Below are 72,089 nucleotides of genomic sequence, written 5' to 3'. Positions count from 1 at the left end.
TACATCCCGCCCCCTTCACGTTCACCGCACACGTCATCTCCTGGGATATAAGGATTAATCGCGACCATAGGGAACCATCGGAACAGGTCGTAGAGCTTAAGGTTGACCATACCCTCTCTAAAGCACTACGATCAAGTCAGTGTAAAAACCTCCCATGTTACATGTGCCATGACACTAATTTGTTAATTATGCACTCCCATTAAACACCTTTCGCATAATTAGGCACGCCTGCATTCGGATCTCCACTCCCCCGTTTTCAAGCACCTTCCCCTGTTACCACCCACAAACGATTCAATCTGTCACTCAAACTAATGACCTGGCTGTGTTCAAGGAGAGAGAAATTTCAGATCGTAACAGCTAGTTTGCACACGCGCATTGCGAAATTTCCGCATGCGCAGTTTAGCGAACATCGGCTGTGTACGACCGACTCTGAAAGAGGTCGAAAGTGCATGTAGAGAGGTGAGGCACATGCATTTCACAGAGTGTATATAGAGAAGTGAGGCATAAGCTTTAAACAGAGTGTATGTAGAGAGGTGAGGCACATGCTTTACAGAGTGTATGTAGAACGGTGAGGCAGATGCATTACACAGAGTGTATGTAGAGAGGTGAGGCACATGTGTTACACTGAGTGAATGAAGAGAGGTTAGGCACATACATTACACAGAGTGTATGTAGAGAGGTGAGGCACATGCATTATACAGAGTCTATACAAAGAGGTGCAGCGGATGCATTAAACAGAGTGTATGTAGGGAGGTGAGGCACATGCATTACACAAAGTGCATGTAGAGAGGTGAGGCACATGCATTACACAGAGTGTATGTAGAGTGGTGAGGCATATGTGGTATACAGAGTGTAGTTAGAGAGGTGAGGCACATGTATTACACAGAGTGTATGTTAGAGAAATGAGGCACATGTGGTACACAGAGTGTATGTAGAGAGGTGAGGCACATGCATTACACAGAGTTTATGTAGAGATGTGAGGCACATGGATTACACAGTGTCTATGTTGAGAGGTGAGGCACATGTGTTACACAGAGTGTATGTAGAGTGGTGAGGCACATGCATTATACAGACTGTATGTAGAGATGTGAGGCACATGCGGTACACAGAGTGTATGTAGAGAGGTGAGGCACATGCTTTAGACAGAGTGTATGTAGAGAGGTGAAGCACATGTGGTACACAGAGTGTATGTAGAGAGGTGAGGCACATGTGGTTCCCAGAGTATATGTAGAGATTTGAGGCACATGCATTACAAAGAGTCTATATAAACTGGTGCAGCGGATGCATTACACCGAGTGTATGTAGGGAGTTGAGGCACATGCATTACACAAAGTGCTTGTAGAGAGGTGAGGCATATGCATTACACAAAGTGCATGTAGAGAGGTGAGGCACATGCATTACACAAAGTGTATGTAGAGATGTGAGGCACATGCTTTACCAAGAGTGTATGTAGAGAGGTGAGGCACATGTGTTACACTGAGTGAATGTAGAGAGGTGAGGCACATGCATTACATAGAGTCTATACAAAGAGGTGCAGCAGATGCGTTACACAGAGTGTATGTAGGGAAGTGAGGCACATGCATTTCACAAAGTGCATGTAGAGAGGTGAGGCACATGCATTACACAAAGGGCCTCATTCAGAGTCGGTCATTGCGTCTGCACGGTCGTAAGGGAAAGGGGCCGGATATGCAAATGAAGCAAGCTCAAGTTGCGGTCCTAAGATGAGATCGTTAGCTGAACGACCGAGGGTAAGAAGCAGTCGTAAGACTACATCCCGCCCCCTTCACGTTCACCGCACACGTCATCTCCTGGGATATAAGGATTAATCGCGACCATAGGGAACCATCGGAACAGGTCGTAGAGCTTAAGGTTGACCATACCCTCTCTAAAGCACTACGATCAAGTCAGTGTAAAAACCTCCCATGTTACATGTGCCATGACACTAATTTGTTAATTATGCACTCCCATTAAACACCTTTCGCATAATTAGGCACGCCTGCATTCGGATCTCCACTCCCCCGTTTTCAAGCACCTTCCCCTGTTACCACCCACAAACGATTCAATCTGTCACTCAAACTAATGACCTGGCTGTGTTCAAGGAGAGAGAAATTTCAGATCGTAACAGCTAGTTTGCACACGCGCATTGCAAAATTTCCGCATGCGCAGTTTAGCGAACATCGGCTGTGTACGACCGACTCTGAAAGAGGTCGAAAGTGCATGTAGAGAGGTGAGGCACATGCATTTCACAGAGTGTATATAGAGAAGTGAGGCATAAGCTTTAAACAGAGTGTATGTAGAGAGGTGAGGCACATGCTTTACAGAGTGTATGTAGAACGGTGAGGCAGATGCATTACACAGAGTGTATGTAGAGAGGTGAGGCACATGTGTTACACTGAGTGAATGAAGAGAGGTTAGGCACATACATTACACAGAGTGTATGTAGAGAGGTGAGGCACATGCATTATACAGAGTCTATACAAAGAGGTGCAGCGGATGCATTAAACAGAGTGTATGTAGGGAGGTGAGGCACATGCATTACACAAAGTGCATGTAGAGAGGTGAGGCACATGCATTACACAGAGTGTATGTAGAGTGGTGAGGCATATGTGGTATACAGAGTGTAGTTAGAGAGGTGAGGCACATGTATTACACAGAGTGTATGTTAGAGAAATGAGGCACATGTGGTACACAGAGTGTATGTAGAGAGGTGAGGCACATGCATTACACAGAGTTTATGTAGAGATGTGAGGCACATGGATTACACAGTGTCTATGTTGAGAGGTGAGGCACATGTGTTACACAGAGTGTATGTAGAGTGGTGAGGCACATGCATTATACAGACTGTATGTAGAGAGGTGAGGCACATGTGGTACACAGAGTGTATGTAGAGAGGTGAGGCACATGTGTTACACAGAGTGTATGTTAGAGAGATGAGGCACATGCGGTACACAGAGTGTATGAAGAGAGGTGAGGCAAATGCATTACACAGAGTGTATATAGAGTGGTAAGGTACATGCATTACACAGAGTCTATACAAAGATGTGCAGCGGATGCGTTACACAGAGTGTATATAGGGAGGTGAGGCACATGCATTACACAGAATGTATGTAGAGAGGTGAGGCACATGCATTACACAGATTGTATGTAGAGAGGTGAGGCACATGCATTACACAAAGTGCATGTAGAGAGGTGAGGAACATGCATTACACAGATTGTATGTAGAGAGGTGAGGCACATGCATTACACAGATTGTATGTAGAGAGGTGAGGCACATGCATTACACAGAGTCTATACAAAGAGGTGCAGCGGATGCATTACACAGAGTGTATATAGGGAGGTGAGACAAATACATTAAACAGAGTGTATGTAGAGAGGTGAGTCACATGCTTTAGACAGAGTGCATGTAGAGAAGTGAGGCACATGCTTTACACAGAGTGTATGTAGAGAGGTGAGGCACATGCTTTACACAGAGTGTATGTAGAGAGGTGAGGCACATGTGTTACACTGAGTGAATGAAGAGAGGTTAGGCACATGCATTACACAGAGTCTATACAAAGAGGTGCAGTGGATGCATTACACAGAGTGTATTTAGGGAGGTGAGGCACATGCATTACACAAAGTGTATGTAGAGAGGGGAGTCACATGCATTACACAAAGTGTATGTAGAGAGGGGAGGCACATGCATTACAAAAAGTGTATGTAGAGATGGGAGGCACATGCATTACACAGAGTATATGTAGAGAGGTGAGGCACATGCATTACACAGAGTATATGTAGAGAGGTGAGGTACATGCATTACACAGGGTTTATGTAGGGAAGTGAGGCACATGCATTACACAAAGTGCATGTAGAGAGGTGAGGCACATGTGTTACACAGAGTCTTTGCACAGAGGTGCATTTGCGATTGGGGCACAAGGTACTGTACCATAAATATCTTAGAGAATTGCTGGATGTTCCAGAGTGGCGACTGGGAGGTGACTAAGCAGAAACATGGAGAGGACATGTTATGGGCATGTTGCAGGTGTGTTGCTGAAGTGTTTGCATTCAAAGAAGATCAACCGTTCCCTTTGGAAGCCATACTCGGACTGAAAAATCTGCACCTGCCATAGCATTTGAGCAAGTTCTGATGATGCGACCTGTGGTGGCATCTAAGGGCACACCAATTGGCATTACAGCACTTACAAAGGCTCATAGTGGGCATCTAAGGGTCTGATTCAGCAAGGAATGCATGCTGGCAGACGCTCGCACCCAGCCGCTGCGAGAATATGCTAATCAATGAATAAGCATGTAGACCACAGCACAAGAAGCAGACACCCAGCAAAACATAAAGCTGCCCACCTATGCCATGACTGACAGTGTAAACATGGGAAACATTGAGTGCCATCGAAGTTGCATGTAAGCTAAGGGTAGACCTGACGCTGCCACAGGACTTGAGAGATTCCCCCTGCTGCGTGTGGTGCCGCTGAGATTAATTTATACACGTACAAATACCAACAGCTGAGACTGCACTATCCTCAAACCACAGAAATCTCAAAAAAATGGTTCAATATAAAAGTGTAAAATATACATACACAAGAAAATTTTTTTTTATATATACTGAGCATAGTAAATGGTGTAGTCAGCGACTAGAGAGATGGTTAGTCCATTCGTGTGTCCCTTGTGCTTTTAGGACCAGTTCCTACTGGGCATCCCCGGATAGGTACAACATATAAAAAATATATAAAGATTTGGAATAGTTACCCATCCGGCCGAGTCCCGGCTTTCTCTAGGGCTGCTATGTATTCAAATTGGAGGGTGGAGTACATCTTGTATAAAATCTGTGGGGTCCTTGAAGCCATCAGCTTGTAGCTGTATGCCTGGATACCGGCTTTGATTTAAACTGTACCATGAGTTATTTGAATAGAATATATACTTCATATGTGGCTTGTATCGGTTGCTGAGGTCAGGAGTATTCGCAGAAATTATTGGCCGTCGTAACTTGTTAGGAGAGTGGTGTCAAGGCATGCCCATGAAAGGGTATATGTCTAACCAGCCGGTAGTGTGCCAATGCATCGTCTCCTGGCATGAGTATTTAAAGCAGGGGTGGGGAACCTTTTTTCTTGCATAGGGCCATTTTGATATGTATAACATTATTTGCAGGCTAGATGGAGCCCACGCTCCCTCCATGTGACATCACACAGGGGTAGGGCCACAATCGCCGGTGATTACAGCAATGCCCGGAGCATCCTGAGGATGCTTCGGGGAGCCATAAGGGCAGCGGTGTGACCATCTGAAGCATCCTATGAATGCTCCAGCACTGCTGCATACATTCTGGCTGCAGGGTGCCATTCTAGGCACCCTGTTAGCCAGATGAGGCTAGTAGAAAAAAACTCTGAGGGCCAGACCAAATGATTCCGGGGGCCCCGGGCCTGAGGTTCCCCATCCCTGATTTAGAGCGCCATATTTATTGCTCCTAATATTTTTACCAAAAATCCCAAATCTGCAGTATGGATTTAGCATTTTTTAAAAACATATTTAATATGAGAAAAGAGCTTATTAACAATAGACTTAACCAGACAGAGATAACAACTCCCCCATTAAGACAGCTATCGAGAGAACAAGATATGTTTAAATCAATCAATAAACGAGAGAACCTACTTAAACGTGAAACTAAACATTGGTGGGAACAAATTTCCCTTAATCATTTATCCCACGAGGTTTAAGAGTACTCAAGACTCCCTCTGTTATGGGAGATCAAACATTTCTACAACAATGGAAAAACCTACTTGATCAATGTTCCTTTGATTTGATGGAAGCTTTAATCAAATAAAGACTAAAACTAGTCTGAGACTTAGAAGGTGAGATTGAAAACACAGTAAAAACTGTTGAACAATACACAGACCTTTCCATATGAAAGGAAAGGGAGCAGCTGGTAGATAAAAGAGTTTTAAGTTTTGAACAAGAGGTCATTAACCACTTAACTGACAAATTATTTTTCCAAAAACCGCTCCGAAATTGTCTTTTTTATGATTGAATTAGGTCAGGAACAGCTTTTTAAAACTTATCCAACACGAATTTGGAAAAAATGAATATTTTTTTAAACGCTGTATACAATAAAAATGTCAATTTTTTATGGTATATAGTAGTGATGGCCATCGATAGAAACATTGATTGTGACAACAGCTGCCGATGTTTCCTTAACACTGGTTGGGGGCTGCCATCTATACATATATATGTATATATAATATATATATATATATATATATACAGTATATATGTATATACACACATATATATATTTGTCTCTTTAAGCCAGCACTCCTCAACAAACACGCTGTAATGGCCCTGGTGCCATCTGTAGTATGAAAAGGCCATTGGTTGGCATCATTCTTTATTACAAGACCCGTGAGTGCCGCTGTGTTTTGCTGCATACACACACACATATATATATATATAGATGGCAGTCCCCAACCACTGTTAATCTTATCTTAACTTTACTTTACAATATATATGTATATATAATATATATATATATATATATATATATATATATATACACACATATATATACACACACATATATATTATGGCCAGGGCTTTGCTTTATTCATGGGGGTGGGGCTTTCAAAAATGGGGGAGCGGCTGCTGATAGCCAGAGTTGGAGCTAGAGAAGGATAGCGCTGTCAGCGCTGACTTCTCTGCCCTGTCCTCTCGGCAGCTGCTGGGTTGTGGGTGCGCCGGCGCTGGGCTGGCCGATGACTGCAGTGATCGGCCCACGGTGAGGGACAAAGTACCTCATTCAGAGTCGGTCGTTGCGGCCGCTCGGTTGTACGCTTCCCAATGTTTCCAAACCATGCATGCGTACGGTTAGTTGTGCGCATGTGCGTACGAGCTCTAATGATCCAAAATGCAGTCAAGCGTACGGCTTACGAGCAGGAAGTGGCTTCCGGGAGTTGATTGACATGAAAGGCTGTTTGTGGGTGTTGACGGGGGTGGTGGTCTGAAAACGCAGACGTTCCTCACCGTTTTCACTGCGTTTAAGGGGCGTACAAAAATTACCTGCTACGACCGACATAGAAGGCCGGAAGTAGTAAAACGTCAATCTACGAGCAGGCTTAAGGTAGGGAAGAAGCTCCCGCAAGCCATACAGTACAATCGATAGAAGCAAATGTAACTGATGTTCGGAGTGATGTTTCTAGTTGGCACCACACAATGCAAGCAGCTAATAATTGTTAGTTGTTACTATAAGATATACATTGGTTTATTGCTTCTAACCCTTAACAACCTTGTATAGCTTACTTAACTTAAACTAATAAATAACGACACAGACAACAAGAGCTTGGCTAAAAGGTCACAACTTTTATTTATAATTAACTAACCTATCCAGGGTGGCAAAGAGACGCTGCAGGCTCAGTTCTAGCTTTTACTTTGCTCAAATACTAGGGGAATGACTGACACGTCCCCCCTCTAGATGCACTAACACTGCGAGGGTCCCACTTCCCTCCTGTGCCAAACCGAGACGCATCCGTACAAAAAGTGCCCGGGTCCCCCCGTGCAGAGCAGGACAAATTTGCCAGGTTCATCGAGGGCAAGTGCCCCCACAATGTATATTACACCACATAAAGCCACTGAGCTGCAGTGTACTCCCGCCATGCTGCTCCTCCCCTGAATTGGGAAGAAAAAGTTAGTATGACACAACATAAACAGTAACGGGTGGGATGGTGGGTTTCAAAAATCCAGGAACCAAGAGGCTGTCTATGCTCACACAGACCAATATATACTGATCATCTGACCACTCCTTCAAGCAATATCATTGGCTCACCCAACCAGCTGACCAGACAGCCTTATAATCTGCCCAGCAGCAAGGCTGACATTAACAGCCAAACAGCAAAAAACCTAGTTTTCTTAGTTATTCTCACGCTTATTCCGCCTTTGCATACTATAAGAAATACATTGGTTTATTGCTTCTAACCCTTAACAACCTTGTATAGCTTACTTAACTTAAACTAATAAATAATGACACAGACAACAAGAGCTTGGCTAAATAAGGTTACAGCTTTTATTTATAATTAATTAACCTAACCAGGGTGGCAAAGAGATGCTGCAGGCTCAGTTCTAGCTTTTACTTTGCTCAAATACTAGGGGAATGACTGACACGTCCCCCCTCTAGACGCACTAACGCTGCGAGGGTCCCAATTCCCTCCTGGGCCAATCCGAGATGCTTCCATACAAAAAGCGCCCGGGTCCCCCCATGCGGAGCAGGACATATTTGCCAGGGTCATTGAGGGCAAGTGCCCCCACAACATATCTTACGCCACATAAAGCCACTGAGCTGCAGCGTACTCCTGCCAAAGCCAGACTCCAAAGGAAAATGGCCTACCACCCAACACGACCTAGCCCAAAACAAGAATTAGTAAATAAGGAAACTGAATCCAATTCATCAAGATGCCCTCAATCAGGATTAAAAAATACAGAGTAAAAACACCAACTAAAAGCTATGACTCACAACCAAGCCACCCAGTGACACTGCATGACAGTCTTCTGACACATTCACCTTCTTCCTTGTCCTGTCTAACACACCATGCTTATACACCACTCTCCAAGTCAAACTATGCACCATACAGGTCATACATCCTCCCATTTGGCCTTAAGCCCATCAAAACCTCTCACCACGAACGATCACACCGCACCTTTCTGCTGTTGCACATCGTTGCCCTGACGGGCGACCCTCCTAGTCAGGCACATCCTATTTAGTCACTGAGGACACAAGAAACCCAAGCACAAAACTCTACACCAAACCGTGCACATCATTCACAACCCAAATTGTCAAATTCTGCAATCCCTGTGAGCAACAAAGTTCCGTACCATGAATATCGCACCAAACCCGAACAATCCCAACACAACTTTAAGAAAACACATAGCAACTAAATAGCAGGGATGCATAAGAGGGGAAACAAATAACCTGAGTGAAGGGGAAAAACTAAAAAACCTACCCGTGTACCAAATTGGGCCGGATCAAGGCTCGCGGGAGGAAAAATTAAAAAACCCCTTCACCACCCCCCAATTGTTTAATGCTAGTCGTTCAATGATTGGTTGGTAAACAACGTTTCAGGTTGTCGCAAGGTGCGCAACTAGTTCTAGTCGCAACTGAATACATGTCTCATAGGCAGTCATTTGCACGCCCTAAACTCTGCAGGAAATGCCACCGCAATCACTGCACCAATTTGAAGAAAATGAGTTCTAGAAACTGAAGCATAGAAACTGCCCCAATCAAAACTTAGACCAAAAACCGCAGAAAACTAAAATGTAGTACGTAGGATAAGATTGGCCTGTACACCACCCTCGTGCTCTAAGTGAACTATAGAATGCAGGGTAAGATTGGCATGTAAACACTCCTTGTATTCACTAGCAGGACACCACATCTGTAATGCACCGCAAGGTGTACCAGGCAAATGAACCTCAGGATGTTGAGAAAAGGAAACTATCCACCCCCCCCTTTATGGTCTGAACTGCCCAATGAACTTGCAAAGCACCACTGATCTCCTGAAAAACAGTATCTTTAAACAAAATCCCTGACGAAACTAAACACTCCAAAATAGCAGCTGGAAAGTTCAAATGTAAAAGTGAGGCCTCACACTCTCTTTGTAAACTCTCCTTGTGTTCACTAGCAGGGCGCCACATCTGTAATGCACCGCAATGCGTACCGGGCAAATTAACCTCTGGATGTTGAGAAAAGGAAACTATCCACCCCCACCTTTATGGTCTGAACTGCCCAATGAAAACTAGCAAAGCACCACTAATCTCCTGAAAAACAATATCTTTAAACAAAATCCCTGATGAAACTAAACACTCCAAAATAGCAGCTGAAAAGTTCCAATGCAAAAGCGAAGCCTCACACCCGTCAGAAGCCACCTGCCCGTAACCACAAGCAACGCATCAAAACTGTACATCAAAAAGCCGCCTGGAGACGACGCGAACGGGGAAACCATTCACCCAACATGTAATAACTGACTGGGTATGGATATGAATACTTTCAAGCTAACAATAGATGAGATCCCCACTGGCACCGCCACCGCAGAGGCTTTGGAGCTGCTCCGCTACGAATGGCTCCAAACAAAGAAGTAAAGGCAATATTGAAAAACTTACCCTCCATAGATGGCTCGCCAAAATTGCTCGCCAAAATTGCCAGGCAGACGATTTCCTCTTAATTATCATTGGGAAAAGAGACCGAAGCGCAATTTGTATGTAGAAATATAATATTTTGAACTAAACGCACAAAACTAAATGACAAAGCAAACGCAAAAGGAACGAGTTTCGGTTGTAGATGGCATGAACTGCACCCAATTGAGTAGATTAGAAAATAATTAATCATCAGTCGCACTAACCAGCCTTATTTTGCCATGAAAATTGGGAATGGCTCCAACAGCAACAATTACTCGAAAAACCTGTATCGTAATAAACCATGTTGAAAAATTTCCCTCCAACTGAAAGCCCAAAAAACCTGGCCAGCCAGCCGCATTGGTAAACAAATTGCAGCAACAATTGCCGCTGAAGCACAAATTAGTTCACCATTAAATTGAACAAGAAACCTTGCCCAACAACGAAATGCTTGCTCAAACTGTGTAAACCTATAAATCAGCCGCATTTAAGCAAACAACTTACAAACCCATTATTATTATTATTTTTTTTTAAATGTTTCCACTGAGGCTCAAAACCTTAAATGTCTACTGTGATATGCGGTCCATTTCCCACTATGCTACAAAAACCTACCAAACAACCACAACCTGCTATCGTGACTATCTCCATCTCCAACATACCAACCAGACACAAAACCTACAATCATATCACGTGCAACCCAAACACAGAAAAAAGGTGACTGTGCCCCAAGAGGAGGTCCAAACAGACGTCACTCCTTCCCGCACCCATGAAGAGAAATCAAAACGGACGATGTGCTACACCGACCTGGTCAGTGCCTGCCTGAACATGCGAAAGTAAGAAAAATGGATTTCTCGATATAGGTGCCGGAAACCGCACCGCCCGTAGGCAAAGATTATTTTGCAAATTCACCTGAACACCACTAAAACCCCACGCATTGAAACAGAATACATGGAGGAAACACAAATACAGGAAGATATCAGGCCAAGGTGGAAACCGAACCCACAACCTCTTCGCTGGGAGGGAGGAACGCTAACCACTACACCACCTGTGCTGTACAGCAAAAGACAGCCAAGCAAAATGGCGACTGAGCCCGACTAGCTCCCTTGGAGCTAACCCCTGAGTCGGGAGGTAAACCCACCTATACACGTAGGCTATCCTTGGACAGGAGCCACCCCCGCAAGTGCAGCATGAGGGCAAATGACAGCCCAACCTACAACGCATCCGGGATCATAACTGGAAAACATATGCCTTAATAAACCAGGATTACCCCGTTTCGAAGAGGTAATTGGGAGGCAGCCCCGTGACCAAGGAGGGCCGACATTGCTGCGTGACCTATAAACAAATTGAAACACCCTTTGTACCCAAAAGGCATAACCACCCTACCATCATGGTTCCGCCCGCATTGGGCATAAAATCGCACCATGCCAAATTTCTGGACTAGACAAACATGTAACTACACACAGATGTATTATAAATCCACCCGTGTTCCGCACTCTGTTCACCAAATAGCCCATGGCACAGAGGAGCATGTATCTCCACCCCCAGCCAAATTTATTATATTCACAAAAATTGTGACACACGCCTAAGTCACCTGATTCCACACTATGAGATCCCGAAATTGAACAAGAAAAATCAGCAAATTTACTTCTGTGGATCCTTATTCGCTGAAGTGCAAAGCGCACAGCAAAAGCTGAATTCACACAATGTACAGTACCCTTGTTTCCTAACCCCCAGAACTGTGTCATAAGCCTCCCTGTAATTACCACCTATACCCCCTGTCTAACCTCTGTGCAACCCTCCTGTCAATCTAACGCGAGTGCGCCAGGCAAACGTTAGATGAAAAACAAAAACTGGAGTCAAAACAAAAAAAAAAACCTCCTCTACAATGCTTCTGCGAGGTGCTTTATTTGATGTTTTAACGCGGCGGAGCCGCCAGCTCGACCGCCTTAACCAGCTCGACTGCCATCACCGTCTCAACACGCACAGGATCACTAGCCACCACACTGGAACATTAGCTGCATGAACTACTGCATCATCTTGAGGTGCCCACAGAGCCAGGCTGACCTGTAACTAAAGGAGAAAGGTAAGCAGGAGAAGGGGGTGCAGGCAAGAGGGGGGGGCAGGGGTGTATACAGGGAGGGTACATGGGACCAACAGGGGTGAGGATGATGGATAAAGGGGAAGATGGGGTACATCGAAAGGGAGCAGAGCTAAAGAAGAGATGAAGGGAGCCATAAGAGAAACATATTATAAGGAGGCATGGATGAAGGTGGACAGAAAGATAGCCAGGGAAGGAGGGGCAGCAGATAATAATAAAATATGAGGGGGGGTACAGAAAGGGAAACAATGAATATGAGGCTGGTGGTGGGGGGGTGAGGGAGCTGAAAAAAAAAAGATGAAAGGGGGGTGGGGGAGAGAGGGCGGAGGGCTAGTGGAGGTGGCAGGGGATAATAAAAAGGAGTGCAACTAAAGCTGCCGGCGCAGCTCAGGAAAGGATTAAGGCTGAATGCTTGGCTGAGGTCACCACTACCAGGGTGGGACTTCCGCCACGGAAAATGGCCGCCGAGCCTGCCGCATGGGCAGAGAAGATGGCTGGCTGCTGGAAGGAAAAACTAGGGGGGCCCCCCCGAGCATGGAGGACCCGTCGTGCGGGAGGGGGGGCGGGTTGGATGGGGCCGCTCTCGCGGCGGGGTGGCCAGGATCCGGCAGGAGTTGCGGGAGTGGTGGCCTTTGCAGGAGGAGATGAAAGGCAGGGCTAAAGGGCAGGACAAAGGAGCACCCGCGGGAGCCTCAGAAGCTCCAGCTGGTGCAGGGAGGCACCTGTGGTGCCGGGGACAGGGCACCGGTGGGAGGCGCCGGAGCGTTCACCCCCGCTGGTGGAGAAGGTGAAGTGGGGCTGGAGGGCAGACACAGGAGCGCCAGTGGATGGAGCAGAAGCGGGAGCTCCTGGTGGTGCAGAGGTGCGCTTGCACCGCTTGGACTGGGCACCAGCAGGAGGTGCGGGAGCGCTCACTCCCATCGGAGGAGGTGAAGGAGGGGGGGGCTAGAGGGCAGACAAAAGTGCACCAGCAGGAGGTGCGGAAGAGGGAACTCCCGCAACACAAAGGAGTGATCATGCTGACCCAGGATGAGCAGGAGGTCTGCAGCCATGAGGGGGACCAAGCAAGTGGTGGTGGAAAGGGGGGTGCCATGTGCAGGAGGTGCGTGGTGCTTGTGTGATTAATTAGCCCGGATGCATGGGCGGGGGGTGGCAGGATGGCATGGATGGGCTATATATGGACAGGATGCAGAGAGGGGGGGAGCAGAACGGCATATACAGGGTATGTATGTAAAAGGATGCACTAGTGGGAAGATATGTAAAGGGGGGAATGCAACATAATAAACTGGGAATGAAAAGGTAGTAGGATTATACAGAAAAAGGGGAAAACTACTCAGCCTGTTAGTGTTTCAAAAATCCAGGAACCAAGAGGCTGTCTATGTTCACACAAGCCAATATATACTGATCATCTGACCACTCCTTCAAGCAATATCATTGGCTCACCCAACCTGCTGACCAGACAGCCTTATAATCTGCCCAGCAACAAGGCTGACATTAACAGCCAAACAGCAAAAAACCTAGTATTCTTAGTTATTCTCACGCTTATCCAGCCTTCGCATACTATTAACACTGCTAATTGGCTGGTAAATTATTCAGGTGTGTTTGCATTTTCGAATTGTTTATACAAGTTTTAAAAAATTGTATATGCCTTAGGGTTTTTAGTTGTGTTAATTGAACAAATTGCATATTTTTTGCCGCAGCAGGGTTTTCAGATATCATGCTTTTGAAACCATGTATACTTTTCAATTGTAAAAAATGAGCACTATTTTGCACGTTAAACTTTTTTTTTTTATTTAATTCTACATTCAACACATGCATTTTTGAAACATTGTATGCCACCATAATTTTTGTCAATATTGCAAAAAAAAAACTTAAAAAAAGGAGATAGAGACATTGGTGACTAGAAATATGGGGACTGGACATGAACAAGTGAGGGTTGAGATAACCAGGGCTACTTTCACCATTTAGGATTGCTCGGAGGAAGAGGTAAGTTACGAACAGCCGACTGTCATGTAAGACGCTGACTGGCCTGCCCAGAGGTAGATGGAATTGCCTCTGGCCCAGGCTTAGGGCTTGCCATACTTGGTTGGGTGGCTGTTGGTGTGCCAGGGGTGGTGGTCCTGGGAGGAAAGGAGTCTCGCTCCATCATGGCAAGTTGGTTTGCCTGCTCCTGACCATTGGCCAAACGAACCAGGGCCGCAGCACAGGTCTCCAGGGCCTCCGCCATCTTCAGAAAACTGCCATCAATCCTCTCCAGAGTGGTCTCCATCCTCAGGAAAACAGATCTGTTCTCCATGAGTTTGGCCAACCAACTCGGTGAGGAGAGACAATGCTGGGGTGGATGGTGCCCCTGGAGTAGTCTCCACAGGGTCACCAGATGTATAACTTGGATCCTCCCCTGCAGAGTCTCCATCTGTGCTGGACCCAGACCTCAACTCAGGAGCAGGCACTACCTCCTCTGAGTCTGTAAAAAAACACATTAAAATTTGTATTTTTTTTTGTTTGGAGGCACACATGTTATAGCTTTCTACATTTTTTGTACAGTCAATATTTACCTTCTCACACATGTGGAGCGTTAAAGTCGGCCATGTCAGTGTCCATAGTGGGCACGCCAACTATCTCCTCTTCCTCCACAAATCCCTCAGCCAACGCCTCCAAATGCATCAAGCTGAGCTCCTCAAAGATGGGACCACCACCAGCATGGTCCACCCTACTCCGTAACTTCCTCTTCAAATTATAGTTGAAGTCCGTCCATCTGACAATGTGTAAAGATAATTTCTCATGGTTATTCCATGTTTTTTTTTTTAATTCACAATACTCACAATATCAAATCATTACCTTTTTTTGACAACTTTAACCGATCTATCTGTTGTCCCAACAGCATTGACAGCCCTGGTTATCTCTTCCCAAATCCTGTCTTTTGCTCCCGCCCCCATATTTCTTGGTGCATGTACTACATTTTCCATAGTCATTGTCACAAATGTCTCCATCTCGGTCCGTGAAAATGGCAGCTTATGGACCCTTCGACGGCTTGGGCCAGCCTCCTCCTCCTCTGTAGGGTTTTCTGGATTAACCGCACCTACAAAATGTTAGTATTCTTCTAATTTTAGGATGCATGTTTATTTCTTATGAACTGTTAAAGTGACAATTGCAAACATTGATTAACAAACTTACTTGTGTTTGGTGTGTTCTGGTTAGCATGCTCCTCGGTAGCCATTGTTCCAGAGTTTGTTAAAGCATAAAGAGTAGTGTGTTTGAGAGCAATATTTATACATGTGACCACATTCATGGATTGGCTGCCCATGCATCCCTCTTTCCCTACGCAGAAAGCATACCTGGAGTGCATTAATTAATCAATGTGTATTTTCGGGCCGTATTTAAGGCCGAGCCAAATGGTCCCTTACTTGTGCGTTGCTGGTGGTTCTTTGTTGCTGGTTGTCGTTTGGAGGTTTTTGGTTGGTTTGCTGCTTGGGTTTTTTGGTGTGGAGAGGAGTATTGTAGAACACATAATTGGATTCAGACTCCGGTAAGTGTATCTGACTCCTGCAAGCATCATTCCATTGTGTGCATGACATGTTTTCTGTTTTTTTTTTTTTTTTGGATTTTTTTGGTTTTTGTTTAGGAGTTTTCCAGCACACTTTTTAGTGGTTACAGGTAAGTGTGTGTGTCTCCTGTTTTTTCTATGTTTTTGTTAAATTTTTAGTAAGGTTTTTTTTTAATTTTACGATTTTTACTTTGTTAAAGGCGGTTTTGCTTACACTTTTTTGAGGACCAAGTTTATTTTTCATTTTAAAATGATTTATGTTTTGTGATATTCTCTAAATTATTGTTTACTTTTGAAAATCGGATTGCTTTCACAAAATATCAAGTAATATAGTTGTGTTTTACTTCGACTTCATCTCCACTTATTTTTTACAACAGTTATGTTCATGTTTTTTTCTAACACAAACAACACATGTAGGTGTTTCTGAAGATGGCACTGCCAAACCCTGTATGAATATGCTACATTATGACTAAGCTAAGTAATTTTTTAATTTTATAAAAGTTACAATATCAGCCCCACTAATTTTTCACAAATAAACATTTCAGAGCGACGTGGGCCGGCTCATCATAGCCATGTTGCCACACCCGAACCTACCTTGGCCTCCTCCTCAGCGTAGGCATAGGAGGGGTGCAAGGCCCAAGATATATAGAATACATGTCTCCCTTTTTGGAATGCCTGATGATGTGGTGTTAACCACTTACCGCATCCCTCCAACAATTATCCTAGACACTCTTTCAATAATAAAGAATGATCTAGAAATTCAGATTAACATTCCAACAGCAATACCACCACTAATACATTTGTTGGCGGTGTTACATTTCTGCGCCTCAGGGTCATTCCAGACCACTGTGGGTCTGGTGGGTGGTCTCTCCCAGCCATATTCTCCAGAATCCTGAGGCGTGTGCTAGATGCATTTTTTAATCATCTAGCACAATTTATTAGTATTCCTTTGGATATGGAAGCCCTTGTTGTGGTTAAGCAGAAGTTTTGGGACATTGCAGGCTTTCCACACGTCATAGGGGTAGTGGATGGCACTCACATAGCACTTCAGCCACCTGCACACAATGAGCACATATTTAGGAACCGTAAACATTACCATTCGATGAATGTGATGGTGCTATGTGATGCCTTCCTCCAGATCCTATCATTGAATGCAAAGTTTCCTGGCTGCTCACATGATGCATACATCATACAGCATTCAGGGATTTGGCCCAAATTAGCAAGACTGCAAACTGGTGATGCATAGCTTCTTGGTAAGTCAAACTACAGTATGTTACTAGTGTAACATTTTTTGTTTTTTTTATGCATTTTAAAATCTTATGGTGTCTCATTTCCAACAGGCGACAGTGGATATCCTTGCACACCCTGGCTGCTGACTCCTTATTTGACACCCACACCAGGGCCACAAACTCAAATTAATGCCGTGTTTACTGCCACCAGGCAGATGGTGGAGTACTGTATCGGCCTCTGGTGGTGCACTCATGTACTCGCCGGATATGGTTTCTCGGATTGTGGTCCTGTGTGGGATATTTCACAACATTGCAATAAGAAGTCGAGTACCCATGCAGCCAGAGGATGCCTTGCCTGAGGATGGCCCCCATGAGGTAGGTGGTGTGAGGCTGTCCGGGGGGGCCAGACGCTATGATGTTGTTGCGAGATTTTTTAGCTATGTTTTTTTCATTTTATGTTGATTTAGAGGTATATTTGAATTGCCCATTCTGTTTGTTTGATTTGCCTTGTTTGTTTTTAAAATGTTTTTTTTGTAAAACTAATTTTTTCTTACTTTTTCATTCTTTGCCCTACCACACTTTACATACCTGAAAAAAAAATGGAACCCATTGACAAAACCCTGTAATGATTTTGGGAAACCAACACCACTTTTACTGGATTGGACCACCATGTGATTTGACATTTTGCACAGTTTGTGAATTTGTTGATTTCCCCCTTTGTGTTTACCTTCTCATTGTTTACTTTTGAATGTTATATATGTGTTTTGTTGCTGTTTGACAAAACAATACATATTATTTGAATATATCACAGACCATTTTGCATGTGTTTTGTGTTTTTAAAATGTATTTTATCCCTAAAAGCATGTTGACACCACTTTTCAATGACGATTAAGCTTTAACATTTTGCCATACCTTTTTTTGTAATAACTTTAAATATTGAGGTGCTAATGTAGAAAACACAAAAAAAAACAACGGCCACACATTAAATCAAGGTTACTAAACATGTATCAGATTTGGCCAATGCTACCACTATGGGAAGGACATCAACTTTGTAAATTAGCCATTTGAAATGCAGAATTACAAATTTGCTTATTGTTAAAAAAGAGGACAAAGGTAGTTCATTTGCACATTTTTAATAAAAAGTTTTTTTTTAATTGTAAACAAAATTTTAAACTCCAAAGTGGTCCAAGGACCCAATGACAGATTGAAAGGACCAATAAATTTGGAGAAGGTGCCCACTTGATATAGTCAGCTCCTCCCGGATGCTGGCAAGGAGTCTCTGGGTATCTGTAGAGATGAGAATGGTAATTTTTACAACCAACATTTAAAATACTAATACAACATTTCAAAAACAAACATTATTACATGTCCTAAATAGTGGGGTGGCCACAATGATGTTATGGTGTAACCTAAACTTGGAACACCAAAAAAAACGCGTTTTAAAAATATAAGGATAACAAAAAAAGAAAGGAAGACCAGGGGTTGAACCACATTGTGTGAATGTAGTATGGCTTGAAAATGCCAAAACTAACAAACAAATGTTATACCCTAAAAATTGAAACATTTAAATGAAATTGGAACCCCCACAAAAATTAAATACCCTACTTAAAGGGGCACATTACACAGGGGAATACAAACTATGTTGCAAAATAAATAATACCTAGGGGTAAATTACCTCAGCTGGGAGTTGTATTAAGAAGTGAGGATGCCCATAGCAAACAAACACATTGCAGGTATTAACTTCTAGAATGTGCTAGATAATTGATAAGTCAAATGGGTTTGGTTTCTAGGGGCAACATCACTCCTTAAATATAACTCACATCTTAGTACATTTAACCCATAGTGTACACATTAACAAGGTTATTCAGTTTACTATTACCTTCCCAAGTCCTGTGGCATGGAGTAATGTAAACATTTTTCTTTAAACAAAAATGAACAAAATTTTAAAAATAATTATAAATTAGAAAAAAGCGAAAGGGATAATACTTCAGTGTGTTTCTAATTTATAATAAAAATACTGCATTTGACATCCAATTACAGTGTACACTGTAAAGTTGCTAATACTATATTTGAACACAAAAAAGGTAATTTGATGAAAACATGAGGATGCAGGTGGATTGCCAAAAAAGCCTATCGCTTACAAATGGACACAACATAAAGTATTACCAGTGATGTGACATTATGGGCGACTGTGTATACATTTGTGGACTTTACAGTAAACATAGATTTTAAAATGTAACAAGGTAAAAATAATCTCCCCCCACAAAAAACAGGGAATAAAATATTCACATATAACACAAAATGAAAAAAACAATGGTGCACAGTGTTAACATTTCAAAAACAAAGAAACCATGATATAGGCGGAAATGTGAAAAATATGAAAGGGCACTGCCTCAAAACATACCAACAATATATTGTGTGACATGATTACTGTGCCAAAATTCAGACACCCATACTTTTAAAATGGCACCGAACACTAAATATAAGCGGGGGAATGTCAACAAGCACACCATGGATAACAACACACACAACATTCTATTTCCATTAAGTCATATTGCAAGTATAAAAAAAAACGAAAAAAAATATTACCTTGATTGGCTGCCGGGGAAGCAACCTCTGGAGATGGGAAAGGGTGGGAGGGGAAAATGGGTGCAAGAATTCTGAGGGAGGGGTAATTTCAGATGCGGATTCGGGTTTGGGAGGGGTGAGTTTGGATGAGTGGCCAGGGGAGGAAGGGTTACTGGGGGAGTATTGGAGGAGGGAGGGAGGGTTACTGGGGGAGTATTGGAGGAGGGAGTTAGGGTTACTGGGGGAGTATTGGGGTGGGGAGGGAAGGCTGGGTTGAGCGGGTGGGGTAGGTGAGGGGTACGGTTGCAGGTTGGGTCCTGCATTGCGGCCATTTCTGGTAGCCCTTCTCCGTCTCCGCTGTTGGCCTAAGAAGTGAAAATTGTGGTTAACATCTTTGTTTTGTTTGCCCTTTCCGCCGAACACCCACAGAATTAGCATACAGAAAGATTAATAAAAAAGGAAAATTACTATTGTCTAATGTAAAAAATGTCACTTACTCAAAGTACACTTTACACATTCTGGACAATAGGGACAACATACATTACTGCTTAGTAACATATTTTAAAACCGATCGCAAATATAAAGTGAATTTTAAATTAAAAATAAAAAAATATATAAAAAACGCATACTTACGATGGCGTATTTGTGCACACAGATTGCCCAATAAAACTGGTGAACGCTGGCGAAGGTCTGACCATCACCTCTCTAATTGGGCTATATTGCGCATATAGCCCACACATCGAAGGGCCCTCCGGACCTCCGCATAGGCCTGTCTCTTCAGCCTATTGGAGATGGGGGGCTCAGCGTTGGTCAGACAGTGGTCAAGAATTGTGACCATAATGGCCAACTCCCGACGTGTAAAGGCCGCGGCTCTCATGATGGCAATGGCAGGTTTTACAGTAAACATGAACTATACATGTGTGCCATGAAAAAAGATTGGCTAAAATATATACTAAGTTTATTACAACTAATTTCTATTGGTCAATGCATTCATCATGTGACCCCCAAAAAAAGGACATATATGATTGGCTAAAACACGCAATGTGCAATTGCAAAGTTAAGAGTGTAAAATATACAAACGTAAAAAGCAATTGCAAAGTTAACCAGGAAAAACACAACATACCAACATTTAAAAGAAATAAACATGACAGTTTTATTAAAATAAAATAAAAAACAAACACAGACAAACAACAGCATTAACTACATGACATTTAAACAATAAAGTTTATTGACTAATTACAAGAGGGTTAGAAAAAAGAGCAACAACAATTGAGCTAACTAATTAGATAATTCACAACAAGCTAGTAACAAGCTGATCGATAGACCATGTAAACATGACATGTGACCATCAATACAACACATACGGCCGCTACCATCACAACTTAATTAGCATACAGTGACTGACAGTGCCTGACTACGATTGACTCGATCGTTAGCTGCTATCACTCGTTAGCTAGAGGAGGTGCTTTGTTCATGTATTTGGTTGCAATCGCCCGGCCGTACGATTGATTTTTAAAGAGATTCTCGATCGTTAGACGTATGACCGAGCGGCCGCAACGACTGCCTCTGAATGAGGTCCAAAGTGTGCAGAGGGATCAGGAGGTCCCTCTGTGATTGGTGGCTGCTAGAAACTGATTTTCCAGCAGCCGCCCACAGATCTTTCCTGACTGGTCATATCAGATATGACCATGTCAGGGAATGCCCAGTCTGGTATGGTCGTATCTAATATGACCATGCCAGGCAAGTGATTAACATCAAAAACACAAAGTTTAATAGAGACAAAATGGATTACAAAAATGACACTGCACTGTAAAGAAACAGGTATATATAGTGGTCATCCCATTTTTCTAAATATCTCCAAAGCACCCAGAAACACACCAAATCAACCTAAAAGAGGCTATTTGACAGAGAGATTTCCCAACAGGTACCCCATCTCCCAGACAAGTAGCACTTCAACCAACAATGATCACAAAGAGGATAAACACCAGGGTCATTATGTCAGACAGGGAGCAAAACCTAAGAGAATGTTTAATTACACACATGTGAACATACCCACAATGACCAAATCTCATTCAAATAGACAAGAATATATACATTCTAGCAGTGGCCCTTTTCAACTGCAAAACAGGTTTGAAGCACTAAGATTTGCAACCCCAAAAAGGTACAGAGAAAAGAAAAAGAGGCAGTAGAGGAGTGTCACGAGCAGGGTTTCTCGGCATGGCGGTCAACGGGTGATACCTGTGAGGGCGCTATGGCGAGGGGCATCTGGCAGTGGCACTGGTGCCTGGCGGGGTGCATTGGTTGTGCGTAGCCCTGTGCGGGCATACTGTCACTCTGGTCTGGTTAGGCCTGGTGGTGCTTCCGTTCCGCTCTGGCATGGGCACTGCCACCTTGCCTCCTGTCATGTGACCTAGTTGCCCTATCCTGGTGTGTCACATGCTCATCTCTGACCAGTCACGGCTGAGCAATGGGGATTTAAGGGAGTTCAGAGATCCCTTGCATTGCCAGTGTAACCTGTTTCTCCTGCTGGAATCCCCTGACTCCTCCTACTGCCTCTCACTTGCTTGAGTACCTGTGTCAGCTGTTACCATGCACCCTGCCTCCACTTACATTTCCTCTGGACTCTTTCACCTCAGCCTGCAATTCACCTCAGCCTGCAGTTCACCTCAGCCTGCAATTCACTTCAGCCTCACCAAACCTTGGAATACTCGACTACCTTCTGTTACCACTACCTGGACTTTTTCCCATTGCATCACTACAGTTCCCAAGTGCACTTTAGTGCTAAACCCGGCCTTTCTGTTTTGCCACATTCATGTCTCTTAAGCCACTCATTAAAAGGTCTACATTTACTTTTAAATCTGCTTCAGTGTCTGCTCCTATTACCACCCCGGGTCCACAACAAAACCAGAACCTGACAAGGAGGAACAAAAACACAAACAAAAATGCAAAATACATCTTACAGCCAAAAGGTCTTCACAATCTCTCAGCCAAAACAGTAACAGAAGCACAAGTCAAACTACTCATGAAGGCACTCAAATTTTCCCCTACTATTAAACCCAATTTCTTCAAATTATTTGTTGAATTAAACAGATTCACCTGTTATTTATGTAGAAAACAGTACTTTGCAATAAATACAAGGGAGAGGATCCCACTACTAATACTATTCCAATTTTACAGTCTCCAGTGATGAAAATGGCATTCAATCACTAATGTCACTATTAGAAGAAAATTTTTGCTCCCCACAGAATCAGATAAAGGTATAATAATGTTTGATATTGATCAGGTGAACTCAAGGGAATCCAATGATTCACCCCTAAATCAGTCTAAATTCAGAAGGAAGTCATCCTAATTTCCTCTACATTGCAGAAATGCTCAAATAAATAGTTTTACAAAACCAACCTTGATGATTTTAGCAACCTATGTGATCAGTTTTCCACAATAAAATACAAAAAAAGGCCATAAAACAACTAAAAGCAGATCGATCAATTATTATCAAACAGCCAGACAAGGGTGGAGGGTAAATCATTCAGGATAGAATGACTTACTTATTAGAGGCTGATAGAGTCTTTTATGCCACTCTAGACCATGACCCCACAATGAAATTTAAAAAAGAACTTAAGATCCTATTAGACCATGCATTACAAGAAGGTGTTGTCACCAAGGACAGGCATTTATTTCTATATCCTGTTCACCCCATTATACCCACCTATTACCATCTCCCCAAGATACATAAAACCACAACTAATCCCCTTGGACACCAAATAATTTCAGGCATTCGGTCAATAACCTCCAATATCTATTTCTTTGTAGATTCCCATCTACAATCAATAACTACTAATTTAAAATCACACATTCATGAAATTACTCAATTTTTACAACTGATTAACTCCATTAATTGGCACTCTGATTATATACTTATGACCTGTGATGTAAAGGCTTTATATACTGTACAAACATCCCACACAATCTTAATTGAAGCTACTAAACACTATTTAGATCTTCATGCAAATATAACTCGGGCTTTAAATAAATTTATCATTTCATGCATATATTTTATACTATCTAATAATTATTTTATTTTCAACTGCCAATTGTAGCTACAGATTTGAAGGACTGCCATGGGGACCAGGTTTGCACCTGGTGCTCGATTCAGACCCGTTCGCTAGGCTGCGTTCACACGTAGCTCGCCGATTTCTCCTATCTGCACATGCATATGCATCGCAGTGCACGTGTGCGAGCCAGTCACAGGGACTGGGAAGCGATTGCATGCTAGCATTATTCTGCTCTTTAGTTTGAGTGCAATAAAGTGCCATTTATGTGTAGTGACTGGGGCTGGTCTTTGAAAATGGGAGAGTGGATGTGCAAACACGGGCATGCCTGTGCGTTCTAACAGCAATTTATGGGCGTACATAATTAACATGAAAGAGTCATTGTATTTGTCACCTAGTTGTATTTCACACTGTAGTGTTCGCAGTGCTTGAGGCAGGGTAGGGTTGATTTCAAGGGCTCTCGATGTTACTGATATAGCATACTCTTCCTGGAGATGACAAGTGCTGTGAAGGAAAGGGGGCATCCTCTTGCCATACCGTGCATGTGCTTCTATGCATATATTAGCAGCAGAGTGGCTGCATGCAAACGCATCTAGCAAGTGGGTCTGAAATGGGCTATGAGCTTTACGAACCTCTACATGGTCCTCATGTGGGGGGGTGAGTTCACTGCAAATCTGGTCCTTTATGGCAGATATATAGACTACCTGTTTTTCATCTTGAAGCAGATTGTTGAGTCAGATAACCTTTCTTTGGATCACTAGTACCATTGATGATAAGAGTATTGATTTCTTGGATATAACAGTGACCATTGCAAACAACGAAATACACATGGTTACACGTGCATCCCAGCCAATGAGCGGCCACTACATGTAAAGCAGCATCTGATTGTCTAGCGGCCCTTGGAAATTCCCAATGCGGCCAGTCAGCTGTCATTTGCAAAGTATTGCTGTGTATGACAACATACACAGCAATACTTGTCCATATGGCTTCAATTTTTTTGGGTTGTTATATTGCCAGGACCCCTGGATGCTACAGAGACCAGTGCGAAGATGAAGGTGAGTATAATATTTTTTTTTCAGGTTCATCCAAATGGACATGGGAGAAGTGGACATAAACATCTGGTAGCAGGTAAGTATGTGTGCGTGAGGTAGGTGTGTAATATATTTATACTATCTACAGTGTGTGTTGTGTCTTTTTTTAACTATTTATGTTACAGTGGGGGTACACGTGTCAGCTGCCTGCTGGCATTTGTAGTTCCACAAGTGCCAAAGGGCAGGCATGCTGGCACCCATAGTTCCACTGTAAAATAAAAATGTTTATGTCTGGGGTTTTGGGAGAGGGGAGACCCCTTTTTGGGAGGTCCCAACCTCCCCTGAGATCCCCAGCTTGGCCTGACCAGATTGGGATGAGAATGCTTTGGCCATGAAGACCTGGTAATATGGTCTCTTGGCTGTGGCATTACATCCCGGTTGGTTTGGGTTCGGTGCATATTTTATATATAGGGGGACCCCTATGCAATTTTTTTTCACCAACATTTAAAACCAGCACTGGCCCTGCAGCCAGGTGCTGGTTCCTAAATTATGGTGGAACCCCACTCATTTTGTTCACCATAGTTTTCAGAACATGGACTGGCTGACCAGTCTAGGGCTCGTTAGGCTTTAGGGGGGACCTCACATAAATTTTTTTAAATAAACTAACCTTTAAAATATAAAAAACAAACAAGTAGCCTGCACATATTTCACTGATATGTGCAGGTTGCTTGTTTAGAAGAGAAAGTCAGGCAGGGAATTTGGGGCTTCATCACGGACAGGATTGATCAAATACACCATCAAACAAAATGATCCTGTCAAAACCGGGAGCTTGGTAAATTCCTGATTTTTCAAGTGAAAAAAACAGCCATTTTGATCGATCCTAACCGCGTTGAAAAATGGGAGATATTTGGACCAACACGAAACTCAGGAAATTTACCCCTTAGTCTCTATAGTTAGGTTTTAAATAGGGACTACATTTTCCTGTTTAATCTGATCTTCACTGCCATTATAAGTACATTTTTCTATATAAGATGTAGGATGTTTGGTTGTTTTCATTTTAATTGTTATCTTTATAATTTTTTACATATATTTATTTTTATTTTCTGTTATCCTCACAAGAAATTGCATGTGAATAAATAAAGTATGGTACATATTGAATTACAGCAACCATCCTGTTTTTCCATATAAATATTTGTCATTAATGTGGCTTTATAAAAGCTGTGTTGTATGTAAATTTACTTTAAATGATGGGACTGCAACATATTACCTTGGATACAAATTATATATACTGTATTTTGTAACAATTCTGTGGCGTTTGTCATATAATGATTTTACATCAGTACCACTCTAAGTATACCAATGGAATACTAATGACTTATTTTCCATTTAACCATCTGTCTGAGTAATTGATTAATTCAGTATCACTATTAGAAACTACTCTCTATAAAACTTTTCCAAAGGAGATTGAGAACAAGCTTCTGATGAAAGTTCTTTTCATTACAGAAACGGGTTGAGCTGATGAGAACCTCTGATGGAAAATCATATATACTGTGGGGCATTTCGACATATCCAGGCTGCAGGTCATTCCTCGATCTACACCCGGTTGAGAGAGACCACACTCACACTTTAAATACCCATGACAGGAGATGAGGCATTGGCACACTACAAGCCGGTTATACATATACCCTTTCATGGGCATGCCTTCACACCATTCTCCTGACAAGCTACAATTGCCAGTAATTTCAGTGAATACTTCCAACCTCAGCAACCAATACAAGCCACATATGAGGTATACATCCTGTTCAAATAAGCTGTGGTACAGATTTAAACCAGAGCTGGTATAGAGGCATACAGCTACAAGCTGCTGGTTTCAGCGACCTCCACAGACTTTATACAGTATGTACTCCACCCTCCAATTTTTGGGCCTGATTCAGACCCATTTGCTAAGCTACAATCACTTGCTTTAGGCAATTTTCACCTGTCTGCGCATATATATGCATCAAAATTTGCATGCACGAACCAGCCTGTGCGATCGGGAAGTGATTGCTCATAGCCCACAGATGGCCCACTCCTTTGAGTGACAGATAGTGCCATTTGTGGGTGGTGACAGGGGAAGGTCCTGGAAAACGGGGGAGTGGATGTGTGAATGCAGGCATGTCTGAGCATCAAAACGCCATTCTTTGGGCGTGCAGAATTAAAGAGAAGTGTAATTTTACACTGCAGCCATCACAGTGCTTGAGGTAGGCTAGGGTCTATATCAAGCACTGCATTGGCCTCCGATGGTTCTCGATGTTACAGATAGTCTTATACACTTCCTGCAGATGACGTGTGCTGTGAAAGGAAAGTGGGCGGCATTAGACTGGCCTGCGATCGCTCAGCCACCACAGGCTAAGACATAGTGGGCGTCCATAAGCCAGGCCGAGCGATCGCAGAATTTGCATACTCTGGCACCTGACGGCTGAGAACAACTGTGCCTTTGCGAACGGGTCTAAATTGGGCCCTTAGTACATAGCTGCCCTAGAGCAGACCTGGGACTCGGCCAGACTGGTAACTATTCCAAAACTTTATATATTTTTTATATGTTGTACCTATCCGGGTATGCCCAGTAGTAACTGGTCCTAAAAGCACAAGGGACAAACGAATGGACTAACCATCTCTCTATTCACTGACTACACCATTTTCTATGCTCAGTATACACTCCACTCCAACAATAGGATTGAAGTGAGTGCACCAACAAACTGATTATTCTCAATTAACTTTGATTTACTGAGAATTTAATGTACAAGGTGGATTTCGATTAGTAATTTTCCCACAGTCATACATTTCCATTTTACTAAGTCCTCTCATCTATTTAATCCATTGTGATATGTTATATTTGATTATATATATTTTTTCTTTTTTCTTGTGTATGTATATTTTACACTTTTTATATTGAACTAATGGTCTCAATAAATGTATTATAAATTTTCCTATTTTTTGAGATTTCTGTGGTTTGAGGATAGTGCAGTCTCAGCTGTTGGTATTTGTGCATGTTTGGGATTCATTTTCTCTCTTCCATTAAATAGAGACAGCTGCTTTGATACTTCTGAGAATGCCGTTCCTCACAATCTAATTTCTTCTACTAATTTATGAACGCCCCTTTAATGGCTCGTTTGGCCAACTACCCCCCTGTCACCACCCACAAATGGCTCTTCCTGTTCATCAACATGGAAGATCTCTGCAGTCTCCCTGCGTACTCTGAGAGAGCCCTTACCGTACTCAGCAAACTGTTCATGCACGCACAATGCGAAAATCACAAACATCATCTCGCACCGTGCGTTCTCTCACTTGCCTTGCTTGCTGAATCAGGCCCTCAGTCCATGCACATTCCTGCGCTCACCTGGGAAGAACTTTGTAGCAGCATTTGAATAACTTCACAGATGGGCGTCTGCCAAAAGACGCAGCCTGTGTATGCAGTTGTGTGTATGTATGTATCCAAATATCCAATAAAGAGATTTGTTACAATAAATTATTCTCCATGTGCATATGGTTAAGTGAGTTTAGGACAGGGAAATGTACAGCTACTGTATGTGTATTTTCTTTATTGCAAGCTACATTGTGGTACAATGGTTCAAATAGCTGCTTTACATGCAAATCCATTGTGCAGATGGATTCTGTGATTGGTTACACTGCTCATGAATTTGAGCTGAGCATATGAAACTATGAACAATCATAATGCTGGTGATTCAAAGTCATGTGCAATGGTGGATGCATCTCCACTTGCAACTGAATGGGTGAAACTGGGTAGAATAATATATATATTGTATAAAGTATATAATGGGTGTGTACAGATGTGCTCTCATACAAAAGGAAGCTACATCAGATAATCTGCATGTCTATTGGCCAGATAAGTGACCAATGGGTTCACGCAAGTTAGCCGCCACAGAAGCACAATAGAGACCAGGAAATCTCCATCAGTCAACTGTGGTCCTGGCCTCTTAACTCCCCCCCAATGTTTTGGGAATTCTAGGCCGTTGCCATTTTAGGAAACAGAGGCCATTGCCATCCCCTCTCCACCAAGAAATTGCAGCAGACTGTCAATCACTGACAGTCTTCTGCTGGACTGCTTGTGGGGTTGCAGATCCATACTGCGCATGCACAGATTCCCCGATGATCAGGCCCTTAGCGCTATGTGAAGCAGTTTTGTCACAGATTTGAGCTAAAAATCTCAATCTTACCAGGTGTCTCTTAATGCCATCCAGTATTGAGGCTAGGTGTATGAGGACACATCTGTAGGTGGAATTGTGGACTATCCAGGCGTGAGCCTACACAGATATCCATTTGATTTTATCTGGGTCTGTGGCACCAAGTAAAGGGATGGAGCAAATATGCATTGATAGTGCTGACTGCTACGTACTTTCACAAGCTGATGGATAGGGGTGGAGAGGCCACATAGAGGCTGCCCATTTCTGAGCATACATGGAGACCAGCATATATTTCCAAGGAAACAAAGCAGCTGCATATGTGAGGTTTTCATGCAACTTTGAATCAGGTCCTATATGTGTGGAGATTGTATCTTCTACCCTTGTTTACATGAGTTTCCTTAAAGTACCTCAGTTCCCCAAAACATGCCAAAAAAATCCTGGTACTGTAGGTTGATTATCTTCTAACATCTAACAAAAATTAGCATTGCATGCATGTTTATGTGATATTTATTGTAGACTATTAAGCTCCAATGTGGAAGGAACTGAAAATGAATGAACTTTCTCTATAAAACATTGTGTAATATATAAGCACTACATAGATAAAGCATAATTTATACAGTTGTCATAAAGTCTAATTTCTCTTTGTGAAATATTTCCCTTCAAATACTGTGGAGGAGGAAATGGGATTAATGTAGGACTTGCGAGAGTGAGACATTTCCATGAGTGGTAAGGTATCTCCTATTAATACCAAAAAAATACATATTTCATATTTTATCTATACACATAACTTACTATTTGCCTTATTCCATATGTTTTATATTTACTCCCTCCGGGGCCCAGTTTTTGCAAAGCATGAGCCATAGCATATACTGCCAAATAGGTATAGTGGGGCTTTGAGTCCTCCATGCCATGAAATGCAATAGGAAAATGTCTCCGGTTTGTACAGTTATGTCCAGAAATGTAATATAACAATTGAAAAATTTTATTTTTCTTTGTGTTTGAGGAAAGACAATGAAACATCTGGAGCCCAATATCTTCCAGCATTGGATCAGATTGGCAACTAGACATATTCATATTATTAATAAAAGTGCTCATGTTGTGGATTCTTTTGGGGGGTAAAATAAACATTAAGCTACAATTTACTGTTGGGAAGATGAATTCTCCATAAAATTTTATATTAGACCAAGATTCATGAAGGATGAAGGTGATATTTTCATTAATTAATTCTGAGACTGCAAAAAATGAAATGTAATCTACGAAGAAACAACCACATATTACTATAACACTAGCTGTGAACTTCTTAATCCCACTCATTATCCTTCTATTACGCTTCTGTTCCTTAGTGAAGATAATGGTAAACTCAATGCAGATTCCATGCAGGATCATCATTTTACTTAGTTCTTCTACTTCCAATGACCCACTATCATCTATAAATGCCATAATTCCAACCCAGTTCCATCCAAAATATAGCAGACACTTAACAATAGCTGCATAACGAACACGATCATCTGGGACAATCCGGTAAAATGTGGGATATAGTTCTTTGTCATTGAGAACAGGATCAGTGACTCCATAATTTATCTGGGGAAACAGGATGCTGTATACTGGAAGTGTTGTAAATATATTTAACAATTTATCAAACACAAAAATAGTTTTAATGTGTGAGGAGGGAACAATGTATTAAATGTTAATGTACTTTTGAAACTGTTCAGCTTTTGTATGTTAATACAACCACTGGGATAACATACTGTAGTAGCCAAACCCATTACACCAAAATGACAGAAGAAAGTATTTATCAGGTCTTGATTAAATGCTCCATGGGCCTGGGGCTGAAAATCATTAAGGGCCTAATGTGAGAAGTGAGAGAGCTGCGACTAGGGGAGTGTGGGTCTGGCCAGTACCATGTGAGTGTGACCTGTGCTGTGTGGGTTTGGCCAGTGTGGTGCAGGTGTGGCCAGTGCTGTGTGGGTGTGGCTAGTGATGTGTGGGTGTGGATAGTTAAGTTTGGGTGTGGCCAGTGCCATGTGGGTGTGACCTGTGCTGTGTGAGTATGTATAATACTGTTGGTGCCAATGTCTCCCTAATACCTAAGAGTAGAAAAATAGATGAATCGATTGATACATATTTTAACAATAAGTCGTTTTTTTATAGATTTATTTATTAAATTGAGATTTTTCAGATCACCCAAGAAATGGCATTACCAGACTATGGGCCTGATTCAGCAAGAAATGCAGTTGGTAATATGCACACAATTTACTGACTGATGCAATCTACGCATGCGTATGCATCACAGTGTGTGTGCGCAAACCAGCCACTGTGACTATGCAGAACCATCGATGAGTTTTTGATATGAAGTGCCATTTGTGGGTGGGGAGGGGGGTGGTTGGGGAAATGTAGGTGTGCCAGTGCATTTGAATGCCATTGAAGGAGTGTGCATAAATTATCCACTGTGAGGGCATACGCAGCTTGAACTCCCTTAGCGTGCATTCATGTTAGCAATTTCTGATTAAGGTCTGACCTTGTGCAAGTGTTCGTGAGGGGTCGATGGTACTCGATGTGTCTGATTGATTCACTATTCTGCTGAGTATTAGTGTTTTTAAGGTGTAAGGTTAATGGGGCGTTCTTATGGTGTACTGTGACGGCAGAGACATCGCAATGGATTAGCATACTATCACAGTGAGACTGCCTGCGTAATTGCTATTGCATTTGCAATTGTGATCCATATTGAATCAGGCCCTTTGACCTCAACTGACTGCTATAAAGCTCCCATCTGGGTCCATGCAGTACAAATACGGAAAAGTCATAAGGAGGGTTACAAACCAACTTTAGAATGTTTTTGTGTACCTCCCATAGGGTGACACAGTAAGATCCTTTGAATGATGGGAACTTCAAAGGATTTTTTTTATTCTCACCAAAGAGAACCCTATTTTGGCAAAACCACCCTCAAATGTTTTTGTTTGGATTTGGTTTTGGATTGCTTTAAAATTGATTAAAAAAAGCTAAAATCATGTAACTTGGATCTGTGTACATGTAATCCAAAACCAAGATTATGTTTTTAAATCCGAGTTCCATGCTTACAGTAGACCCGAGCTGGGACTGTGTTCTACTGAGAATCCCAAAAGTGATCCAAGCCAGGACTCTATTAGACTTGGAACCCCTAGGTTAAGGTGGGTTCATTTTTCAGAAAAAACAAACCACATCTCTATTCTGAAGTAGTCGTTGCTGTCAAAAATTTTGTTTTGTGCGAACCTATAGGTTGACCGCTAACCTCATTGGCCAATCTGAACACCGGTCAGGGGGTGAGTGTGGCTAAGTACCTCTGATGCAATAAAGATTAATCCCATTGATTCCAAGGGAGATAAGGAAGTCAGTAGTGAAATGTTGGTCCATGACCCCCTCCAGTGGGGTGTGTTCAGCATTCTAAATACAGACATTAGTGGTTTCCTATCTAGGTAATGGTGAGTGCTACTTACCCATGGTCTCGGTTGGTAAAGTGTCTGTTTGAAGTTTTGAAGTTGTAAATCTGACACTGTTAAATGCTATAAATTAGAGTATTAACATGTTGGCATGCCAGGTTCAACCTCACAGTGTCCCTGTTCTGATTGTCGGCATGTTAACTGTCAAACTTGCTACTACATTCCACTTTGTTACAGCTAATAAAGACAAGGATTGTGGACCTCATTCAGACCTGGTCGCAAGTGCTGAGCGCTCACAACCAGGTCGATGATTAGACCCTGTGCACGCACAGCGGCCACAAAGCACGTGCGCAAGCCCCGGAGCGAGAGAGAAAATCTCTCGCTCCGGAGCTCTCTACAAAAGGGGTGGCTGTCGATGGTGATCAACAGCTCGCCCCGTTTTGTAGGTGAGGTGGGGGGGTGGCTACACAAATGTAGGTGTTCCTGATGGAATGCCTGCCGTTTTGTCGGCAGCCGCACTGACATCAGCAGTGATGTCAGTGGGGAGCTTTCTGCTCGATCAGAGCAGGGAGCTCCCTGGAGCTTGCGGTTGCTGAGACCCAACCTCAGGGTCTCGTCGCAAGCCCCGATGGTCGTGATGGTCTTGACCATTACGACCATCACCCTGGTCAGCCGCTAAGGCTGTGTGTGGTAACCCACAGCGTAGCTAGCGACCAGGAGGCTGCACTAAAAAATACAAGCGGCTGCCCTCATTCATAACGAGCGGTCACTTCTTGCGACCACCTCTGAATGAGGTCCAGTGTCCCTTGGAACATAAATGATACACAAAAATAAAGGAAAGTATTGCAGCACCAGGTCACTACAGGATATCAACAGATATTGAGTAATTAAAATTAAACTTTTTATATGTGTATTACATTTTCAGACACACTATCTCTCTTTAGACCTCTTCAGACTAATTAATTAAGATAGTGAAATATTATAAACATAAGGGTGGTGCCCAAATGTCCCAGGTAAGGGATAGTGATAAAATAAAAAATAACATAAATAGGGGATTAAAACATTTGTCATCCAAACTTACTGTAGTTAATTAAAATAACTGGAATAATACTGTACCTTTATTGTGCAGTTTGCATACATGTGTATCTTCAGGGGCATAGGGAAGGTGGGTCCAGTGGAGCGCAAGCTCCAGGCACCGCAGGTGTCCAGAGGTGCCGCTCGCTGTGCATCCGGCAGCTGTTTAAGCTGACAGTCTGCCGGGCAGAGGTGGGCTGGGCCGGGGGGCAGGGTGCCATATGCCCCTCAGGCCACAGCGCCATGTGGGCCACAGGCAGTCTGAGTCATTGTAACACAGCTGCACCGTGCGTGTAGCACTGACCGGATGGAGTTCGGTCAGCACTCTACAGTGAGTGACAAACACACAGCCACCAGCGTCGGCAGCTGTGTGTTTGTTTTGATTAGCAGCCAATGAGAATCCATCTTCCAGCTCCTGCAGTGGGTAATTGGAGAGATGTCATGATGTCTCTCCCATAATGCAGAGGGGCCGGCCCAGGAGGATGGATGGAGGAGTAGATGGCAGGAGCAGGAGTGGGAGAGGTAGCGGGGATTAAGGTAAGTGTTGGTTTTTCTTTATTATTTTTATTATGTGTGTCTACTGGGGGGGCACTACAAGGGGGAGACCGCTACTGCCAGTGGGGGGACTACTACTAGGGGCCCTACAAGTGGGGGACTACTACTGGGGGCACTACAAGGGGGGACAACTACTGGGGCACCACAAGGGGGGCTATTACTGGGGCACTGCAAGGGGGAGACCACTACTGGTGGCCCTACAAGGGGGAGACCACTACTGGGGGTCATACAAGGGGGGACTACTACTAGGGGCCCTACAAGGGGGGCAACCCCTAGGAGGGCACTACAAGGAAGGGAGACTACTACTGGGGGCACTACAAGGAGGGGGGACTACTACTGGGGGCTACTACAAGGGTGGGTCTACTACTGGGGGCACTTCAAGGAGGGGGGACTACTACTGGGGACACTACATGGGGAGAGGATTACTACTAGGAGCACTGCATAGGGGGGAGGGGACTACCACTGGGGGCACTGCATTGGGGGACCACTTCTGGGGGCTCTCTATATAGGGCAATACTGGGGGTACTGCATAGAGGGGGACTACACCTAGAGCCACTATTTAAGGGGCACTGCATAGGGGGTACCACTACTGGAGGCAATGCATAGGGGGTACCACTACTGGGGGCACTGTAAAAGGGGCACTGCATAAGGGGATCACTACTGGGGGCACTACTGGAGGCCTGCATAAGGGGGTCTTTTCTTGGGGCACGGGGGACTGCATATGGGCACCACTACAGGGGGCTGCCCTATATCTTTATTTTTACTTTACATTAATCCCATATGGACCCACCTCCTCCTTGTAACACTTGAGGGGGGGGCGCTGTAGCATGCATGTGCTCCAGGCATCCTGGCTACATGCTACTCCTCATTGTATCTTGTATTTATAGTTTATATTGTGGCTCGGTGCCTGATTCTGAGGGCACACAATGCTGATTTGAGAGATATCTTGCTACTCTGAGTGGGCCAAAATACCTAAAAACTTGCATGACCCAGGCGTTACACAGTGTGTCACTGAACTAATTGAGTCATAGTATGTGCAATTATTATTATTATCCTTTATTTTTAAGGCTCCACAAGGGTTCCACAGCACCTCAGAAAGTAACAAAACAATACAATGGTGACTTACAATACAAAACTAAGCAGATCAAGGACATGTTTTTTAAAACTTTGCTGCATCCACAATTATAACACTCAAATAATCAGCAGTGTGACAGCAACCAAAGGTTACAATAGGTGCCATTGTAATGAGTATAACATTGTGTGACCAAGGGAAAGGAGAAGCACATAAGAAAAAAAGGGCCGTGCTCTAAAGAGGATGGGCAGACAGATAAGAGTGACACAGATTGGGTAGACAATGAGAAAGGAGCATGGGACAGATTTTTAGGATGAGAGCTGGATGGCTTTGATGAAGAAGTGAGTTTAGAGAGCCATTTTGAAGATTAGTTTAGAGGTGAAAAGTCTGAAAAAGAGAGGGAGAAAGTTCCAAAGGTAAGAAGAAGCATGGGCAAAATCTTGTAGCAGGAGTGGGAGGAAGTAATCAGTTGGTAAGAGAGGTGGTGTGCATTTGTAGAGCAAAGTGGTCATGCAGTAATGTGAAGGGAGATAAGGTCAGAGATGTAAATGGGAGAGGATTGGGTGAGAGCCTTGTAAGTGAGTTTGAGAAGCTTAAATTGAGAAGCTTAAATTGTGTTCTAAAAGGGAAGGAGAGCCAAAGAAGGGTTTGAAGGAGAGGGGATGGATGTAGTATGTTTGGAGAGGAAGATGAGATGGACAGCAGCATTGAGGACTGATTGGAGTGGAGAGAGGTGGGAGTGAGGGAGGCCATATAAAGGAGGTTACAATAGTCCAATCTCAAGATGACTAGTGAATGGATGAGGGGCTTAGTTGCTTCCTTGGTTAGAAAGGGTTTTATGCTAGAAATATTTCTGAGATGGAAATGGATGGACTGCAAAAGGTACAAAGTTTTTGGTTTGAATGAGAGGGAGGAGTCAATGAAAACTCCAAGACAGCACATTTGAGGGCTATAGGAAATGGTTGTGCTGCCAACACATTGTGGAGGTTATATGTGAGAATGGGAAGATGATCATTTCAGTCTTAAACATGTTAAATTTAAGAAAGCACCAGGACATCCCTGAGGAAATCTACTAATAGCCTCTGCACTAATAATATAGGAGAAAGTGGATATGGAAATAATCACATGCTAATTAAAAAAATGCCTATAAAGCAGATTTATTATCTTGAACATTCGATTGACCGGTCAAACATGAATGAAAAAACTTTTTCACATAAATCCTATATAAAAAAATAGTACAAATAAAAACAGTTATTACATATTCTATTGTAAAAAAAAATCTAAAAATCAGCTTTTTCAGGAGGTGGATCTCAGGTATCCTAAAAAAAATAATATGGAAAGGATTTTTGCTGTGTCTACACCTATGCCAAAACAATAGTAAATATAACAGTATCTCATTTAGTCCTGGTGCTTAAGTCACTCCATAGACTGTACTCTCAGTCATTTAATTGTATGTCTGTTTATGGAACTCCACCATTGTTAGTACAGATCTGCCCAGCTATTTTGTTGCTCATGGCGAGGCGTGAGTCATGCCATGGACTTGTGACATGGCGTGCAGGACTCTGAGTCGCGCCATGGACTTGTGGCATACCGTGGTATTCTTCAACAAAGGATATGCTACGGCAATTATTATATAGTGCTTAACCGCTGGGTGGCGAATGCTCCACTTTTGTAATTGCATGTAATACAGTGCTTAACCGCTGGGTGGCGAGTGCTCCACTATTGTAATTTGTACTGAATGCCTTGTACTGAATGCCATACTGTTAAACTTACAGTAAATTGGATGGATATCACATTCACAGCATTTGCATGTTCGCACAACCAATACTGTATTTTTAATGTCACATAATGTACATACAGTACAGTACTGTATCGTACAGTAAGATCTTATAACAGGATGCAAATCACTGCGCATACTGTACAGTATTGTACATACGGTACGGTGCAGTAACTGAACAGTAGAGAAGTTGCCCGAGTTGTTGTCACGGTATAACCGCTACTGTAGATTAATGAGATGCATGCACAGCTTTCACTGAGATGGGATGAATTACAGTATGACAATTTTTTTTAATTAAAAACAGCAGCGGGAGGAGTGCACAAGGATGAGGCCACTCTGTGCAGTTCACTGTAGCTGTCATGTGGGCTAGTGGTTAGGTGATCACTTTGGTAGAAATATGGTCCCGGGTTCGATCCCTGGAAAGGAATATACCGTACCATATATTTTTTTTTTATTGTCACTGTCTACTCTGGACACTATAGTGAAACTACTTTAGTAGTGTTGTACTGTAATTCTGTAGTGTTGTTGTTTAAAAGGCTGCTTAAAAGTAAGACATTACAAACTGATTGTGTGTTTAACTAGTGCAAAACTTTTGTCAATGTCTGCGCTGTGGTGGCTGTCTGCTTCGAGGGGTTGCAATGGGATTTCATGAGCATGCCCAGTGGAGGAGTTACAATGGGATCTGTAGTGCCAAGACAGGGCTCTGTATCACAAACTGTGCACCCAAAACGCAAAACGCAAACATGCGACAACGTAGAAGCGGTCTCAGCCATACACTCTATAGCCACGTCTCTTGGACTGTGTCTGAGAGTGGTTACTGACTGTGAGAGAGCGCTCTGTGTTCAAAGCTGTCTGTGCATTTGAAGCACAAAATAGCGTTGCATCGCCAACTTATGACAATGGTGATGCTGTTCCAACCTTGCACACTAAGTATGGTAGTAGTGGGATCTGTATGAGAGAGAGCTCTCTGTATTACATGGTTGGTGCTACGGTGGCTGTCAGCCATCTGCGATGGATTAGAAATGGAGGGGGATTGGAAGAGAGAGGGATAAATTGGGAACGCACACCACCAGAGTGAGTATTGTCCTATAGTACTGTATTAACTGTTTATTGAACCAAAAAGTATGTACAGTACCGAGCAGTAATTATTCTAGTACACTTTTTACTAAAGTACAGTACTGTGACTGAACATTTGATTTTTTTTTTACTTTCCTGTAGGTCACCGGACATGAATCCCATTGAAATGGTCTGGGCCCAGTTGAAGAGGTTCATCAGGACTGATGTGAAACCAACAACTAAACAGGAACTTTTGGATGGGATAATGAAGTTTTGGAGAACAGTATTGACACGTGCCCAGTGTAACAATTATATTGATCATCTCCATAGAGTCTTACCAGTTGTCATCGAAAGAAATGGTCAAGCAACTGCTATGTAGCTTATACTGTACTGTATATAATTAGTAATGTGGAGGAGGGGTTTAACTTCCTCTTTTCAGTTTGTGATCTGGACTGCTAAGTACTGTACACTGTGTAAATACTGTATGTACAGTATTGTGGTTGTGCTTTCTGTCCCTACATTATACAGTATACTGTACAGTATTCTAATTTATTTTATAAGCTCTTTATTTACAATAAGTTTCCCTTACTGTACCTTATGTACTGCACTTCATACTTTTCCTCTTTTCCTTACACCTACTTTTACTGTACATTGCCCCCTGTTCCAAGGCACACATTGGCATCGTCACAGATTGTGCTGCAGCTGCCACTTTCTGCTACTGCGCTTGATGTTGCCATTTGTAATGCAGATGTTTCAAGTTTTCAGGTTCCTTTGGTTCATATACAGTACAGTAGTAGTGGCTGCTTCAACATCCACATCCATAGTTGCAGACATAGAGTACTGTACAGTAGTGGGTGCACCGTGCATTGAGAGACAGGCTTCTACTGTACATCTACTGTATGGTTGGAGCGGCAGTCCCTTCGACATCAGGATAAGGTGAGAAAAGCATTTTTGATAATGTTAGTGCTCTGTTATCGCATTCAGATGAATCTTCTGATACTTCTAGCTCCCTGCCAGTTTGTTCTTTGGGAAACCCAGTGCCACCTGCTGCCACAGTAGGGGGGGGGGGTTGGAGTTATTTTCACTTTTGACCTCAAAATGACAGCTGGTGTTCACCTCCATCTGGGGCTCCCAAATACTGTCTTGTTTCATGTATTTTTTTTTTCTATCATTATATTATGGGCTGTTGGCCTTGGGGCACTGCTTACAGTATTTCACCACCAGGCTTAATTATAATACAAATTAGTTATTAATAAATTTGTTAAGCTGGTTAGTTAGGGCATATACAGTATATTAATGTGGAGAAGTGGATTAGTGTGACACTGTTAGAGCAGGGAATGGCCCTGCACAGCGGATTCTCTCTCCTACAGTACAGGGTGTGTGGGATCAAGCAGGATGAAGAACAAGAGCATCTCCAGTGAGAACCTGTGTGTCTGTCTTTTACTGTCTGTTTGTCTCTGCCTATCCTCCTTTCTTAAGGGCATACAGTGGACCTTGCACTCCGATGCAAGGTAGAGTCTGCACCTGGTATAGGTGAAACTCTGGATCTGAGGCCAAAAGTGCCAGTGATGATTTTAACTTAAAAGCCTAATCTTTTTGTGTACTGTAGTCCTCGGTCCAGTAGGGCGTATCGGTCGGCATTGAGGAAGGACTGTTCTTACGTCATCTCCTTCCTCCTACTGTAGGTACTGTACAGTAGTCATGTCCGTGTCCAGCTTGGAATTCCAGGACATGCCAGCAGCAGAAGAAAGAAGCGGGGGACAGTAGAGGACTACGGGGGTGGAAAGCTAAAGAAGCCCCCCCCCTCTGTACAGCATGTTACTGTAGGTTAAATAAAAATTGTCATTAATTTATACAATTGGTGTTTGTACTGTATGTACTGTAATTCAGTCTTTAAGTGCGCCTGAGACCCAACACGTGCATCTGTCATTAAAAAGGTACAAAAAGTCAATAACACACAGATGCAGGGGTGTATCGTCCTATTGGCCAGGATTTCACTCTCCAGTGGCGCGCCGGCCGATTGGGGTTGCCGCCCACAGTCGTATACTGTACAGTATCCCTGTTGCCCATCACAGTGATTTCACAGCTGCCTGGCACTTACAGTAGAATACAGTACAGTAGACATACAGTACTGTATACACTGAGGGCCGTTTTCAATTTAGGGGTGGTCTATTTACTTTTTTTAGCCGGTCTCGTCTTTTCACTCCAAGGGGGTCTATTTACTGTACTAAGCAGTGTTAGGAGACAGAGTGAAAAGTGATAAAAAAAAGTGATAAGGTGTCAGTCAATCAGCTCCCAACTGTCATCTTTCAAACACAGCCTGTGAGATGACAGTTGGGAGCACATTGGTTGGCACTTTTTCACCCATTGGAGCAAAAACACGTGATTGGCTAAAAAAAGTTTAGCAGATTACATCATTTCGCCAGGCATAAAATTATTTAATTTGAAAGCTTTTCCACCTACCATAGGCGGGAAGTCAATGCAATGTACAGTAAGACAGTATGTGAAAAAGTTTTGCCTACTGTATGAATAGCAGGCGGAAAAAATTGGTGAATTGGGGTGCAACATTGCTGGAAGCCTTCAACGTGCAGACTTAAGACAGTCCCCTTAAGGTACTGTAAACTGCATAACTCTTTTTAAAAAAAAAAGTTAGAACACACTAAAAATTCACTTTCATTTTGGGGGCGGAAGAAAAAAAATTGGGGGGAAAAAGCTAAACTTGTAGGGGTAAATTTACTAAGAAGGGAGTTCTTTTTAAGAAGTTACTGTACTGTATGTTGCCCATAGAAACCAATCAGATTCTACTTTTCATTTATCTACAGTAGCACCTTCTATAAGATACAGTAATACCTGGAATCTGATTGGTTGCTATGGGCAACATCACTTCTTAATAGCACTCCCATCTTAGTACATTTACCCCCTAATATATAAAATGTACTGAGTTTAGTAAGGGTTGGATAACAATACTGAACAAAAGTAGCGAAGACTTTAAAAAAAAAAAAAGCGCTACATGGGTATACTGTAGATCTGGGCATGCGCCTGAGATACGATGACGTACAGTATTGTAGGAAACATTCAAGCCAGGTGCAACCTTGGTATTGCAGGTGGCTGTAGTGTAATGGTAAATAATCAAACCAATACATTACGCTGCCTGTACAACCCTTTTGCTGGTTCAAAACTTGAAAGGTTACACTTACTGTACAGTACTGTGGCATAGAAATACCAGAATTTCTGGATAATGTATTAGTGAAGATTTTAAACAAAATAAAATTACCGTATACAGTATATACTTTAAAGGTCTCGAACCAGGGGGACAAGAAAATGGTAGATGCAGTAGGGCTTGGCATTAGCCCCCTAGACTACTGCATCTACTGTACTGTAGTTCCTAGAGTCAGGGAATCACTACAATGTCTACCATATAATACAGACAACTTGGCATGCGCAGTGCTATGAGACTCAATACGCCACAGTGTAGCGCGCAACTAGCAATGCGGTATACTGTATGGCGTACCGTATGGAGCAACAAACTACAGTACTGTAGCTGGGCACATCTACAGTACAATATATTGATTTTTGTAAGGGTTGGATAACAAGACTGAACTACAGTACTATAGTGAACATTAAAAAAATTAATTAAATTATCAAGGTCTCGAACATAAGGAGAGAAGTGTAAGCAAGACGAATCACCTAACCCCTTGCTCACAAGTCTCTACTAGTAAGAATTGCATCTGTCCTCTACAGTACTTTATGTGACATCTACAGTACCATACGATGAAGTACTCAGGCGTCTGTAGCGTAAAGGCAAGAAATCGAACTTCTACATTGCAGACGTCTGTACAACCCGGTTCCGGGTCTGAAACCTGGAAGGTTAAACTTTTTTTTTTATTATTATTATTATACAGTCAAGGTTACACTTTTTATTTTTAATATTATTATTACAAAGTCAGTGTGTAATACGGAGATCCCACTTTCACTGTGTGTGAATCATGACCCGGTACTGTATGATCTTCCATACTGTACGCCATGGCATAGCGCTACAAGGGTATGGCTATGGCGCAGCACCTCTGGCAATGCATTGCAACCCCGCCACTGGTCACGCGCCAGAGATCCTATTTGTACCGTAACCCATTAGAACTGGCTATAAGTCACCACAGCGCCAACTGTGCTGACATTGACGCAATTTTGTGGTTTAAACGCTGAGTCAGTTTGTACTACAGGGACCTCTCTCTTAAACAGAGTCAACTATCAGTTACTGAACACATTAAATTACTAAAGTTTCCAAGTCTGGGACAGCATTGTCATTGACGCAAGTTTGCGCTCTACATCACAGTCAGTATGTAATACACTGACTTCCCTCCAAACTAAGTCCACTACTGTAGCACTTTCCGAAGTCATGAATTTACTATTGTGTATACTGTACGGTAAGTCCCGGACAGTGCAGAATGGCACAAGTGTGAAAATTCAACAGTACTGTAGCAATAAAGACAACTGGGCATGCGCCATGGCATAGCGATACTTAGTGTATGGCTTGGCTCCACTGGACATGCGGCACACATTCCATTGTGATTGAAACCCGACCACTGGGCATGCGCAGACATTGATGCAATTTTGCGGTTTAAACGCGCAGTCAGCTTGTTATACAGAGACCAGTCTCTTTAACAGGGCCCATTGCACTTGATGGTCATAAAAAATCACTATAATGTCCACGTCTATGTCAGCACCGGCATTGGCGCAAGTTTGCATTCTAAGGTACAGTTCTGTATGTACAATAATAAAAATCCTATTTACGCTGTTTGACTCCCGAAGCACTGGGCATGCATGCGCTCCACATGTACTGTATTGAATACTGAATATTTTAAGTGAAGATTTTAAAAAGAATTTAAAAAAACATATTTTCAAGGTCTCGAACCCACGGAACAAGAAGAGGGGAGAAGCAGTGAGACTAGGCATTAAACCGCTAGGCCACACGCTTCACCCATTACTAGAGTTCTGTAGTTTGTAAAGTCTAATGTCTAAGTCTGGGACAGTGCTTACAGTATTTACATTTGCGCAAACACAGTATGATTTCAACCACACAGTCAGTGGGTAATACAGAGCATAATGATTTCAAACTGGATTAGACATTCTTCTACCGCTTTATTATACCGTACATTCCTGATTCCATGTGGAAAACACTGTAATACTGTATAGTGTACCGAATCACTGCTTCTGTCAAACAATCATCGGGCGGTGATACAAAACATACCGTACGGTACATTGGAAATCACACGCATGCGCTATGTAGTATAGGAAAAGTGACACCTGGTGGGCAAAATGTTGTATTACACGTCATGAAATCAGACGCATGCGCTATGTAGTTTAGGAAAAGTGACATCTGGTGGGCAAAATGTTGTATTACACGTAATGACTTTTCTCATTACTAAACTTCCTTTGTGGCGCGACTCATGGCGTTGTGTGTGGCGCGCCATGCGTGGCGTGAGAGATAACGCTGTGATGCCACATTATAGCAGGGCACATCAGTATGTCTCCACTTCAGGAGACCTGCATTTTCCCCTGTGTGTTGATTGGGGGAAAGAGAGATAGAGGGATGCTAATCTACAGCCAGAGGTTTTGAAGGCTCAGTCAATAACAGTTATAATTTTTATAGCTTTCTGCACTGGCGGTCCCTGGTGGGGATGGGGATCTTCAGCGGAGGTCAGCCTGGATTGGTATCAGGTTTGATGTGAGGGTCTCCAATGTGTTTCGGCAGAGGTGCATTTTCTTCAAGGAGGCGCATGTGCTGAAACATGTTGGAGACCCTCACATCAAACCTGACACCCGCCTGCTGGTCCGTACTGCTCACAACTGCAGTGACCAGCTCCACCCCGGACCAGCCTCTCTACCCCCCCTCCCAGGCATGCTCAACAACTGACTCCTGGCCAGGGTTGTCTCCATCATCGATCCCCATTTCCATGAGGGACCATCAGTGCAGAGAGCCCCCCACACATCTGGCCGCAAGTCTGCACAGCCAACACCGTCAGTGACCAGCTCCATCCCAGTCACACCTTCCTTATCGCCCCCTCCCCCCGGCTTTTATCCAATCAGTATCCTGGGCAGACCACCCACCTCCTAGGGTTGGTCCTAGCACACATGCTGCAACCCAGCCTCCCAGCGCCTCACCCATCCACACCTCTGGCTCTGCACCACCAGCGGCACGACCAAGAGCCAACCTCAGCTGCACATTCAGGTCGCTGACCTCCACAGACCAATCAGAAAAGCCATGCACCTGCAGCACACCAGCAACACACTGACCCAGCTCACCAACAAACCTTCAGCTTCCAACCGATCTGCAACAGCTGCAACATTGACCTACATCACCATAATAATAAACCTACCAGTAGGTAAGTACTGACAAGACTCGCACCAACATGCGGGACACCGCACAGGTGTTCCAACCCACTCTGCACATCTCCCCACCCCCTGAGACTTCCTAGACTGTCTACCATAGGTCCAGCAGGGGTGATGTGCAAGGTCACTGAACTGCACGGGAAGTAATCCCCTGAAAGGGTCCACCTACCTCCCCAGTCTCATCACCACTCATCACTGAACCCCACCCACCTGCCCAGGAGCTCAACAGAGCAGCATTGTGAATACTCAATAAAAGATTTTGCCCCAAACTACTGTGTATCCCTGGCCTCATTTTGATCCTATCTTATTCCCCTTTTCACATTACTCCAAACTACACTCCATACCAAATCACACCCTCCTTCTCACTCCCAAAACACCACCACCACCAGAAGAAACATCCCAATTAACACCACTCACAAACACAAACAAGTCATCACCATCACCACCACTAGCAGGGAGAGCACACCTTACCCCCTCTACCCCCAATAGTATAATTGAAATAGAAAGCTCCAGTTATGATCATGTTACAACATTCTAAACAAATATAAACAACAGGATAGAATATCATGTATACTCATCCTGTGACACCATACGGAGCAAGATAAGGCCGTGCAGAAGACAAGTTCCAAAAGAGATTCGATGCAAATGAGGTTTGGAAACCTTATGAGAAAAAACAATACAATAAAAAATCCTCGCGCCGACACTTTTCCAATGAATTGTTCGAATAATTTCAATGAAGAAAAAAACTTGGAAGTAACCAAATCTTCTTATCAATGCGTATGTTGAAATCCCATTAGTACATGCAAATGAAACACATAAAATTAGGTGTTAGCGATAATTCAAATAAATTGCTGATAGATGACACCTCTGAACGGAAACCATATAGGAAGCCCCTCAAACCAATATCCTTGGGTGTCAGATGGAAATTTTTTATTTTTTTTTCCCCTCATAGAATGTGAGAATATATAGATGTGAATGCTCACATTGATGTTACCTAAAGGAATATGAGTGAATCCCTTCAAGGTTTCTTTAACCCATATGCATAGATTGGACCAGGTAAAGCGCTTACATAGAAGCTTACGTGAGGCAAATGTATGATAAGCCTATAAAGGTTTCTTTCTCCCTCTTTCAACTGTGAGAAATGCCCACATGGAAAAAAAGAAACTACATATGGTGCAGTAGGTCCAAATAAAAATAATTTTAATAACAAATATCACAATAAAAAAGTGGGGGTTAGCCCTCGTACCAGATGGATGATATACAGCGATAACAAAGTATGCCCAATATCGCAGGATAGCTGGAACCCGGGTATTCAACTGCTGAAGGTGCATAGAATTGACCAGCCTTAGGTACTCAGGTGAACCTCCACTGCCACTCCTCCTAACATGTTTCGACACCTGTGGGTGCCTTTTTCAAAGTGCAGTGGTGAATTAAAAACGGACTTTTTCATCTATTCAGGCTCCCTGTATAAGTCGCGCACAGTGACTTCCGGTATCGGACTTCCGGTACATGGGTATATAAAGTCCGCCTGATAAGTACCTAAGTACCTAAGGCTGGTCAATTCTATGCACCTTCAGCAGTTGAATACCCGGGTTCCAGCTATCCTGCGATATTGGGCATACTTTGTGATCGCTGTATATCATCCATCTGGTACGAGAGCTAACCCCCACTTTTTTATTGTGATATTTGTTATTAAAATTATTTTTATTTGGACCTACTGCACCATATGTAGTTTCTTTTTTTCCATGTGGGCATTTCTCACGGTTGAAAGAGGGAGAAAGAAACCTTTATAGGCTTGTCATACATTTGCCTCAAGTAAGCTTCTATATAAGCACTTTAGCTGGTCCAATCTATGTATATGGGTTAAAGAAACCTTGAAGGGATTCACTCATATTCCTTTAGGTAACATCAATGTGAGCATTCACATCTATATATTCTCACATTCTATGAGGTGAAAAAAAAAAAAAAATTTCCATCTGACACCAAAGGATATTGGTTTGAGGGGCTTCCTATATGGTTTCCGTTCAGAGGTGTCATCTATCAGCAATTTATTTGAATTATCGCTAACACCTAATTTTATGTGTTTCATTTGCATGTACTAATGGGATTTCAACATACGCATTGATAAGAAGATTTGGTTACTTCCAAGTTTTTTTCTTCATTGAAATTATTCGAACAATTCATTGGAAAAGTGTCGGCGCGAGGATTTTTGATTGTATTGTTTTTTCTCATATGTATTTTGCAAGTTAGGGTGACTTGTTTTTACAATATTTCCTTGCTGCCAGCACGGTTGCACTTTGGTGTGGTTTTTTCTTTTCTATTGAGGTTTGGAATCCTATCTGAGGAATTACCATTATAAATCCGTATAAGATTCAAGCTGAGTATTACAAGCAAATTAAAGTCATTATGACTGTAAAGGAGAGTCTGAGATGTCTTGGGCATTAACCTCTTTTCCTTTGCGAAGATATGCCTCAGCAATTTTATTTTTCCAGCTTGTGTATCATGCTTTTTAGTTTGGTCGTGTCTTGAAATAGTTCTCCTACTCTGTGTTCAGATTCATTGACTCTGTGGGTAAGTTGTTGCATTTGAGAAGTTATTTCTGAAACAGCTTGAGTTAAAAGAGGGCCCATTGTTGATTTTATAGCCTCAACTACATCATTATATGTGACATAGGAATCTTGTGGTGTAGAACCTTTTTTAGCTGCCGGGGTTATATCTTCCGCCTCTTTATCCGGAGCCATATTAGGATCAGCCCTGCGTTTCTCTTGCCTTTGCTGACGAAGCTGCAAGGCGTTAGGTGATGAGAAATACTTTTTCATAAAGAAAATGATGTATATTGCATGTTATGATACAGTAGCTGCAGAAGTAGTATGTTCAGATTAAGCTCAGGTGTGCGGGTTAATAATGGAGCATACCAAATAGTGGTAAATTAAATATCTGACAGTCCACTCTCCCAGTAATGGAGATTAATCATCTATGGGGAGGAGATCAGATGTAGAGATTATGTAGTATTTCACTATGACCTGACCAGCAGTCACTTTTCAATACTAGCAGACAGAAATCAATCCTCAATCCATGAATGTAGGCGGCGTCTGCAAGATTTTATTGCAAGTTGTGCAGGATGTATAATTTTAATAATTGTTTTGGAATGCAGTAGAATGACTGAGAAAATGGCTGCTTCCCAGCCTCTGCATCAGCCAAATATAGGTGTAATAGTCACACTCCGAACAAACCCAGACAAATTTTTTCCAGTGACCAGTGTGGCAAGGTGATTGATGGCTCCCAATCTTCATGGAGATAAAAAAAATCACCTCCTGTCGGCCACTGATGGATCGCGGAGGAGCCATGTGTAAGGCCTCCAGGGAATCGCGGAAATCAAGGCCGCGGCTTCACCTCGTGTACTAGGCCTTGATGCCAGGAGGAACTGGAGCTCAAAAGGTAAACTCTGACCATGCTATAAGTGCCGGGTAAGTGGCGGAGTGGCAGATGGTGACCTGGATCCTCACAGAGAGGAGCTTTCTGCCCATTTCGAGGCAGGAGTGGTCAGAGCTCTGGTCTTCTTGTGCTCTGTTCAAACAGCAGCCAGGCCATGCCCCCAAACCCATTGTTATTTATTGTGTCCTAACTATTCCTTCTGTGTTCCCCCTTCATGTTTTGATCAGGGCCCCACTGGTATTAAGGGCATGTCTGCAGCTCATCCAAACAATGGGCACCCTGTCATCAGAGACTCTACTCACTGAGTTTCTGGATCACCCTATTAGTTTTCCAAACCTCAGGTCTTTCGGTGGTACATGTGGCATGAGATGCATGTTTTGGGCCTCAAAAAGGAGGCTTTCTGCTATAAACCCACATTGGATAGTGTGGCAGGGGGGTGGCTGCTGTTAGGCGGTGGACTGTTTGTTAAATGTGTGTGCCATATGGTGCAGAACATGGGCCCTTGCACAGTAAAAATTTTGGGAGAGCAGGCACCATTTAGTGGCATGTTGGCTACCTCAGTGTTCAAAAGGGGAAGCAGGGGGACAATGCTGTTAGGAGCTGCAGATCCCCTGGGGGCATTTGGGCTCTTCTAGGTTCCAGCCAGTCTACTCAGGGTTTGATTCAGAGAAATATGAATACCCAATGGTTTGTATACATCTTTGGTGATGGGGCGACTGAGATACACATGACATACTATGTGCATGTGCAGAAATGGTCCTGCAAGCTTGCATGCACTGCCCCCAGGCACAGCATGATTGACATACTGTGGCTGTTTGGGAGCGGGGATGGAGTGGCACTGCCTGCGTTTCAAGAAAACAGGGGTGTTGGCCCCGGTTAGGGAGTGCCGAGGCCAGTGTCTGCATCTTGTGATACAGATTTGCTGGCCTCACAAGTGGGCAGGAGGTGGCCATTCTAGTAAATTTACACTTACTCATATGTGAGATGTTTCTGAATCTTTGGATGCAGGCATGGGATCTGAGTTGGTAGCAGGAGGCATCTTTTCCCTTCAGATGCCTTATGCAGGCATTAGCATATTTTTACACAGCAGCTGGATCCATAGCTGGTTATGTCTTTGGTCGGCTCTCTTGTTCCCTTTCTTACCACTGTTCCCAGGGTAGAGGTTGTGAGTAAGGACACTGCTAAATCTTACGACCCTTGGCATGTGGGCATGTTCATGTTCGCTGCATGTATTTAGAAATGTGTCTGGAAGTACATATGAATGTAATCAGGTTTCTTCATCTGATTCATGATTTGCACAGCTTGGTGAAGGGTATGGTCTTGAAAAGTTTTAGCAAAAACAGCATGGCCACGTCATTGTGGCTTTTGGTTGCAATTATGTCCAGCTTTGGATAGACATCACTCAACCTCAATGGGTTGCTGGGTAAGCTTTTTTGCAGAAGCATCCCTTTTCACCTGGGTGACTGCAACTGCCCATTCCTGTGAAAGGCAAGTGGTCTGCTTTCAACAATAGACAGTTGCCCTGATTCAGTAAGGATGGTAACTGCAATTGCATCTCCATAATCATGCGCAGATTAACTGTGAAAATAAAACTAATCAATTGTGATCATAATGCAATCTCAGTACAACATAAGGGCCCACTTCCTTTTACTCACATCCATTAAGCAGAATAGGAAAACCAGTGGAATCATCAAATACCATAGTAACATCACGTACACTTACACAAGGTCAGAACTCAGAACTTGCTAACCTCATCTCACGCTATGGGAGCTGAAGCTGCGTATGTTGTCACAGTGGCTAATTTAAGCACGCCCCTGCAATGGCGCTCAAATGCACTGACACGCCTACATTTCATCACTACCCACAAATGGCACTTCCTGTAGATCCCTCTGCTGTGGGTCTGTGTTGCCTCTATGATCACAGTCCCGATTGCAGTGACTAGTTCTCGCACACACACTGTGATGAATACGCAGTATGCAACAATCAGCTAATTGTATGTGTATAAGCAACTGCGCTGCTTGCTGAATCAGGCTCTTTGTCATAAGCACCACCTGCCATCTCCATGTGTAGCACTGTGTTTGAGGTGGGATAATAATGATACAATTTGCCATATCCCCCACAATGGCCACCAGCATCCTGCATGACAATAATATTTTTGTTGTTTATATAGCACTTTCCTTCCATAGTATTCAAAGTTATTTATAGAAACCATGAAATAAATATAGAGGTTTAGATTTGCAGAAAATAAAAGCACCATGAACATAATATAGAGGTGATGCAGCCATTTTGGGGCATCGGTTCCAAAGACTTCTACTACATAGGTTACACTGGGTGAAATATCATATACCTTGAAGAGATGGCGCATAATGGGGACTACACAACACTGCAGCAAGATGCACAATCCTTACACAATCATTAGTACCAAGCATTGCCCATGCTATCCTAGAGAACACCAATAGTATGATGTGTGAGCTGTCTCAGGCATTCATCAGTGCTCAGAATATTACTGTTACTTTGCTCATTTCTACTGCTGATGTTTTTCATATCATCTTACTGCATACATGCCTACCCTCCAGGAATTTGCCAAAGGGTCACAATTTTTAAGGTAACCACCCCATACTCCTGGAATGGTATGCACTTCTCCCACATTCTGCCCACTTCCTAGTGCCTAGGCCCATGTGTTGGGGGTGGGGCCTAATGGTGCAAATGATTTCAAACATGTATTGTCGCAGCAAATTCCCATGAGGGGGTGGGGCTTATTGATGTGATCCATCCAGCCCCCCCAACTCCGCCCACCTTCTTCTCCTTCCCAGGCTTCTCCCGGGGAGGAGAATTTATAATGATAATTGCAGGTATTATTTCCATTTACCAGACAATACCATCTTGCAGCCATTCCCTGTGACTGTGCTCATTTATGTGTCAGAAAGCCTCACTGTTCCAAAGCTGATGTATATTTTCTGAGCTGTGCTAGCACCTATTTTCAGTGACTCATTCATGTAACATGTGTTTTTGCATACCTAGATTACTAAGAGATGTGCTGTAACATAGCGGCCACTTACCTGTGGGTACTTGTACACACTCAGTAACTGGGCCATCACTTGGCTTGTTTGAAAACCAGAATCACCAACAAAGCCAGCTACTTGCCCGTGTTCCATACAAGAATAATTAGGAGCGTCCATTGTTCCTCCAGACAATATCTGCAGGACATAGTTTAAGGTTCCAATTGGATTCCCACAAGTATTATATATGTGATAACCCAGAGAAACATTGGGCAGAAGGTCAAGGTTCTTGTTAATTTCATTGATAGCAAAGATAAATGCCAGGATGCTTCTGTACTCTTCAATGTGAATACTGCAATAGTGTCAGAATATGCTTTGTATATTAAACCATTAAGCAAAATCAATTTTTCAATTTTGACATTTTACAATAGGAAATTAATGCAGCACAAACAGGCAGAAGAGGAGAGGGAGAAAAAGGAGGACAGTGTCCAGAGTATTCTCCAGCACATGCTCTCATACATCTGTCTGCTCTGGCTCTGCAAGGAAGTGTTTGTGGGCTGGTGGGAGTGCATAGCTCCCAATCATCCCTTTTTCTGCAGGACAGTCCCAATCTAAAGGGAATGTGCTGCTGTTTGGCAATCAGGAAGTTCATATTCTTTTGCAAATATCTTTTTTTTTTAAACCACAGATCACTGGTGTTGCCCCCACACTTCATGTCTATACTCTGAACTCCTAGATATAGGACTGGCATGTTGTGCTGGTCTGTTAGATGTAAGAGCTTACACTATTGTTGTTTTTTGTGGCACGTGGGGATCTGAGGAGGTCTATATATGAGGAGGTCTAAGTTGCATTTAAGAACGGCTATTGGATAAATTAGTGTTATGTGGATGATTTTTGGGATGAATGATATGGGGGTGCCAAGATTTATTATACTATATTGGGTTGTCCATCACTGATATTGACCATATTGTAGTCAGCATCTACCTGGGAAGTTAGTTCAGTCAGTTTCAGTGACAAAGGGAATTAAGAAGCTAGCACAAAAATCCTAAACACTCATACAGTGTACAGAGGAGCAGTTGTGATTTAGATGATGGTGGTGACTTGGAGGTGGATATTCCAATGCACAAATATTGTCTTATAGGCATGTTATGGGAGGGTCAAGGGAGATTTGCTGGACTGGTTGTGAACTCAGATGAATAATTGCTCACATTGGAGGCCATTATCTGGTGGAGAAACTCCACCTAGCATGGGGTGGATGCCAGATTTGATGGCACTACTGATGGTTGTTTCTAAAGACAACCAGACACACACTTGTACACCAGGGAAGGACTTCTATAGACTAACATTAACATAAAGTTGCAGACATGATGATGGCAAAAGACAGTAAAGTGGTCTCAACAGCATGTAACTCAGAATCAGGCACTTAAACTCTTTATAGATTTGGCAATTACATCCATTTCCAGTGCACTGCATTTCCTAGAAGATTATCACATAGAAGTTATGAGTCACTTCTACCTTTATCAAAGAGCTTGACTGTTTCATGTGCTAATTGTATAGAAAAGGTTGGCTACAGGATCCAGGCGCTCAGGATCCCATCAGTCAAAATCCCGATGCCAGCATCTCGACAAGGTTACAATCCTGTTGCCTGGAGGCAAGTAAACCAACCCTAAACCTACCCCTAACCCTCTGTCCCTGCACCCTAAACCTAATCTCCCCCCAGTGCTTAAACCTAACCCTGCCCCCTAGTGGTTAACTGTGACCATCCCCCTAGTGCCTAACCCTCCCACTAACCCTAATACTTAGTATCGGGATGCCGGCATTGGGATGCTGGTGCCGGGAATCTGACAGGTTTGGGGATTCCAGGGCTAGTAGTCTAAGCACTGGTATCCTGCTTGTTCGGATAATGACTACATCCCATCTAGAACCAGATACATTCACTCCAATGATAAACATACAGTGTAAAGATGTTCTATTATGCTTTATTGGGATGGCATATGGAGACAAGTTATATTGTATATACTTTACAGATCTGACATTGTTCAGGGAGCAAGATGATGTTGGGTACCTACTAAGGATACATCCACTTGAGTTGAAATCCAACTCATGTAGACCTCTCTCTAGGAACCTTGAAATCTGAGTAGAGTATCTGAGTGCTGGTAGAAATTATTGCTCCAACAGGAAAAAACTGTTAAAACATTTATATATAAACTTCCAAGCACAAACTAAACAAGGAATAATAAGCTAACAATACATTGAGTAACAGGCAAAGTAAGTACTGAAATTTGATCAGACAGCAGCCAGGGCTATATATACTAGAGATGAGCAGTTCAGATTTTGAGAAAACCAAACCCACCTAAACTTGGGTTCCATGTGAATCTGAGCCCCGAATTAGGTCTTCCCTCCAAGGTTTGATTTCAGAACAAGGCAAAATTCCATTTTCCCGGAAATGATGGATCTCGTGTGTTTTTGGGGAGCATTTAACACAGTAGGGTGAATGGAGAGAGGCACCATCACAGCACCATTAGGGCAGAGAGAGTTTTAGTATGTAGGTGGAGTGGGATGGAAGGGTGGCTTCAGGCATTTTTGTCACTGTGTGTATATGTGTTTTTCAGACATTCATTGCAAACTGCAAACATATAGGCTACTCTGTGTTGTGCTGCAAAAATAAGCTATTGGTTATTAAAAAGTGAACTAGCACTTTTTTTCACAAGGAAATCTATTTATACTTTAATATATAATGTCTTGATAAAAGAGGTTAAAGTCCTCTGAAATGTTGACATATACATGGAGTGTTGATGATTTATTTCTTCATTCATCTAAGAGTGCCTTTCAAACTCTGCTATAGATATTGATACAGTCTCAGGACTGCTGGATAGAGCACCTAGTATCTACTAATATAATAGGAGTGCCGGGCAAAAGACTGTACATATACTGTATATATATATATATATATATATATATATATATATATATATATATATATTAGGGGTGAGCGGGTTCGGTTTTACTCGGTTTTACTCGGATCTTTTTATTGGCTATCGCCGAACACGTGTTTTGGATAGCGAATAAAATCGAGCCAAATTTGCGGTAAAGTGGCGATAAGAACCGAGTAAACCCGAGTAAAACCGAACCCGCTCACCCCTAATATATATATATATATATATATATATATATATAAGTCCAGCGTCTAGCACTCACACCAGACATCAATACAGCAAGGGGGTGCACATCAGCTGTTCCTCCTGGGTCCAGGGCTTTTCAGCAAATATATAATAATTGGAGATGGCACTCACCAGTATAATGCAGCTTATTTATTCTAGAAAAAAGTCATAAGTAGGCTTACATACAGGTAGCGACGTTTTGGTCCCCAAGTGGGCCTTTATCAAGCATTCAAGCCTTTACTTGCATAATGGCAAATGGGTATGACTCCCCACAGTGTGAGATCCTACTTACCTGGTGCCCACCTCGCCCTTAAGTACCATTCTGACAGCGCTCTTGGCGCTCACACATTGCGTGCATTCCACCCGGTGGAATGCATCACCCGGAAGTCACACCACTTCCGGACATGTGATATCCAGCTGATAGTGCCAGACTAGTCCACACGCGGTGGAACACATCACCCGGAAGTCACCTTGCTTCCTATCGGGTGTTCAGCATATGTAAAGGATATAGGCTCAGAGTATGATGCAGGGCAGCTATTAGCCACGCCCTTTCAGCGACACTGGGTCTAGCACTCACCAACACAGAGTGTCACCATACAAACATCCATAGAAAAAGATATAGTACACCAGATTTATTTAAAGTGGATAGCGTAGAGCACTGTGAGAAGTGGCAATTCAAGGGGTTAGCGGACATCAGGACCCTTGTAATCCTTCTTCAGCATGTAATATAATAAACAAATACTACAATATACATAACAAACAAACATATAACATAGATGATAAAAAAGTAAGTAGAGAAGAAAAACCTACATGTACATTATATATTTAGTGGAGTACTGTATTAGCCCCAAAAAAACTAATTTTATGAGGAACCCATATAGGGATTCCTCAAGGGATTATTATACCACCTACTAAACAGTCAAAGGTCAATGTGGTAGAAAGGAACCAAGGGCATTGTGTTCATTCAATCCCCTGGGTGAGATCATGTCCAATCGATATATCCAGCGTGCCTCCAATCTTCGTAGCATAAGCTCCCGGTCACCTCCTCTTGGAGGGGGGGGACCCAATCAATAAGTCGACATCTCAGGGCTGATAGCTGATGATTGTTAGTCTGCCAGTGTCTGGCAACTGGTTTATCAGATGTGCCTGCTGCAACGGCTGCACGGATTGAGCTTCTATGATTCGCCATCCTTTCTCGGAAGTTTCGGATAGTGAGACCCACGTATGTAAGCCCACACAGACATATAATCATATATATGACATGGTCCAGTGTACAATAAAGGTTATGCAAGATTTTAATGGATTTGCCACTATGTGGGTGTGGAAATGTCGCACCCGTCATCATCAAGCGACAGGTCACACAGTTGGGACATCTGAAGCAGCCCTTTCTGGTTGATTTCAACTAATTATCACTGGATACATCATCAGGTTGGCTGAGTGGGCGCATCAGAAGCTGCTTCAGATTAGGGCCCCGCCTATAGGCCATCATAGGTGGGTGCTGCATGTTCTTCTTTAGTGCGGGGTCAGATGCCAATATATTCCAATTCTGTCTAATCGATTTATTTATCTTATTAGACTTGTTGTCATATCTACTGGTGTAGATCATCCTTTTGGGCTTAGTGTGTTCGTCAGCCACCGCTCTGGTTGTAAATTTGGATCTTGCTTTTAACAAGCATCTCTGGATAGTGGACATAGTATACCCGCATTGTAAGAACCGCCTTTTCATATCCAAAATCTGTTTCTCAGCAACATCTTCCTCCGAGTTTAGTCTCAGAACCCTAAGGAACTGTGAGATCGGTAGACTATCCTTAAGTCTTGGAGGGTGTTGGCTGGTTGCAAAAAGTAACGTATTATGATCTGTTTCTTTTCTAAAGAGTGTTGTACAGAGTTTGCCATTTTTCTTATATACAGTCACATCCAAAAAATCGATGTGATCCTTGTTGATGTTAGCAGTGAATCTAATTGGGCTAGATAGTATATTAAGTTAATTTACCACATCACCCCACATCAAAAAAACATCATCAATGAAGCGACTATAATGCAGGATGGCATGACCAAATTTGGGTAAGATGTTAATACTTTCGTAGTTATGCATATACATATTTGCATATGCGGGCACCAAATTGCTGCCCATAGCAGTCCCCAAACACTGCTTATAGTATTTTTTTCCATATACAAAATGGTTCTCACTCAGTACTAACCCCAATAGTTCCAACAAAAATTCCACAGGTGGTTTTTTCTGTCCAGAATCATGGAGTATGTCACGTACTACTGTCATACCATCCTCATGTGGGATGACAGTGTACAGAGATGTCACATCTAATGTGGCCAAAAGGGTCCCATCTCCTATACCATCAATCACTCCAATTTTGGACAAAAAATCAACAGTGTCCTTGATGTAACTCGGGGTTGTGCATACTACAGGCTGTAGGAAGCTGTCTATAAACTGGGCTAGTGGTTGAAGGATAGAGCCCTCAGCTGAGATGATTGGATGTCCCGGGGGGTCCTGTAAGGTTTTATGGACCTTAGGTACCGTATAGAGAATCGGACACCTGGGGTATTCAACAATCAAATAATTGCTAATCAGGTCATCTATCCAACCAAGGCCAACGGCTCTTTGGATGACTGAATCTACTTTCCTTTTGATGGTACTCATAGGGTTACCCAGGCAAGGAACATACGTGGTGATATCTTTTAACTGACGTATCTCTTTATTATAATCCACCCAATTCATCAGTACTACTGCCCCACCCTTGTCTGCTGGGCGTATTTCCAAATTATGGTTATTTATCAGTGATCTTAAGGCTAGGCGCTGTTCCTTACTTAGATAATCATATGTGTGTTGTTGGTCATTTTTCATGATATCACATTCTGTAATCCTCAAAAAGGTCTTAATAGACGCATTAGTGGATTGTGGATCAAAGTTTACAGGTTTTTTAAATGGACTTATTTCTGCACTTTGACATGAGGAATCGTCTAAGAAATACTCTTTGAGACGTAGCTTCCTCCCAAATCTATAATGATCCACCTGAAAATCAAATGGGTCTTGAGATAGAGTAGGGATGAAGCTCAAACCCAAGGTCAATAAAGAGGTCTCAGCCTCAGACAGTTGATGGTCTGAGAGGTTGAATATTAGATCTAAGTCCGTCTCCTGCTCTAAGTGGAGTGACTTCCGGGTGGTGCGTTCCACCGGGTGGAACGCACGCGATGTGTGAGCGCCAAGAGCACTGTGAGAATGGTACTTAAGGGTGAGGCGGGCACCAGGTAAGTAGGATCTCACACTGTGGGGAGTCATACCCGTTTGCCATTATGCAAGTAAAGGCTTGAATGCTTGATAAAGGCCCACTTGGGGACCAAAACGTCGCTACCTGTATGTAAGCCTACTTACGACTTTTCTCTGGAATAAATAAGCTGCATTATACTGGTGAGTGCCATCTCCATTTATTATATATATATATAAATATATATATATATATATATATATATATATATATATATTGTTTTTACTTGTGTATGAGGATAGAGACAGTATTGTTTTCAAGATTATTTGTCCAAAAACACTGTGCTGTGTCTGAGCTGCATCCCAAAGAGAGAGAATCACTTTTCCTGTTATGAAATAAATTATAATAATTGAACAAAAAATTCCTGTCATCTGGAAAAAAAATTCTGCAGTCTATTCCAATTCAATTTAAATTGACTTTTTCAAGAATTGTGTGTTGAGGTGCAGCTTTTATTACTGTTCTAAATTTATGCAATGGTATCGCCATAATTTGCTCCCACAAACAATTCTTGCAAAGGAGACATTTTCTGTTACTAGTGTATTAAAGAAAATGCTAGTCTTTTGTTAAAGAACGTGAAAATTTACATCGTGTGTTTTTCAGATACAGCTTATATTACTGTACTAAGTGGGTGTTGTTGAGTCCCCATCAGCTGCACACCAAAAATCTTAAGTGTGACAAAACTATTTTTTTGCTGGTGTAAAAATAAAACCACTCGTCTTTTAATAAAACTTCGTGATAAAGGTAACAGTCCCGTTTTTCACTCTCATTGTATGGTCACTTGGTGTGATGGTTGTTAAGTTCAACTACAGTAGCTTTACTCCAGTCCTAGTGTAAAAATAATATCAATCATAGATCAATCAATATAAGAGCAGAAGATATCCAGTACTAATGCTACCAGTCATAGTACTTCATCAACATCTACAAAAGTAGTACATAGGGAAATAAGGTGTAAAGGGCACCTCAAATCTAAGCAGAATTTCAAAATCATAAAGAATACATTATCTTTAACTATGAAGGAGGATGATGTTGTTTGTATCAAAGTACTATAAATCAGCCACCAGTGACAGTCATTCTTGCCAGTGACAAGAAAAATATTGTATAAGGGATGAGGGAGCTGCGCTGATAATGTTGGTCACCTTGTCCAGCCAGGAGTGTATGCTGCTATTGAAAAAAAAATATGGATACCTCTTTTCCCTAGCTAGGTACAATAGAAATAGTATGGTGTAAAAATTACTAATTTATTAAAGCAAAGATAAAATGGTATCATGTAAATCATATTGCACTTAAATATTTCCTAAAACTGGTATACACCACATACAAATACAACATAAAGCTAATGGGGATGGACCACCAGGCCTGCCCCGTGTGCATCTGATTTACCAGATTGATGTACCTTGCTTTATCAACTAATCCTCTCCAAGGGCACCCACAGTACCTTGCCTGGAGGACCTCTATTATGCAGGAGGGTGAGCAAATCCAGATTTTTTTTTTACACACTCTGTGGAATGGAGTTATCTAAAGTGGAATTTCTGCATGTATACAACTGCTAATGCTAACCCAGGATATCAACACAGCACAATAATCAGAAAAACAGAAAGAAGAGTATCCCCTAGATATCCTCCAGCACACTAAATTGTACCTGCAACCATGGTCGGATTAACAATGGGCCGGGTGGAGCTGCAGCTCCAGGCCCCATATCAAAATAGGCCCACCGCAACTGCTGTGCTGCACTGGAGACAGGAAAAAAAATTCTCCTGTTATAGTTTGCAAACAGCCGCCGGAGGCCTCACCCAGTCAAACCGCTAACCCTAACACCTCCCTCCACCACCGCAGCCACCCGCCGGAGATTGAATGTACTGGGAATAACAAATTTGTTGATGGCGGCTCAGTAGAAGGCTGCACAAGCCCTCCCTGTGCCGTACAGTTCCTCTCTCTACACCTCCCCTGCGCCATGATGTCATGCCATGTGATACAAGCGCCGCCCCACCACCGTGCAGAATAGCTGCTGTTGTAGCGCCGTGGGCCGCGGCCAAGCTCAGCTCCGGGAAGTCGGCAGTCTGGTGATTGTTGTGACTGAGGCTGAGCTAACTAGCAGCCCTTCAGGCTGTTTATGATGATCGGGGACAGCATATTGGCTGCTGCTGCAGCTGATGGTCTTGAACTAGTTGTCCGTGTCTTGCAGTGCCCTGGAAAAAGGTATGCTCATTCTGCCACTAACTGACTGAAGATTTCACTGATTATAGTTTTTTATGTTTTTACTTGTTGTGGTAAATGTGTATAATATATATATATATATATATATATATATATATATATATACACACACACATATACACACACACAGTATGTGTATTTATGTATTTAAATATATATGTACAATATATATGCTTGGCTCTGCCTTCTCTCTTACTGACCCCTCCTCATTTCATCTGTGTTCCCCGCTCATCGCAGCACCATCCTGATCTCCCTACCCTTTGTCGTTGCGACTCTGGCTCCCCCTCCCCAACAGTTCTGTCCAGCCCCCAGCTCCCCCATTCTGGCTCCAACCCGACACCCCCTCCCCCGATCACAGCTCTGTGATGCCCTGGCTCCACCCACCTTCCTCCTGCTCCCATACTTGTGTGTGTATATACATTTATAGATATATATGCATATACTGCACTATATATATATATATATATATATATGTGTGTGTATATATATATATATATATATATATATAAATAGTAATATAGACAGACACATACACACACACACACAGATACAAATATACAATTTCCAGCACTTGAACTATATGCACGTAGCATACAAAAAACAGATATCTTTTGGCAGCACTCTGGAACTTAGAGTAAAAAGAACGTTATGGGCAAAACAGGAGTCCCAGAGTGCCACAGAAAGATATTTGTGTGTATATGTATAAATATAGCAAACTGCTATTCTTGAGTAATGCGCTAAATAAAGGGCTTTAAAATGTTGAAACATCTGAAAATGCTGTGCTGAGGCCATGATTCAGAGCCGGACACTCTGAAAGAGCGTTCGCTCTGAATCTGGGCGTTTTTGTTTTTTGTTTTTTTTTGGAGGCCACTCGCATAGCTGTGGGTGACCACACACAGCTATTGCGAGCGGCCAGGATGATGGTCGTGATGGTCAAGACCTTCGCGACCATCTAGCTTGTGACGAGACCCTTGTGGTAGTCTCGTCGCCGCAAGCCCCAGAGAGCTTCCGGGTCTATTAGAGCCAGAAGCTCTCCCACTGATATCACTGGTGATGTCAGTGGGGCCACCCACAAACAGCAGGCGTTCGCTTGGGAACGCCTCAGTTTGTGAAGCCACCCCCCGGCCACGCCTACAAAACGGGGTGAGCTGTCGATCAACATCGACAGCCGCCCCTTTTGTAATGAGCCACGGAGCGAGTGCTTTTTGCACTCGCTCTGGGGCTCGCGCAGTGCGCACTGGGTCACCATCAACCCGCTTGCAAGCGGGTCTGAATCAGGCCCTGAGTCTCCATTTATGTTCCTGGAGTGCCGGCGTGCATTGTATTACTTATGAAGTTGCATCATTTGAAAGTCACCCAGTAAAGTTATTTCTGCCAGTTTCAGTGAGTGCCAACATGACTGATTTTATATTATAGTATATTAACCAATTCTGCCCTTAAAATATGCGAAAGTGCTGTTTTTACATGTTTAAGGGCAGAATTAAGTTTCCTTCTGATGTATCCTAGAGGAAAGCAGGAGATATTAGAGATATCTCCTGCTTTCTGTCCGTCGGTTCCCACAGCAGCTATTCACATAGTTTTTTATGAGAAGGGTATTTAAAAAATCCACAAAGTGAAGCTTTGCAGATATTGCTTGCTAGGGCTAATGCCATCTTCAGATGGCGTCAGCCCATTACCTGCTGTGGGGATATCCTGCTAAAAAGTGATTTGCAGCTTTTGCCACATTGTACATCTGGAAAGTTGCAGTAGCCTCAGGACGGTCAGTAGATATAAGTAAAGTGATCACGGTCATTTTGCGTCAATATGGATTTTTAATTTTCAGGGGCAGACTAGGATATTGACACCTTTTGGTCGGTATCCTAACTCTCCCCATCTCCCTACTCCAGCCCTGACTCTTTCTCCCTGGTGCCTACACCTAGCCTCCCCCCCTTCCCGCATCTTAAATCTAACCCTCCACCCTTAATGTCTAACTCTAACCCTTCCCCTTACTGCCTAACCCCTAACTCTCCCCCTACTTCCTAACCCCTAACCCTCACTCTTACCCCGTTACTTACCTTCAGGATCCTGGCGGTCAGGAGGCCAGCGCTGGTATTCTGACAAGTGTCGGGATTCCGGCGTCGGCATTCTAAACGACGGAATTCCTGCAGTCTGTATTATGACTGCATCCCATTTTAATAAATATGCCCTTATAGCCATATAGAGAGTTTTCAAATTCATGACATCACTAAGTGACCCGTATGCTCTTTAGTAGAGGGGTTTCACATTTACGCCATTATTAAGTGCCATTTTTCTTTTTTGTCATATTACGGACATGTTAACAAGGAGTGTTTTACCTTTGTTCCTTTGTAGCCTCTCACACTACACTATCGATATAAGCGAAATTGGGAGGGTAAGTTAGGTTTCAGAAGGTAGGTGCTAGTCACACCGTACAGTACAGGCCACACCTCCATAATACTGGTCACACACCCCACATCACTAACAGCCCCTTCTTGCTAGGCACGCAATAGGCCCTTCATAAATTTCAGCTCCAGGCCCATGTGGACCTTAATCTGGCACTGCCTGCAACAATACTTGAAAAATATATATTATAATATAAATTCAGTGATATTTGTATTTGCAAGTACATGGTAAGCTGCCAGGCCAACTTCACAGCTTCTCTGATATTGGTGGTCCCTACTCTGCATAATAACATTACCCAATCTGGACCATGTAATTGTCTGTTGTAAGGCCTCATGATAAATGAACATACAGAAATACATCCTAATCAAGCAGCACAATAATCATAACAATACATTGCAGTTTTAATACTGTTTAAGACTTTTTATTACTATGATTTCAATCATATAGAACAAAGGACAAAAGTATATTTTTGCTGATATGCAGTATGTTTTTTTATTATCTGATAATGTGAATGCTTTATGTTGTATTTGTATGTGGTGTATACCCAGGGTTGAATTAAGGTTTGTGGAGACCCCAGGGCAACTGAGATGTGGGGGCCTCCACCAATAAAATTGACAAACTGCCGACCCCCTCTACTAGTATGCACCTTACATTAAAAAGCCAGGAGCTCTGTTCATCAGTTCCCACTGCAAAGCTCACCATAGTGGTCCACAACTGATGCTATGGCTGATGTCCTGGGCCCGGACCACATGCTGACTGCTGGGCCCTTGCTCCATATCACCACTTGTGGCTGTATGATGCAGTGTTCCACTGGGCCCACAGAGATTACCAGAGAGAGTGCCTTTGATGGGAGGTGTGGCCGGGTTGCTGGGTGCCTGTGCGTGGCCAATGCGACCTTGCACTGCAGCCACCAATGAGGGAGAGTGTTGCCCGAGGAGCCTTCACTAGTGTTGCTCTTACCCGGACTGGCCTCCCTGGGAGCTGCCCTGTTTGAAGCAATATGTGCAGCAGTGTTGGGGGCCCCCATCCACCCCCTATAATCCAGCCCTGTGTATGCCGATATTAGGAAACATAAAAGTGCAGTAGGATTTACATGATACCATTTTAGCTTTGCTTTTTATATATTTTAATAAATTTGTTATTTTTTTACACAGTAAGATTTATATTGCATCTTTATTAGCAGTGAATTGCATTGGAATTTTATTGTAGTGAAGAAGTAGGTAATTTTTTGTCTGGGCATGATACCAAAACAAGTCACCTTCCATGTGGAATAATTTTTCCCCAAATCCTGATAGCATTTATCATAGCACCTGTACCATTTGTAAGATCAAAGGTAAATTATAGTGGTAGGGACGAGAGGGGGAGAGCAGGTACTAATTACCCGGGCCCGGACTTGCTAAAGGGGCCTGGTGGGGGCCCGGGCCTGGGTCGACCCCTCCCTCTTACATCAACAGCAGCCCAGCTTATGAAGCTCTTTGCTGGGCTGTGCTGGGAGACTGCTCACCTGTTGGGGGAGTGATCACACTGATTGCACCCACCACTGGCTATTCACCATGCTGAAGAGCTCACAGCACCCCCCCTCCCCAGTGCACAGCACCACTTAGCGGCGCTGCAAAAGTTTTAATTTGTTTTTTCTCTAAAGGGCCGTGGTCGTGCCTCCCGTGATTAGGTCACGCCCAAAGCAGCTGTCAGCACACCTGCACATGTAATCGACACTGCCAACACCTTTATCATCAACCTCCTCATTAATTGGTTGGAGATGGTCCTCCTGCATTCAATTTGCAAGGCAAACTGACCCCTCCCCTACCCAGGATTCCCAAGAAGAATCATTGAATGCTAGGGCTGCTGATGCTGCTGGAGGTGAATGTTCTTCACAGAAGGGGACCAAGAAGACTAGTAACTTCAAACAACAATTGACTGTGAAACAATAATTTGCTAGTGAAATCACACAGCCATGCACAACAGATCTCTAAAGCCATGATGGCTACAGTATGTTAGCATTAGATCTTGATTCCAATATCTGCCAGGAATGCATCTGGTTTTAGACAATTAGTTCAGATTAAAAGCAAAATGTAACAGGGTCAGAGTTTTGAAATAGTGCGAGTATAGCGCTATATTTGCTCATTTTTAGAACTCACCCAATGTAATAGAGAGCACATTTTAAATAGACCTGCTTTAAGCAAGCAAATATAGCCTGGCCAGATGCAAGTTACACATAGGCATGCACAGATCATTGATATCCGTGCATGGTTCTGTGTTAAAAAAAACCTCTAAAATTGTAAAAAATAAATAAAAAATGACATGGTATCCCCCCCTAAAAGCATGACCAGCTCCAGGCTTTTCTAAGTCGATCCTTTTGGTGAAAATACAAGGGAAAAAAGACAGGGGTCCCCTGTATTTTCATAAACCAGCACCAGGCTCAGTGAGCCCATCCTTGTTGTTGAAATACAGGGAACAAAATTAGTAAGGGTCACCTGTATTTTCAACAACCAGCAACAGACTCTTTCTAGCTGGATTGAAAAGTCACAACCATAATGCCACACCTTGTCCCTAGTGTAGACTGTTTACCCTTGTACAGTAGAAACCATATTGATACTAGGGGTGTGCACCGGCCACTTTTCGTGTTTTGTGTTTTGGTTTTGGATCTGGATCTTTCTTCGTGTTTTGGATCTGGATTGGTTTTGCCAAAACCACCCTTCCGTGTTTTGGGTTCTGGGTTTTGTGTTTTGGATCTGTATTTTTTTGAAAAAAAGCATAAAAACAGCTAAAATCACAGAATTTGTAGGTTTTTCTGCTCCTATGCTATTATTAACCTCAATAACCTTAATTTCCACTCATTTCCAGTCTATTCTGAACACCTCACACCTCACAATAGTGTTTTTATGTCCAAAAGGTTGCACCGAGGTAGCTGGATGACTATGCTAAGCGACACGAGTGGGCGGCACAAACACGTGACGCATCTAGGAGTGACACTGCAGTGGCAGACAGGATGGCAGTTAGAAAAACTAGGCCCCAAACTGTACATAATGCAAAGAAAAAAAGAGGTGCAAGATGGAATTGTCCTTGGGCCCTCCCACCCACCCTTATGTTGTATAAACAGGACATGCACACTTTAACAAATCAATCATTTCAGCGCCAGGGTCTGCCACACAACTGTGGCTGAAATGATTGGTTCGTTTGGGCCCCCACAAAACAAGCTGGCAATTAATGTGTCCCTGCACAAACTGGCTCTACGGAGGCAAGATGTCATCCTCATCCTCCTCATCCACCGATTCCTCACCCTCTTCAGTGTGTACATCCTCATCCTCACAAAGTATTAACTCGTCCCCACTTGAATCCACCACCACAGGTCCCTCTGTACCTTCTGGAGGCTGGTCTCCCTGGAAGAGCTGATAATTCATTTTGATGAACATCATCTTCTCCACATTCTGTGGAAGCAACCTCCTACACCTTTCGCTGACAAGGTTCCCGGCTGCACTAAACACTCTTTCGGAGTACACACTGGAGGGGGGGCAACTCAGGTAAAATAGAGCCAGTTTGTACAGGGGCCTCCAAATTGCCTCTTTTTCCTGCCAGTACAGGTATGGACTGTCTGACATGCCTACTTGGATGCTGTCACCGATGTAATCCTCCACCATTCTGTCAATGGTGACAGTATCATATGCAGTGACAGTAGACATGTCAGAAATTGTTGCCAGGTCCTTCAGTCTGGACCAGATGTCCAAACTTGGTCCTGCCTGCCCTGCATCACCGCCAGCGGGTTGCTTAGGATACCTAAGTTTTTTCCTGGCAGCCCCAGTTGCGGGAGAAAATGAAGAAGGAGCCGTTGACGTGTCACGTTCCGCTTCAGCTGACAGTGTGTTCACCAGCAGGTCTTTGCACCTCTGCAGGCTTGTGTCGGCCGGAAAGAGAGACACCACATAGGCTTTAAACCTAGGATCGAGCACGGTGGCCAAAATGTAGTGGTCTGATTTCAACAGATTGACCACCCTGGAATCCTGGCAAAGCGAATGAAGGGCTTCATCCACAAGTCCCACATGCCGAGCGGAATCGCTCCGTCTTAGCTCCTCCTTCACTTTCTCCAGCTGCTTCTGCAAAAGCCTGATGAGGGGAATGACCTGACTCAAGCTGGCAGTGTCTGAACTGACTTCACGTGTGGCAAGTTCGAAGGGCTGAAGAACCTTGCACAACACGGAAATCATTCTCCACTGCGCTTGAGTCAGGTGCATACTCCCTCCTTTGCCTATGTCATAGGTGGATGTATAGGCTTGTATGGCCTTTTGCTGCTCCTCCATCCTCTGAAGCATATAGAGGGTTGAGTTCCACCGCTTCACAACCTCCTGCTTCAGGTGATGGCGGGGCAGGTTCAAGAGTGTTTGCTGGTGCTCCAGTCTTCAGCACGCAGTCGCTGAATGGCGAAAGTGGCCAGAAATTTTTCGGGCCACCCAAAGCGTCTCCTGCACGCCCCTGTCGCTTTTCAGAAAATTCTGCACCACCAAGTTTATTGTGTGAGCAAAACATGGGACGTGCTGGAATTTGCCCAGATGTAATGCCCGCACAATATTGGTGGCGTTGTCAGATATCACAAATCCCCAGGAGAGTCTAAGTGGGGTAAGCCACTGGGCGATGATTTCCCTCAGTTTCTCTAAGAGGTTGTCGGCGGTGTGCCTCTTACTGAAACCGGTGATACACAGCGTAGCCTGCCTTGTAACGAGCTGGCGTTTCTGAGATGCTGCTACTGGTGACGCTGCTGCTGTTGCTGTGTAAGGTGATACATCTACCCAGTGGGCTGTCACAGTCATATAGTCCTTAGTCTGCCCTGTTCCACTTGTCCACATGTCCGTGGTTAAGTGGACATTGTGTACAACGGCATTTTTCAGGACACTGAGGACACTTTTTCTGACGTTTCTGTACAGTCTCGGTATCGCCTGCCTAGTGAAGTGGAATCTAGACGTGATTTGGAACCGGGGACACACTACCTCCATCAATTGTCTAAATCCCACTGCACTAATGGCGGATACCGGATGCACGTCTAACACCAACATAGCAGTCAAGGCCTCAGTTATACGTTTTGCTTCAGGATGACTGCTGTCGTACTTCATCCTCCTCGCTAAGGACTGTTGGAGGGTCAATTGTTTAGTAAAAGTAGTGGTGTTCCTACTTCCTCTCTGGGATGATGAACGACTCCCAGCAGCAGCAACAGCAGCAGCGGCAGCAGTAGGCGTAGCAATGCAGGATCCTCCGGAGGAATCCCGGATAGGAGAGTCAGTCATGCCAGTGATATGGCCTGCAGGACTACTTCCGATCCTGACTAAGGAGGAAATTGACGAGGAGGGAGTTGACGGTGTGGTTTGCAGGCACTTGGATACAACAGGACAACGGGATTTAGGTGTCCCTGGACTGCTTACGGTCTGAGCCAAAGTTTCTGAACTTGACAGTAACTTTTTATGAACGCGCTGCAGGTGCCGTATAAGGGAGGATGTTCCTAGGTGGTTGACGTCCCTACCCCTACTTATTTCACCTTTACATATGGTACATATGGCAAGACAGTTGTTGTCCGGATTTGGATAGAAATATTGCCAGACCAAAGAGGTGGAATGTTTGGTCTTCTGCCCAGGCATGACCGTGATGGGCTTTTTCATCCCACGGACAACAACTGTCTCCCCCGGAGCCTGATTTAAACAAACCACATCACCATCAGAATCCTCCTCACCAACTTCCTCCTCAGCGCCAGCTACACCAGTATCCTCATCCTGTTGTACTTCAACAGTGACATCTTCAATTTGCATATCAGCAAGTGGACTGTGGGTGCTCCTTTCAGCACTTGCAGGGGGCGTGCAAATGGTGGAAAGAGCCACCTCTTCCCGTCCAGTGCTGGGAAGGTCAGGCATCGCAACCACCACCACACTTGGACTCTCCTTGGGGATTTGTGATATCTTCTTAGAAAGCACAGTTCTTCGCTGTGCTTTTGCCAGCTTAACTCTTTTGATTTTTTTAGTGGGAGGAGTGCTTCCATCGTCATGTGAAGCTGAACCACTAGTCATGTACATACTAGGGATCGACCTTAGCCGTTCCTTGCCACTCTGTGTCGTAAATGGCATATTGGCAAGTTTACGTTTCTCTTCAGCTGATTTAAATGTCTTTTTCAAGGTCATTTTCCTGAACTTTGCCATTTGGGATTGTATGTGCCCTCTACTATGACATTGGGCATCGGCCTTGGCAGACAACGTTGATGGCATGTTATCGTCTATGTCATGACTAGTGGCAGCAGCTTCAGCACTAGGAGGAAGTGGTTCTTGATCTTTCTCTATTTTATTTTTATCGGAGAAAGTTTGGTCCTCCATTTATGTTATATCGATTTGATATATACGTGCGGCTAAACACAGAAAATAATTTTTTTTTTGGTTTGGACTGGAGTGTACTTTGTGGGTTACAGCACCCTTTAACGGTCAAGCCAGCCGGCCCTTAACTTATGACACAGGCGCACTCTTGGCACTACTTTGTTGATGCACGTGCAGCTACTGCGCACACAATTCACAAACACAGAAAATAATTTTTTTTTGGTTTGGACTGGAGTGTACTTTCGGGGGTTACAGCACCCTTTAACGGTCAAGCCAGCCGGCCCTTTACTTATGACACAGGCGCACGCTTGGCACTACTTTGTTGATGCACGTGCGGCTACTGCGCACACAATTCACAAACACAGAAAATAATTTTTTTTTTGGTTTGGACTGGAGTGTACTTTGGGGGTTACAGCACCTTTTAACGGTCAAGCCAGCCGGCCCTTTACTTATGACACAGGCGCACGCTTGGCACTACTTTGTTGATGCACGTGCGGCTACTGCGCACACAATTCACAAACACAGAAAATAATTTTTTTTTGGTTTGGACTGGAGTGTACTTTCGGGGGTTACAGCACCCTTTAACGGTCAAGCCAGCCGGCCCTTTACTTATGACACAGGCGCACGCTTGGCACTACTTTGTTGATGCACGTGCTGCTACTGCGCACACAATTCACAAACACAGAAAATAATTTTTTTTTGGTTTGGACTGGAGTGTACTTTCGGGGGTTACAGCACCCTTTAACGGTCAAGCCAGCCGGCCCTTTACTTATGACACAGGCGCACTCTTGGCACTACTTTGTTGATGCACGTGCGGCTACTGCGCACACAATTCACAAACACAGAAAATAATTTTTTTTTAGGTTTGGACTGGAGTGTACTTTCGGGGGTTACAGCACAATTAACAGTCAAGCCAGCCGGCCCTTTACTTATGACACAGGCGCACGCTTGGCACTACTTTGTTGATGCACGTGCGGCTACTGCGCACACAATTCACAAACACAGAAAATAATTTTTTTTTGGTTTGGACTGGAGTGTACTTTGGGGGTTACAGCACCCTTTAATGGTCAAGCCAGCCGGCCCTTTACTTATGACACAGGCGCACGCTTGGCACTACTTTGTTGATGCACGTGCGGCTACTGCGCACACAATTCACAAACACAGAAAATAATTTTTTTTTGGTTTGGACTGGAGTGTACTTTCGGGGGTTACAGCACCCTTTAACGGTCAAGCCAGCCGGCCCTTTACTTATGACACAGGCACACGCTTGGCACTACTTTGTTGATGCACGTGCAGCTACTGCGCACACAATTCACAAACACAGAAAATAATTTTTTTTTGGTTTGGACTGGAGTGTACTTTCGGGGGTTACAGCACCCTTTAACGGTCAAGCCAGCCGGCCCTTTACTTATGACACAAGCGCACTCTTGGCACTACTTTGTTGATGCACGTGCGGCTACTGCGCACACAATTCACAAACACAGAAAATAATTTTTTTTTAGGTTTGGACTGGAGTGTACTTTCGGGGGTTACAGCACCCTTAACAGTCAAGCCAGCCGGCCCTTTACTTATGACACAGGCGCACGCTTGGCACTACTTTGTTGATGCACGTGCGGCTACTGCGCACACAATTCACAAACACAGAAAATAATTTTTTTTTGGTTTGGACTGGAGTGTACTTTCGGGGGTTACAGCACCCTTTAACGGTCAAGCCAGCCGGCCCTTTACTTATGACACAGGCGCACGCTTGGCACTACTTTGTTGATGCACGTGCGGCTACTGCGCACACAATTCACAAACACAGAAAATAATTTTTTTTTAGGTTTGGACTGGAGTGTAATTTCGGGGGTTACAGCACCCTTAACGGTCAAGCCAGCCGGCCCTTTACTTATGACACAGGCGCACGCTTGGCACTACTTTGTTGATGCACGTGCGGCTACTGCGCACACAATTCACAAACACAGAAAATAATTTTTTTTTGGTTTGGACTGGAGTGTACTTTCGGGGGTTACAGCACCCTTAACGGTCAAGCCAGCCGGCCCTTTACTTATGACACAGGCGCACGCTTGGCACTACTTTGTTGATGCACGTGCGGCTACTGCGCACACAATTCACAAACACAGAAAATAATTTTTTTTTGGTTTGGACTGGAGTGTACTTTCGGGGGTTACAGCACCCTTTAACGGTCAAGCCAGCCGGCCCTTTACTTATGACACAGGCGCACGCTTGGCACTACTTTGTTGATGCACGTGCGGCTACTGCGCACACAATTCACAAACACAGAAAATAATTTTTTTTTTGGTTTGGACTTTAGTGTACTTTCGGGGGTTACAGCACCCTTAATGGTAAAGCCAGCCGGCCCTTTACTTATGACACAGGCGCACGCTTGGCACTACTTTGTTGATGCACGTGCGGCTACTGCGCACACAATTCACAAACACAGAAAATATTTTTTTTTTTGGTTTGGACTGGAGTGTACTTTCGGGGGTTACAGCACCCTTAACGGTCAAGCCAGCCGGCCCTTTACTTATGACACAGGCGCACGTTTGGCACTACTTTGTTGATGCACGTGCGGCTACTGCGCACACAATTCACAAACACAGAAAATAATTTTTTTTTTGGTTTGGACTGGAGTGTACTTTGGGGGTTACAGCACCCTTTAACGGTCAAGCCAGCCGGCCCTTTACTTATGACACAGGCGCACGCTTGGCACTACTTTGTTGATGCACATGCAGCTACTGCGCACACAATTCACAAACACAGAAAATAATTTTTTTTTGGTTTGGACAGGAGTGTACTTTCTGGGGTTACAGCACCCTTAACGGTCAAGCCAGCCGGCCCTTTACTTATGACACAGGCTCACGCTTGGCACTACTTTGTTGATGCACATGCGGCTACTGCGCACACAATTCACAAACACAGAAAATAATTTTTTTTTTGGTTTGGACTGGAGTGTACTTTCGGGGGTTACAGCACCCTTAACGGTCAAGCCAGCCGGCCCTTTACTTATGACACAGACGCACGCTTGGCACTACTTTGTTGATGCACGTGCGGCTACTGCGCACACAATTCACAAACACAGAAAATAATTTTTTTTTTGGTTTGGACTGGAGTGTACTTTTGGGGGTTACAGCACCCTTAACAGTCAAGCCAGCCGGCCCTTTACTTATGACAATGGCGCACGCTTGGCACTACTTTGTTGATGCACATGCGGCTACTGCGCACACAATTCACAAACACAGAAAATAAATTTTTTTTGGTTTGGACTGGAGTGTACTTTCGGGGGTTACAGCACCCTTTAACGGTCAAGCCAGCCGGCCCTTTACTTATGACACAGGCGCACGCTTGGCACTACTTTGTTGATGCACGTGCGGCTACTGCGCACACAATTCACAAACACAGAAAATAATTTTTTTTTTGGTTTGGACTTTAGTGTACTTTCGGGGGTTACAGCACCCTTAACGGTAAAGCCAGCCGGCCCTTTACTTATGACACAGGCGCACGCTTGGCACTACTTTGTTGATGCACGTGCTGCTACTGCGCACACAATTCACAAACACAGAAAATATTTTTTTTTTTGGTTTGGACTGGAGTGTACTTTCGGGGGTTACAGCACCCTTAACGGTCAAGCCAGCCGGCCCTTTACTTATGACACAGGCGCACGTTTGGCACTACTTTGTTGATGCACGTGCGGCTACTGCGCACACAATTCACAAACACAGAAAATAATTTTTTTTTTGGTTTGGACTGGAGTGTACTTTGGGTGTTACAGCACCCTTTAACGGTCAAGCCAGCCGGCCCTTTACTTATGACACAGGCGCACGCTTGGCACTACTTTGTTGATGCACGTGCAGCTACTGCGCACACAATTCACAAACACAGAAAATAATTTTTTTTTTGGTTTGGACAGGAGTGTACTTTCGGGGGTTACAGCACCCTTAACGGTCAAGCCAGCCGGCCCTTTACTTATGACACAGGCGCACGCTTGGCACTACTTTGTTGATGCACATGCGGCTACTGCGCACACAATTCACAAACACAGAAAATAATTTTTTTTTTGGTTTGGACTGGAGTGTACTTT

The 72,089-nt window shown here is 43.4% G+C and overlaps 1 pseudogene; it reads right to left on the bottom strand.

The window, feature by feature from the left end:
- Positions 1 to 14,794: 14,794 nt before the first annotated feature.
- LOC148509551 (vomeronasal type-2 receptor 1-like) lies at positions 14,795 to 54,093 on the bottom strand (annotated as a pseudogene).
- Positions 54,094 to 72,089: the final 17,996 nt, after the last annotated feature.

Source organism: Taudactylus pleione, unplaced genomic scaffold (assembly GCF_031769625.1).
Source record: "Taudactylus pleione unplaced genomic scaffold, aTauple2 ptg000319l, whole genome shotgun sequence".
Lineage (NCBI taxonomy): Eukaryota > Metazoa > Chordata > Amphibia > Anura > Myobatrachidae > Taudactylus > Taudactylus pleione.
The sequence above is the reverse complement of the archived record's forward strand: the minus strand, read 5'-3'. Positions and strand labels throughout refer to the sequence as shown.